The sequence below is a fragment of the Akebia trifoliata genome, chromosome 1 (assembly GCF_017979445.1).
Source record: "Akebia trifoliata isolate Shusen 1 chromosome 1, ASM1797944v1, whole genome shotgun sequence".
Lineage (NCBI taxonomy): Eukaryota > Viridiplantae > Streptophyta > Magnoliopsida > Ranunculales > Lardizabalaceae > Akebia > Akebia trifoliata.
In genome coordinates this window covers 4,676,991-4,737,938 of record NC_141375.1, presented here as the reverse complement: position 1 = coordinate 4,737,938, position 60,948 = coordinate 4,676,991, and the positions used below count along the sequence as shown (strand labels likewise).

The window sequence follows — 60,948 nt, the reverse complement described above, 5'->3', positions numbered from 1 at the left end:
TTATCACCATCTAATTAAGACCTTATCCATCATTGACCTCATACACAAAAACTAAAATTCCATTATAATTTATTATGTAAAAGACCAATATTTATTATGCAAAATACCAATATACCTTTATCTTTTTCATTAAAAGATAAAATGGGTCTGATTATTATTGAAAAATGGATATGATAAAGAATGTTAACATTTTCATGAGATCTTGAAAATTAGCATTTCTCATATATTACCATAAATATATTAAATTTGGACTGATTAAGAACCAATTCAATGAGAGACATAATTTGGTTCCGATTTTATGAATTATTGGATCATCTCTTTGTCAGATCAGATCTCATCTTTTGGATCCAAATCCGCTCGACAATCAGATTAAGCCAGATTGGATCTATATAATCTCCTATATTAAATATTTGGATCCTTCCAATACGAAATCTTTGATCCAAACTCAAAGTTATGAGAGAGAGAGAAAGTAAGTAGAACCTTACATAATATCTTAAAGAAGACCCACCATCACTGTCTAGACTTTGAGGTCAAGACCAATAACAAATCATCTTTTAGTGAAAAATATATATTTTTTTCCTGCCAAGTAGGCCCCATTTTAATTTTATATTTAATGCATATAGCGTTGCTGGTCACTTCAGGTGGGCTCATGCATGTGCAACATATCATTTCTTTTGTGAAAATATCCAATGATTCCTATGACTTTTAACATACTAGAGATTCTATTGCCAGACCAACTTTTGCTAACGCCTTTGCGACTTAGCACACATCCTGGGGTGTCGTTAGCAAAAGTTAGTGTGGCAATAGAAGCTCTTTTGTATGTGCCATGTTCATTATTTGTGGAAAACAACAGTTTTTCCAAGCAGTGGACGTTACAAACCCACCAAAATCACAATTTTTTTTTTCATAAAAAGAAAGATTCAAAGTCTAATTCTAAAATTTTGGGATCTACTGAATGAATCTTGTTCCTTTAATTCAATTCTATATAAAACCTCTAGAGTTTTACATGTCTTAGTGTTCTACGAATGACGTCATATGGCATGTATCACTGTCAATAAGTTAATGAATTATGCATATTATAAGCAAATTTTGTTCCTTTAATTCAATTCATATGGCATGTATCACTGTCAATAAGTTAATGAATTGCTCATATTATAAGTAAATTTTAACTTTTATGACATTGTTTCGGTAAATTTCACTTATTTTTAATGTAGTTGGATCATTCATGAACACAAATTCTCAATTTTGGTACCATTCAGTGAAGTCACTTGGAAATTACAATTTTCAAAAGAGGCGGCTTTCAAATGGTACCAAGTCCATAAACACCACTTAGCTTCCCCTCCCTAAGATTTCTTCCATCCCCATCCTTGGAGCTACTAGAATACCATCATGGATTTTGTTTCCCCTCTCATCAATATTGTTTGTAGCTTATTTGATCCCATAGCTTCAAAGATTGGTAATCTAGTAAATCTGAAACAAAGGGTTCAAGCCCTTGCAACTTCAATGGATGAATTGAGAGATGCAAGGGATGATGTGAAGAGAAGGGTTGATGCAGCCGAATCAAGGCTATTAACATGCAAAACTCAAGTCAAAGGGTGGTTACAAATGGTAGAATCGATCGAAAGAGAAGTGGATTCAATCGTTGAAGATGTTAAACAAAGAAGGAAATGCTTTGGGTTCTCTATGAATTGCGGTTCTAGATATAAACTCAGCAAGAGAGTTGCCAGAAATATGAGGAATGTCAGAGAGTTAGAAAGCAAAGGTGTTTTTGATGATGTCGTGGCCGATGGAGTGCTTCTTGTTCCTGTAGAAGAGATGCCAAGCAGCTCAACCATGGGCATCGATGTAATGTTGGAGAATGTTAAACGATGCATCAGAGAAGATGAAGTTGGAATTATTGGATTATACGGCATGGGTGGTATAGGGAAGACAACGCTTTTGAGGAAAATTAATAATGAGTTCCTCTCAGGATCACATGACTTCGATGTGGTGATTTGGGTTGTGGTATCGAAAGACTTTGTCATGGAGAAGATCCAAAGGGCTGTAGAGGATAGGTTGGGTTTGGCTTGGGAAGAAAGCGATAGTCAAGACCGAAGGGCGATGGATATATACAGGGTCTTGAGCAGGAAGAAGTTCGTACTATTGTTGGATGATGTTTGGGGAAGAGTGGATCTCGTGATGATTGGAATTCCTCTACCGAGCAAGGAAAACAAGTGCAAGGTGATATTCACGACACGCGACATGCATGTATGTAGCACCATGGATGCACAAAGGAAGCTAAAAGTAGAATTCTTGAAAAAGGAGGAAGCATGGCGACTCTTTCGAGAGAAAATGGGAAAAGATGAGGTTTTAGATTCTCCGGTTATACGATCTTATGCTGAGATCATCGTCAAAAAATGCGGTGGCTTACCATTGGCACTCATCACTATTGGGAGGGCTATGGCCAACATGGAGACCGAAGAGGAGTGGATGGACGCAATACGAGTACTCAACAAATCACCATCAGAGTTTCGAGGTATGGAAGAACATGTATATGCTCTACTAAAATTCAGTTACGACGCTTTACCTGATGACACAATAAAATCATGTTTCTTGTATTGCTCCTTGTTCCCTGAAGACTATTCCATTGAGAAGGAACAACTTATAGACTATTGGATTGGGGAAGGATTTCTAGATGGATTCGATGATAGCGATGTCCATTACAAGGGACATGCTCTTATTGGAACTCTAAAGGTTGCGTGTTTGTTAGAAACTGGAGAAGAAGAAACACAAATAAAGATGCACGATGTGATCCGTGGCTTGGCTACCTGGATAGCCTCTGAGCATGGAAAGAACAAGTATCTAATACAACCCAGTGTTGGCTTGACCGAAGCACCTCGAGCTCAGAACTGGAAAGATGCAGAAAGAATTTCATTGATGGATAATGAAATTAATACACTAACTGAAATACCCATTTGTCCCAAGCTGTTAACTTTAATTCTCCAATGGAATAGCGGTTTGAATAAAGTCCCAAATGGGTTTTTCCAATCCATGCCCGCTCTTAGAGTATTAGATCTCTCATTCACTAGTCTTAAAGAGCTTCCACAGAGTATCGGTAGATTAGCTGAGCTGCGTTATCTTGATTTGTCGCGGACTAAAATAACTACATTGCCTAAAGAGGTAGGAGGGTTGATGAAGTTAAGGCATTTGGATATACAGCGAACACATTATCTTAGAACAATCCCATCTGAGGTGATATCCAATCTAACCCAATTACAAGTTTTGAATCTCTATTATAGTTATGGGAAATGGGAAGCGGAAGGTTGTGAGGATGAGAAAGGTGTTTGTTTTGCAGACTTGGAAAGCTTGCAATGCCTAACTTCTCTTGGGATCACAATAACTGAAGTCAGCGCCCTCTTTAGGCTCACTCGCTTGAAAAGTTTACCGAATTGTGTACGGTACCTATACATCAAGGAATGTGAAGGTTTGAGGCATTTCCAACTATCGTCAACTTCAGGGAATGCAGAGAGGCTACGAAGGCTCAGTGTCAACAACTGTTACGAATTGGAGCAGTTAGTGATAGGCAACAATCTAGGAGAGAACTGGCTTCCAAGCCTAGAGTTTCTCTCTTTGTATGGTCTTCCTAACTTAACCACCATATGGAGGAGTCCCGTAACTCCTGGATGCCTTCAGAACCTCCGCAGCATAAACATGTGGCATTGTCAGAAGTTGAAGAATGTTACGTGGGTTCTACAACTCCGAAGCCTTGAAGTGATGTACATATTTTATTGCAAGGGAATCGAAGAAGTAATAAGTGGAGATCACATGGTGGGAGAGTCGACTGCGTTTCCAAAACTAAGAACTCTATCTATTCGAGACCTGCCACAATTAAGGAGTATCTATAGGAATGAGTTGTCTTTCCCTTCCTTGAAGAGAATTGCAGTGATTGAATGCCCCCATCTGAAGAAGCTTCCACTCAGAGCTAAAGATACCAAAATGTTACCAAAAATTTATGGTACGACTGAGTGGTGGAATGGATTGGAATGGGAAAAAGATGATATCAAGTCTGCTTTTGTTCCCTACTTTACTCCAATTTAAAGAAGTATTTATTTTTCTTATAATGTACCCTTGTCATTGAAGAATTTCTCTGCAAAAGAACTTCATGCTTGCACTTGTACCCATTGAATCTGTAAAATAAGTTAACCATGTTAATGTTAAACACATAGGTTCAAGTCCATCTTCACGAAGGCGAAAAAAAAAATAAAAAAAATACCTTGGTTCTGTGCTTTTATTTAACTTTTTTAAAAACTCTCAAAGCAACTTTTATGAACATTTATATCTTTTTTCATCTTTAATCATCTTCATATATGATTTATCTCAGTTATTGAGGTTGGAAACTTAAATCCATCTCGGGTATTCAATTCTATCTAGAGCTATATTATAATTAAATACAACTCTAGAATAGAAACCCTTAGTATTAACTTTACAAACCTGATTTAATAGCCTTCAAACTTAGAACATTCTCTGAGATAATCCCCATCTTATAGGAACTAGATAGACCTGTGATATCTTCACATCATAAGCACCAATAGAGAATGATAAACCTACAGTATCTTCACACTCTAAGCAAAATCAGGCTCATCAGATACAAAAAGCTCATTATCTTTCAAACAAAGTAAGTTTTACTTGGATGCAACTACCCAATTTGAAGATTAAGAATATCTCTTAGTTAATCAGCAGAAAGTCACTGATTTTGAAAACATGAAAGTATGGCCTATAAAGAGTTGTACCTTTGAAAATGAACTTCAAATGCATTTTCTCCAAATTTACCTCCGAGTGGAAATGACCATATTCGATCAACATCCCCATAAACCACGTCCCATCACTTTAAGACTGCAGTTAACCTGTAATCATCACGCATTGATGATCCTTCTTAGTTGGATCACAATGGTGACTGGTTCAAACCCAATCTACCATCCTTTCAGAAGGACCGAGATTTGTGGCCTCTTCAGTCCAAGAATGTGATAGATCCAGTAGCCCGGAAGAATAAATAAATAAAGTTTATATTTTCCAACTGTGTTCTAAAGATATGATTGGTCTTTTAGATCAGATAAATCAAATTTGGGTTCTCACAGAGCGTCATCGTGTGTTTCAGAACGCTATTGATAGGCCAGCCATGAACCTTTAGAAGCTTAACATTGTCTACAAAATTAATACATTGGTCCCTAATTGTGTTTAGACGATAATGACTGGACATTATGTCAGGACAGCGGCGGACATGCAAGGGGTGGGACCCACAATTTAAGGGGTCACCATGTCAAATCTCTTTACCATTATAGTATCAGATGATGGATCCCCATACCTCATGCATGTTCATGCTGATGTACTAGTCGTGTGTGTGATCACATGCATCTACAAAAAAGCATAGTAATAAATAATGAAAACTAAAATACAAAGCTAAATTTGCAATAATAAAAAAGATACAAGTTTGATTTGTATCATATTTGATACATATATATATATATAGGGAACGGATCAAGGGACATATGAAAAAACATATGTAAAAACAATGTAACATTAATAAAATTTCAAAATATGGGTTAGAAGTTTCGGATTGAACTGATTTTTTGTAAGGATAATCTCTATGATGGGAAGACCATCTGAAAAAAAAAAAAAAAAATCAGTCCAATCTGAAACTTCTAACCCCATTAAAAGTGATTTAGAATGACGTGCCAATAATTTGTAAATCACTTTTGATGGATTTAGAAGTTTCAGATTGAGCAGATTTTTTGTGAGAATGATCTTCTCATCATAGTGACCATCCTCACAAAAAATCAGCTCAATCCAAAACCTCTAACCCATATTTTGAAAAACCATTGTTTTTACATATGTCCCATGAACCACCCTCATATATATTTGAAATATTGATATAAAACCCATAATCACTGCTCCAATTCCAAGTCCAATTCCAAGATTTTAAACATTATTCAAAACCCATAATTTTAAAATGGATTCCTTAGCAAGCCCCGTGGAATGGGAGGTACATTCTCTATCAAACTACGCAGACCATGGAAGAGCATAAGCTACTCGTGCAGGCCAATATTCAAGATTATAAAATTTACAGCATGTCATACAATGAAGAGCCCCAAAGCTCCTTAGTTGGAAATAGTATCAAACAACATTTTTAAATTTCCACTCTATATATCTATATAATACAATTGTATGAATGTAGTGCTGCTCAGTTGAAAGAGCAATAAATATGAAAAGAAACTCAAGCATTCATCTTACAAAACTACAATTAAATCTGTAGAAAAATCAAGAAATAAAGACCCAATAAATCACTTACTAGACATGGAAGTACAAGATGTTTAATGGAATAGTTTGGAAATCTCCCACATAACTGTTTTTCAAGAACCAAGAGCTGATGATGCTTTGGGATGAATTGGTCTGCAATCCAATGGACCACCTGTCAACCAGCTTGAAACCAAATTTTGATGCAGCTAAAAGTATAGATGTTTCATCGACTCGGCGAAGAACATGGCACAGAATCAAAGCCGGTTTTGAGCCTCCCTTAATGCCTTCATCAGAAGAAATAAGCTCCCTTGCAGTTGCAAACAAGGGGGAGATAGCTTCGGCGACATACGTCACATCGGTGCCTATGATGACTTCAAAACCATTGTAATTCAGTTGCTTGACGGCCTCTATGTGATCTTTATTTCCCCATTCCAATCTCTTTGTAACAAGTTTGCTGAGGATGGGTTGTTCAAGATTCAAGACAACATTCTGGTTTAGTAGGTCGAGTGCTTTCGTATCACCATCAGTAGCAACCACAAAGTCTGCAAATTTAGTTGCAACCAGTGAACAGAGACCTGCACATCCACAGCCCAATTCGAGCACCCTTTTTCCTGCAACAATAGAAGGATTTCTAGCCAGTAAAGCAGCCATCAGACGAGCCGATTCCCACAGCATCAAGCCTGTTGATTTGCAAGTGTGTTGGTATTCTTTGGGAAGTCCTTTTATCGTGAAGTTGAAGTTTCCTAAGTCGATCTCGATAATCTAAGAGGAACCCACATAGAGAAGATTAAAGGATGTATTATTTTGAAGAAAGACGAGGGAAAAAAAAAATTAGCTATTTGTAGTATTTCCCCAATAAGCCAATCTCCAAGAAGAAAAGATAATGAAATACAAGCAAACAAGGTGATTGCATTAGGTCACCCTAAAGAAACATTACATCATAGAAGCATCAGCTGTTTCATATTTTACATTCCTTTCATTTCTAGTATTTACTAGAGATTGCCTGTGTCTTGGGTTTAAGGGGAAAAGAGGAAAGATTGTACAATTAGAGGATATAAACATGGGTATCCTCTTTGGGGTTAAAGGGGTAAAATAGGAAATATAGTAAAGTTAGAAACGTGTTATCGAAAAAGGGAGGAGAGGAAAAAAAATAAAGTTGAAGGGGGAAGAAGAGGAAAAACAATAAAGTGGACTTGTATGAACCCCACTCCTTTTTCTCAATCTTTATATCCGACAAAACTGTAGCGGTGGGACACACCGTTGTGTTTTATTATATACATGTCAATCTTGTACTTGCTTAGAAGAATTAGTTTTGTTGAGGGAGAAAAAGTTGAAGAGCATTTCCAAATTGGAGCATGAGTTTACTCCTTACCTCATCAATGGATGGTGAAATACCAAACATTTCTACCGCGATACTCTCAGATATGTCGACATCAAAATCATTTGTAGGTTCCTTTGAAGTGTTACCACTGTTGAGCTTAAGCACACTAATCTCTTGATTAAGTAGATCCACTTTGTTTCTACATTTTGAAATGCAAGTTTTACCATCTACAAGGCGGAATACAGCCTGGATCCAACGTCTGAAATTACAGATAACAATCAGAACTGTTAGCAGGGAAAGATATTCATTCAAATACAGGAATGCAGCATAACCCAACATAATAAAGAAAATGAACTAATTTAAAAAGCTCCAAACGAGTCATAAAGATGCTCATGATATAGCGATGGTTCGGAGTTCTACTAGAAGTAATTTACCCAAAAAAGATTGTGTCCTATCACCTTCAGTGAGATTTTTCAGTTCAAATGTGTCCAACTATTATTACACAAACGTCTATTTTAGAGAGCTGCTATTGGCACCCCAACTTTTACTTATTACACCCCAAATAAAAATAAAGAAAATCAGTGAATGGTTGAGAATAAGTAATAGTTGGGGTGCCAATAAAAGCTCTCTCATTTTTGTGCTAGATTTCTATTTTTTGGTTTAGGATTTTTAGATGAGCATAATCATAATTGTGAATAACTACTGAAATTATTTGAACCGAGTGTTATAATGTTTTGTAATGTTGAGATAATAATTTGGGCCAAACCTTGGTAATGTTCGAAGAGTGTTTTATTCTGTAATTGGGGTGCGATAAACATTTTAAGAAATCAGAGTGTAATAAGTAAAAGTTGGGGTGCCAATAACAACTCTCCTAGTGATGGGGACATCATATTTTAAAGAGTAGATTTTAATTTTTATTTGGATTTCTGTTTTGGGACTTTATTTTAATATTTTTTGGGCTTATTGATGCAGGACCGTGAATGTTACCCTACGATGATAAATATGAGATCAGACTGAATTAACATAAGCAATGCAAATATAAATCATTAGCTCATACATTCATGGGTATGCAAGAGAATCCAAATAATAATCAAAATAATCCTAAGGTTCGTCACAATCCCACATTAATAGCTATTCGAGTACTAACAATAGGTTCCAATGGAAGACAAATCTTCCTCTAGCCTAGAGTTTCAGTTAGATGTTCAAAACAAATTTCTATGCTCAATTTTAATGTAAAAATAGCCAATAAGTGGTGCTGATTTATGAGGGCAGCAAGTTAATAACGTTTGGAGAAATTGTAGGCTAAAAAAAAGGGAAGGTGATTAAGGTTTTGGGTGGTAAGGAGAGATGTGGTTCAGGATTAGGTCGGTTTTTTATGGATATTAGGGTTAGTTTTTAATAGAGAAAAGAATGTCAATGAGGTTTTGGTTTATAAAATAGATTGAGTAGGGTTTGTGGATGTTTTAGAGGTTCAAAACAGAAATTTAATAGAGAAAGTAAGAAAAAAGTTCAAAAAAAAAAAAAAAAAAAAAGTAAATGCCTACCTTGATGGAGAAATCGATAGAGAAAATAAATGTTACCTTGAACTCACTCCAAAATGGTCTCACACCACACCATTAATGGGAATATCAAAGCTCTAATCTCAATTTCATTCATCATTGAAAAAAATTACAGCAAGAAGTAAATATTTATAATGTTCTCTAAATATTATACTAAGACCATGAACCAATAAAACATCAAAATAAGCTCAAAAAATATGAAAATAAAATCCTAAAACAAAAATCTAAATAAAAACTAAAATCTACTCTTTAAGATTTGATATCCCCATACATTCATGGGAAATAAAGTTGCAGGATAATCTGATGCAGGACGGTGAGGGGAAAAAATGGGGAATTTAGGAAATTTTGGTTTAGGATTTTGGGTAACGATTTAGGCAACAATAGGAAAAGAGGTTTCCAAATCTACATCAAATATTGAATAGTAAATTTTAGTTTTTATTTAGTTTTCTATTTTAGGGCTTTATTTTCATGTTTTTTGGACTTATTTTGATGTTTTATTGACCCATGGTCTTAGTATAATATTTAGAGGCAGTTTAGTAACTTTAGTTTATTTTTTCTTTAGGTTTATTAGGGTTTGAAAATTAGAAGAGAGAAAGTTACGAAAATAAGGTTATTTATTTGGTATTTTAACTTGACTAAGATTCTTGATTTATTTCTTTATATAGGTTCTACTAGGGTTATTTTTAACAACGAATAAAGAAGATTTTGATGAAAAAGAACAAGTTTCTTCTATGGAGTGAAGTGAGTTCTTTACTATTCTTGGTGTGATTACAAAGTTCTATCTTTTCTATCATCTTCTCATCTTTCCATTTTTTTTTTTTTTTTTCATTCTTCTATTTTTTTAAAAAACGAAGAATGATGAATAAAAAGAAAACTTGAGCTGGATTTTCCCAACAATGGGTGTGGTGTGAAGTCATTTTGGAGTGAGTCCAATATAACATTTTTTTCTTCTAATCTTTATTTTATTTTCTATTCTTTTATTTTTTCTGTTAGTTCCTTGTTCTTGATTTTCTTGACTCTTGATTCTTGAAACCCCTTTCTTAATTCTTGAAACTTACAAATCTTTAACCCTTAATCCTTTCCCATTTTCTTTAGCCTTTATTTTGTTGATCTCTTTGGACTTTTCCAAATCTTTAACCTTTAACCCTTGTCTCTATCCTACAATAATTGAAATCAAATTTTTATTTTGCCTTTTGCCTTTTGGGTTTACCCTATCCTAATCCAAATCGTAAATCCAATCTCAAATCCTTAACCCAATTCCAAAATCACCCCAAATCAAATTTCCTAATTCCTCGAATTTTCTTTTCTCCCTTCACCGTCCTACATCACTTAGTTTATTCAATACAAAATACCTGAAGTTGCTTTCTAAAAGCACAGAGATGCATTGGTGGCCTACTCATGAGCTTTACGTTTAAAATATCCACAATTAGAAAATGGAAATTGATCATACCGATTCATTAATAATTCCCTTGACCGATTTTCCACTTGTTTGCAGCATAAACCGAGTTCTTCAGCAACAAATCCACATTTTTTGAACAAATTTGTCAAGAAGTCTTCAGAAAAGTAAAAGGCACGCTGAAAACAAAAAACAAGTACAAAGAAAAGCTTCCAAATAAAAATCAAAATTTCATTATGAAAATCCCATTGTTGTGCTATAAAAACTTACAGTTCCATCACCCCGAACATAAAAATTCTCACTGATTCTTTGATCCTTACAAGTGAGCCTTTCCTGTAAATTTGGTATCATAACAATTAAGATAATGAGCCCAAAGGGAGGTAAACAATTAACTCCTCTAAATTCCAAAGATACAGAATCGTTAAGGAAAAAAGATATTTATGACTCTCATTGTACATTTAGGAAAAGAAGGAATCAGAAAACCACATAAAGCAAGATCCTTATATTCTATCTTGGATTTGTGATAAACTCATCTGATTTCTTTGAAAATGAATATGTTACTAACCGATAGCAAACATCAGAGGATTCAATTTTATAAGCAGAGTTGGTACGACCAAAACCATTCTTGCTAGATAGAATGTTCTTTGTTTTTTCGGATAACAAGACACTTGGTATTTTTCAAAGTACTAAGGGTACTTTCTCCACTTGAAAAGCTGCTGAGATATATATTTATTGATCGCAAAAGGAGATGCATTCAATTAAAAGGCAGCAACACATATAGAACCACATCACAAATGGTGTTTGAAGACAACGACAAGGGTAGGTGCTTTAGGACAAAGCCATGAAGCGGGAGAGACTGATTTAGAGGAAAATATATCGAGGAAGGTTAGTAATCAAATGATGGGGATGATGATAAAGATCTGTGTTACTTAATGATGATGATTGATGACTAGGGATGCCTTGAGCTATTTGACATTCGAACATTTATATTTTTGATTTGCGTGCAATATCAATATCCCAAAAATTTGGTTTTGCTTTGCTTAAATTTTATGACTAAATCCTGTAGATGTATGGACTGAGATTTGTGCTTTAAGTTGTAATTTAACGCTGCCAAATCTTTAAGGTTGCTAGTTACTTTTATGTTTCCAATTATATCTACTACTACATGGTTGGTGGTTTGGATCGTGCTTAATTAAATTGAAGTGTTTAATACTTTAATATGGTTGCAAGATATCCCATTTATACATGTCATAATTGTAAAATTTCTTGAATCTATATTTGTTACTTATATTTTTATATTATATTTATTATAAATTATAAATTTATTGCATCTAGCTTCACTCAGGTGAGGATCTTATGTCCCAGGTGGGAGGCTTAGTGCCTCAGGTGCGCTTCACCCCATAATTACATTTTGGCTACCTATCTAGTTCTAGATTATTAAAAACTGAATTTAGGAGTAGTTTGTAAAAAGAAGAGTCGAATTTGATAAGTTTTCCTTCCTTGCTTGAAGAAGAGCACACATATTTAATTTTACCAATCATTAAAAAAAAGAGAGTAAACAAGTAGAAATCTCCAAAGTACTCTTCCTAAGATGGTTAAGAGCCCGTTTGGATAAAAAGTAGAAAGTAGAAAGTAACTAGGAAGAAAGTAGTTTAAAAAAAATAGAAAGTAGTTTTCTAAAATGAATCCAAACAGATTTTTTAACTTTCAAAAGTCGTTAAAAAGTCAAAAAGTTACTTTTTTGTGTGATCCAAACGGGCTCTAAATATTAGATTCAAATAAAAAAGCAAATTGAAAATTAAACCGACTAACCTGAGCAAGGTCACCGATGGCATAATCACGGAGCAGCACAAGACCGTTTGGCTGGAAAATTTTACGAGTGTCATCACAATTGAACACCTTGTATAAGAAACTAATCTGAAAATTATGAACCTGTGAAATTTCGTAGTAGTGACCACAATCATCTTACTTTTAGAACTTTTCTGATATTCTCCAATACTAGAGACATCTTTTCAGGAGACACTGCGGATAAGACAAAAATCTGCTTAAAATGTCAGCTGGTTGACTAAATATTGTTGGAAACAGAAACAAAAAAAAAAAAAAAATGCTTAATGGAAAAGCTGTGATGGAAAAAAAAACAAGAGAGCTGCTACTGGCACCCTAACTTCTTTTACTTATTACACCCCAATTTCTTAAATTATTTATCACCCCCGATTAAATATTAAAACACACTCTTCAAATGTCACAAAGATTTGGCTCAAATTATAATCTCAACATTACAAAAATTACAACACTTATTGAAACAATTTCAGTAGTTGTTTACAATTATGATTAAGCTCATACAAAATTTTAAATCTAGCAAAAAAAAATTTGGCATCCCAAGTTTTACTTATTCTTAACCATTCTCTTATTTTCTTTATTTTCATTTGGGGTGTAAAAAGTAAAAGTGGGGGGGGGGGGGGGGGTTGGCGGGGGGCAATAGTAGCTCCAAAAATGATCATTGATTGAAGAGTCTGCACCATTCTTTGCAAAGTAAATTATGCAGGCTGTAAAACACAGAATATTTTTCAGTACCATGGTTACAATATCAATTGAAGATGGTGATATCTTCTCGCTCAAATCATCCACTGTGAGATCACAAACGAATGCATTGACTCGGTCCCCTGTGAAATCCTTGTGACACTGCAAAAAGCAAAATGATTGAAGTTACTGAATTATATTGTTGAACTCGTGTATCACTGGTGGATGAGATGGTGGAGGCTATCATACATGGATACTTCAGAACATATGTTGTATTCCCGCCGTATACTTATATTATATGAAAGTTCTATTTTAAGAGAAAATGAGGTATCCGCCCCATGTTGGTACCATATCCTTGGTGTGTATATGGGGATCATAGGTTGGAGGTAATGACTTGGATGTAGAATTGCAGATGCTCCTAATTTGAGTGATCAACGAAACAAAGATGAAGTTTTCATAAATTTTTTGTTTTCTTTTATTGATAAATATGAAGTTTTATATTAATAGAAGTATATCTTGTTTATTTGATTTGAGTACATTGATCTTGTGCAGTATCTAAATGGGGACGTGTTTTTAAGTATACACCCAACAGTTGCCTCCGCTCACATACTATTTGGCCCCACTTCATTTTAAATCCATTAGATTGTACCCATATACTGAAATCGTCTATCTTTCAAAGTTGACAGCCCTTGGTTTTTCTATATGAATCTTATGGAGTTCAAACCCCTATGCAATTTGTTGGGGGTATCTGGAAGGACAGAAAATCAATCTTTTCTTTCTTTCTTTATTTATGGGAAGGAGCATTCACTCTATGGAGGTCACCATTAGCATTTTAGGCCTTATGTTTTTGGTAATCTAAAAGCATGTGGGCTTTTAGATTATTTTTTTCATGCATTAGGTAGGCCTGTTCGACTTCCTTTAGACCTTTTTGTTTGTTTAACGAATCTTATAATTATCCAAAAAAATAAATAAGAGGACTGAGTTGCAATGATAATTATACAACAAACAGAGGCTTTATTTTGAGGAAAAGCGAACTAAAGAATGCATTCAAAAGATCAAAGTCAGTATACACACACAAAAAAAAAAAAATCATGACAAGCAATTCAATTGCTTCCTTTTAAGTGAAGTCAAACCTTAACCAAGTCAACAGCACGAGGTGAGAAATCACAAGCATGAACGAAGATATCTGGATAAGTTGCAACCAAAGGAAAGATAGTGTTTCCAGCTCCGCAGCCAACCTGTGATTATTATAGATAGACATCAACATACAATGTAATAAAAAATAAAAGCTCCATTAAGTAGTAAAGAAATCAAATGTAGGCCACACTATTTTAAAATTCGACTGTCTGAGTCAACTCAGGTGAGTTAGAAACAGACTTGGAGGACATAGAGCAACTTTGCCAAGGTGATTTGGACCCTATTTAACTTGGCTACCAAGTCAATCAGCTTTGGCATCCGACACCTCATGGGGACGTTAGCATCCACCACAACTTATTATTTTTTGAAATACCCTTTATTGTTTTGTCTTTTATGAAGTAAAGTGGGATAGTTTGGAAATTGTACAATTACTCTCTTTTAATGCAATGGAATTTTTGTAAATATCTAAAACTCTAATGGCATATATAGATAGATAGATTTCTAAACAAAAAAAAAAAAAAAGAAGAAGAGATTTTGCGATTGTAGCATCTATTAATACAATTTTTGTTATAAAGAAACATGTTATTCAAATATTAAAATATTTATCAATACATGTAGTCACTTTCTATCGGTTCTTAGAACCATGGTAGGCAGTGTTGACTCACCTCAAGGCAACATAGGTTGTTGTTTGAGGCCCCAAGTTCAGAGAAGACCCCCAAGACCAGCACAAGTAGAAGTGGGTAGCGGCATTGGGTGGACGGTCTATCAACCCTAAAGTGGTATTACCAGCCATTCTGGAGGAGCATTTGATTCAACAATTTCTAGTCGTCATCTATCTAGTGTTTCTTCCATGGTTTCTACTCTTTTTTATTTATTTATGAGCAAAAAATTTATTGAACTAACAAGAGGATCACCTTTTACATAAAAAGTCTCACCTAAACAATAAATCTTCAAAGGAGAACCCCCTGAACTCAGAGAACTGCTTACACCAATAAAACAAAAGACCCACAATACCAAAAATGATATCCTTCACAGATTGCTTAGTTCCTTGAAAAATTCGCATAATTCTTTTTGTCCATAAGTCCCAACAAACAGTTGAGGGAATGAAATTCCAAAATATCCTCTCCCTACCCAAAAAAGCTATGGATTTCTAGCAATCAAACGCCGAAATGACTGAACAAGGGGCACACCAAGAGACATTAAATAACAAAAGAAAATAAGACCAAGCAAGATGAGCCACCTCACAGTGACTAAAGAGATGGTTAATTGATTTGCCACTAGATTTACAAAGATAACGAAGTCCAAAAGAATAACGCCTCCCAAGTATTTTTAAACTTACACACCTCCCATGCTCTCAAATCTCTCATCAAGGGTCGCCTCGGTACAAGTTGACGCCTAAGGCGAAACTCTAAACGACTCCTCAAATGGTGATTTCCCAATAGAGCAATTAACCACATTATTATACGCAAACTCAACTTGGGTAAGAGAAAGGTTCAGTTTATCACCTCAGTCTGACCATCTGTATGTGGGTGACACGTACTACTAAACTGCAATGATGTATCCAATCGTTTCCACAAAGTACACTAAAAGTGACTTAAGAATTTATAATCACGATCAAAAGTGATAGTCTTGGGTATACCATGCAAATGCATTTCTTTAAAGAACAAGTTGGCAATGTTGGTAGCATCTGATGTCTTCTTGCATGGAATGAAATTGATCTACCTTCCTGGGAAAGAACAACTCCAATGCCTAGGTATGAGGCATCACAATCCACATCGAACAAATTCTCAAAACTGGGCAAAGAAAAAACAAGGGCAAAAGTCAACTTCTCCTTGATCAATGCAAAACTCTGCTTAGCTTTTTCTATCCATTGGAACTGTTTTTGTTTCATGCAATATGTGAGTGGTGCTGCAATGTTGCTGAAGTTCTCCACAAAGTGCCTATAGAATGTTGCTAACCCGTTGAAACTGCGTATATCACTGATTTTGGTGTTGGTCATTCCCAAACAGCCCTTACTTTATCTTCATCAACTTTGATTCCCGAAACACTTACCACGTATCCCAAAAACATAAGACTATCAGTCATAAATCTACACTCCTTGAGATTAATGTACAAGCTATTCTTTTGAAGTACTGTGAACACATCCCATAAGTGTTGAACATGTTCTTCCTCATTACGACTATAAATTAATATATCATCAAAATAAACAATCACAAACCGTTCAATGAAAGGTTTGAGTACTTGATTCATCACCCTCATAAACGTACGTGGTGCATTGGACAACTTGAATGGCATCACCAACCATTCATACAAACCCTCCTTGGTTTTGAAAGCTATTTTCCATTCATCACTTGGTCTGATGCGAATTTGGTGGTACCCACTTTTTAGATCTATTTTAGAAAACACCTTAGACCCCTCTAACATATCAAGCATGTCATCTAGTCGTAGTATAGGGAACCTGTACTTGATGGTTATTTTGTTGATGGCTTTACCATCAATGCACATCTTCCAACTCCAATCTTTCTTTGAAGTCAACAAAGTTGGGACAACACATGGGCTCATACTTTCTCTGATCAATCCCTCACGAATCAATTCTTCAACTTGATTCTGTAAGATTTCAAACTCTTTTGGACTCCATCCTATAATGTGGCAGATTAGGCAAGCTTGCACTAGGAACCAAATCAATATTGTGTTGAATATCTCTCATACGAGGAAGCCCATCTAGAAGGTCTTTAGGTACAATCCTCTCAAATTCAACTAACAAAGGTTTCACCCTTTTAGGGGCTTCCAGAACCTTATCTTCTTCACTTTTCATTACTAAGGCATACATCTCTCCTGTTTCCTTGGACTCTTGTAAAATGTTACTAACGATTAGAAAGGATTGCCCCTCCACTTTAGTAGTTTTGGGACCATTCTCTCCTTTCATAAGGGCAAGGACAATTTTAACCCCATCCTTATAGAATATGAAAGTGTTGCTCTTGCCTTTATGGGTAGAATCTACATCATACTGCCAAGATTTACCAAGTAGCATATGGCAAGCATCCATATCAACTATGTCACAAGTAATTGTATCCTTGTAAAATTTTCCAATTGAAAATGAAATTTGACATCTTTCAGTTACCTTTGTTTCACCTACCTTCTTGATCCAATCAATTATGTATGGGTCGAGATGCTTCTTGTTCCTCAACTGTAGCTTGTCATCCATGGTCTTAGCCACAATGTTTTCACTGTTGCAACCATCTATTATCAAATCACAAACCCTTTGGTTAACTGTACACCTAGTCCTAACGATGTTATGTCTTTGTGAATCGATTTTTTGCCTTGGTGTATACATCAGTCTACGAACAATGAGAGAAACTTCTTCGTCTCTGTGAGTCCAAGTCTCTTATTCTACTTCCACTTCTCCAGGATCCAATTCATCATCATCTACTATTTTATCATGAGTTGTTAGATTGGCCGTTGGACGTTGTGGGCACTTGTTAGAACAATATCCTAGTTGATTGCAACGATGACACTTGTTCATTTGTGAGTGAGCGTAAGGATTTGAAGATGAACCCTGATTAGTGTTGGCTTTTGCAATTGACTTGGCTTGACTACTCCCCGAATCTCGATTTATAACATTTTCATGAAAAGTGTAACGCCCCATACCCACAATAATACAATATTGTCCACTTTGGGCCAAAGCCCGCACGATTTTAAAACGCATTGTACTATGTAGAATCTAGTTTATTCTTATAGATAAGGACTTTAATATTCTCCTATCTGATGTGGGACTAATCGCACTCCTTCCTGCCATTCCACATTGCCACGTGACGACTCCACTTTGATCCTTTGGTCTCCATAGCCCTTTCCACATTCAACCAGTAATGCATCGGTGAGGTCATGGCAATCTCCCAACCAAACAAGAAGAGCCATCCTTGGCTCTGATACCAATCAAATTATTAAGTGTAGTAATCCTTGTTGGGTACTTATTACATTCAAACCAAATATAATAAAATAAAATAAAAATGTTCTAAATTTAAATTGTAAAGAGAATAAACAACCAACTAAAACAAAAAACTTAAACTATTTCCGCTGATGATTCTGCATCGCCCAACTCCAATCTCAATGCTCATTATCTAAAAAGTTTTTCTGAAAAGTCGGTAAGTTAAAGCTTTTAGAAAAGTCAATACTACACTAACATCTATACAAATAAATGATCATGTTTTATCAAGTAACCAAGACATTCCAAAACAATCAATGCATGCAATGATGATCAATTTTCCCATCGGCTTGGTCATTACCGATTTTTCCAACAGCTCGATCAAACTCTGTTAAAAAACGTGGAACCTTTCTCGAGGGCCTTTCACTCAAGGACTTAAGTTTCGACTTGATCAATTCATCATTACAAAGCATGTCCATGATTATGCAATTTCACATTCATCTTTTAAAAGAAAATTCCATATAGTTTCAATACAAACATTAATATGAGAACCAAAGATTTATCTCCAAAATCTACCAGACATTCATATATCACATTATTCATTGATAAGCATATAACCATGCTATATACTTAATTTTTATTTATTATGCATATATAAATAGATGTGTCGTGAGATCGAGCCTTAATCAATATTGGAATCCGATTTCTTCTTCTCAATTTTCCACACTAAATAATTACATAGACAAAAATTACACAACTAATGGTGTCCAAACTACCCTAATAAGAATTTTAATGTCTTTCTCATCCTAAGGATCTTATTTTCCTAGAAAAAATAACATAAAAACAAAACAATACAACATTCATGAACAAAAAAAAAAAAAAACATGATATCTTACATCGCAAGCTGATTTTACAGAACACATTTTATTTAAATGTTTTCTAATATTTTTCTGTAAAGGGGACTTCTAGAGCTTTCTAACGATATATAGATCGTCACAAACGGATAACTAACAAAACTTCGGCAAAAATTTCAAGTCAGCACTATTATGTTGTCTCAAAAAATAAAAATCTACAAAACAGACATGTATTGCATGACTGTTTTTCCATATTAAAATATTTTAATGTTATTTTTTGATAGTTTTAATATAAATATAACTTCCTGATTTTTCTAACGATATATAGATTGTCAAAAACAGATAACGAGTTGCTTCAAGTAACTAGAATCATAGATTCTTTAAAATGATGGGATTTTTCCTAATTCGATTTATACAAAATAAACCTAATTATTTTATCATATCAATGTCATCGCCAATTAATTATAATGTAAAAATCCAAATGGAAGAAGTCTAAATGAATGAAAGAAGGGTATTTTTGGGATTTTAAATTACAATTAATTGACGACGGCATGGGTATGTAAATAATGATAGTTTTTAAGGTAATTAGCTTAGTAAGGACGTGAAAGATTTTAGGAGAAGATTTATGTACGTAAGAGGTGTGGTAGTTTCTTGGGGAGAATTTTAAGTTGACTAAAACACCTATTACGTAAATTAACCCTTGTATTAAAAATCTAGGGCCTAAAATTTGATAGAGGGAGAAAAAAAAAAGGTCTTTCATTCGTACGAAACAATAAAAATAAATAAATAAGGATATTTTCTTGGAGAAGTAGTCTTCGCAAGTTCAATTAGTTACGAACTAATTAAAAAAAACTAGGGTTTTCAAAATCTTTCTTTGAAGAATTTTAGCTAGAGTTGGGGCTTCGATTTGGGAAAAAGAACTACAAGAAAAATAAATAACGATTCAAACTTCACCGTAGCAAGTCTGATCGAAGAAACAAAAGATCAAGTATGTTTTTTTTTTTTCCTATTATTTTATAATCAACTCAAGTGGATTAATTTAGGTCAAATCGATCCATACACTTTTTTCTTTTTTTTGGATTTTGTTTTTTGTTTTATGATTTTGGTGAAATAGATCGATTAGAGATCATCATATATGGATAAAAATTTATTATAGTTGCTCCCAAGTTTGTTTCGATTTCGATTCCTAGAAATATATTTTTACTTATTTGGATACCTCTACTACATATTTAAAATCATAAGCTCTACTTAAACTAATTAATATATTTATTTTAATATTTATTAAACTTAATATCTTGCTTGATATGATAAAATAATTAAGTTTATTTTGTACAAATTGAATTAGGAAAAATCCCATCGTTTTGAAGAATCTATGATTCTCGTCACTCGAGGTAGATTTTCGAGCTTAACTTATAAAATCTACTGAAGACTCGTTACTTATCTGTTTTCAACGATCTATATATCGTGGGAAAGATCAGGATGTTCTCTTTATATTAAAACTATCAAAAAATATAATAAAATATTTTAATATGGAAAAACAGTCATGCAATGCATGTCTATTTTGCAGATTTTTATTTTTCGAGACAACAAAATAGTGCTGACTTGAAAAATTCGCCGAAATTTCGTTAGTTGTCACAACAATCTATATATCGTCGGAAATATTTAGAAGTCCCCTTTACAGGAAAAATATCAAACAAATTTAAATAAAATGTGTGTTTTATAAAGCTAACTTGCAATGTAAGATATCATGTTTATTTTTATTTTTTGTTCTTGAATGTTGTATTGTTTTTATTTTTGTTATTTTTTTCTAGAAAAATAAGATCCTTAGGATTAGAGAATAGTTAAAAATCTTATTAGAGTAGTTTGGATACCATTAATTGTTTATGTAATTATTTGGTATAGAAAATCGAGGTGTAGAAAACAAATAAGGAATCAAATTTCATTAACGGATTCCAACATTAATTAATGCAGGATCTCACCACATATCTATTTATATATACGTAGTAAATAAAAATTAAGTATATAACATGATTATGTGTTTCTTATGTGCTTATCGATGAATAATGTAATATATAAATGTTTGATAGTGATAATGTTTGTGTTGAAAATGCATGGAATGTTCTTTTAAAAGATGAATATAAAATTGCATAATCATGGACACGTTTTGGAATGATGAATTAAGCAAGTCAAGACTTAAGTCTTTGAGTGAAAGACCCTAAAGGCCCTTGAGGAAGATTCCGCATTTTTTAACAGAGAGTTTAACCGAACTGTTGGAAAAATTGGTGATGATGGTAATGGTCAAGTTGGTAGAAAAATTAGTTATCATTGCATGCATGGTTGTTTTAGAATAACTTAGCTACTTGATAATAACATGATCATATTTTTTTTTTATATGCATGTATATATGTATGTATGTATAGATATTAGTGTAGTGTTGACTTTCCTGCAAGCTTTATCTTACGGACTTTATCAAAAAAACTTTCCAGATAATAAGCATTATGATTAGAGTTGGGCGATGCAGAATCATCAACAAAGATAGTTTAATTTATTTTTTTAGTTAGTTGTTTAGTCTCTTTACGATTCAAATTTAGAACTATTTTATTCTATTTTGTTATATTTGGTTTGAATGTAATAAGCACCCAACAAGTATTATTACACTTAATAATTTGATTGGGTTCTAAGATGATGCTCTCCATTTGATAAGCATTAATTTCTATTTATTTTAATTTTTTTTTTTATTTTAATATTTAGCTAATATAATTCAATGATTCTTGTTTCTTCTCATACCCTTAAATTAGGATTTTGAATGGATCGGACTAAAGTTCAAATTTTTAGGGTATGACAAAAAAATCTATGGTGGAGACACATCCACGTCAGAAATGTCCCCCCTAATGTTACTCCAACACAACTCATATTTTAATATTTGAAAATAAAATTACAAGTATTAAAAAAATAAAGAAATAAAATATCTTTCAATAATATTTTATTGTACTCAATATATAAGTAATTAAAATAAATGAATCTTGTATTACAATGAACAAATGTTTTAATCAAGTTTCCCAATCTGTATCAGAGGCTTTGCAAGATCCTAAGTGAACTGAAGCCATGACGGCTGAGGTGGATGCTTTGCAGAAGAATCACACTTGAGAACTTGTTCCCTTTCCCTTTAAGGAGCGGACTGTTGTTTGTAAATGGATTCTTACTGTCAAGTATCTCGCGGATGGCACCATCGATTGATACAAGGCCTGCCTAGTTGCTAAGGGATTCATCCAAACTCCAGAAAAAGATTTTTGTGTTACATTTTCCTATATAGCTAAATTTTCTATAATCCGCTTCTTTTTTTCTTTAGCTGCTTATTATTCATGGCCTCTTTACTAGCTCGATGTGAAGAATCTCTTTCTGAATGGCGATCTGATTGAGGTTATCTATATGAATTATCTTCCTGGGTTTCGTCTTCAGGGGAGTATCTTGGGAAAGTATGTCGTCTCCTCAAATCTCTATATGGCCTGAAGTAGTCTTCACGAGGCTATTTTCAACGTTTTTCTGAGGTTATTTTATCTATAGAGTTTTTCAGATGCCACTAAGATCATACTTGCTTTATTCATCAAGGAATGAATGGTCATTACACAATTGTTTTGGTTTAAATGGATAATATTATAGTGACTGGAGATTATGCACAGTGGATTGATAGGGTTAAGATGTTATTGGGTCGTACTTTTGATGTTAAGGACTTGGGTCCCTTCAAATACTTCTTGTGGATAGAAGTGGTTCGCACCCATCGTGGTATTTCACTATTTCAACGCAAATACACATTGGATCTTCTTCAGGACACTGATATGCTTAGTTGTCGTCATGCCTCGTTTCCTATTAATCAAAATCATCGCCTTCATGCCGAAACTAGTGATATATTATCTGATCCTTCTTCTTATCAGAGACTCGTAGACTGCCTGATTTATCTAACATGACATCCGATTTGACCTTTGTGGTTAGTGTGGTCAGTCAATTCATGTATGCACCGTGCACTTTTCATCTTAATGTTGTTTATCGTATTCTTTGCTACTTGAAATCTTATCTTAGTCTTGAACTTTTCTACTCTTCTACTGCCCAATCACATTTGTCCTGCTTCACTGATGCTGATTATGCTAGTTCTCTTACAGATAGGAGATCTAACTTTAGTTTCTGTATTTTTCATAGTAATAACCTATCTCGTGGAAAAGTAAGAAACAAAGTATGATTTCTCATTCTTCTACTGAAGTTGAGTATCGTGCTATGTCCCTTGGCACTTGTAAACTTATTTGGCTTAAATCTTTGCTGATGATACTAGATTTTCCGATCTCTAGTTCTTTTACTTTGTTTTGTGATAACAAATCTACTATCATGCTTGTTTCTGATTCAATTCTTCACGAAATAACCAAGCATATAGAGGTAGATGTTCACTTTCTCAGGGAGAAAGTTTAATCTAATGCTCTTCAAACAGTCTATCTCTTCTTCAGAACAACTTGCTGATATGCTTATGAAGTTTGTTGGTCCTTCTGTCACTAACTCTCATATTGTCAAGTTGGGCTTAATTGATATATTTACCCCAACTTAAGGGTAAGTATTGGATGCTTATGAAGTTTGTTGGTCCTTCTGTCACTAACTCTCATATTGTCAAGTTGGGCTTAATTGATATATTTATCCCAACTTAAGGGTAAGTATTGGAAATAATAATGTTTACTATTTTTTTCTTCTATTATTTCTATGCAAGGATGTTTACATCCATTTACTCTTTTATTAATATATATATAGGGAGTCGTTCGACGCCATACTATTTACCAGACAGAATAGCAAATATTTACCAGCCGTTAAATAAGACGCGAATGGATGGCGCAAATTGAAAGTTAGCGGAACGTGCGTTTAAGATATATTCTTTTTCTGTTATTTACAACACCATCATTTTATTTATAGATATTTAGTGCTACCTCCCTAATGAATTAAAACAAAAAAATCAGAGACAGAGAGTTTTGTTCGACAGAAAACTCTCTCGTCTCCTCATTGAACCCTTCCTCCCTCTCTATTTGAACGGCTCCTTCTCTTCTCTCTTCGTGATTTTTCTCTGTGAACCCTAAGGAAAGCTCAACAACAGGTAAGCTCACTTCTCTCTTCTCCTTCTCTTTTTTGGCTCAAAGAACCCTAATAACCCTTATCTCAGATTTCTAGATCTCAGACGAAGCCCAATACGAAGCTCACGGCCTCATCTTCCTTCTCTCAAACGAAAAAGATGAAGGAGAAAGAGAAGAGAGCGTTAAGATTCTTTTGTAGCGAAAGACAAAGAGGGAGGGCGAATAAAATGAGAAAGAGAGATAGTTTTTTGTCGAATAGAACTCTCTCTGTTTTTTTGGCTTTAATTCATTAGGGAGGTAACACTAAATACCTATAAATAAAATGATAGCATTGTAAATAACAGAAAATAATGTAACTTAAACACACGTTCAGCTAACTTTCAATCTGCGCCGTCTGTTCGCGTCTTATTCAACGATTAGTAAATATTTGCTATTTCGTCTGGTAAATATATAACGCCGAACGGCTCCGATATATATATGCTAAACTCTCATAATGAGACTTGACAATTACTTTTCTACAATTCTTCTTTATTTACAAGATTCATCCAAATCCGGACTACGTACCCCAACTCCAAGGAGTGATTCCACTATTCTTGAAACTATTATATGACAATACCTAATATCTCTTCCAAATATAAGGTAAAGTCAAGTTTCTACTCGTGTCAAGAACCTGCAAGCAACAGTATGTCACTCCTGTGGCGTGTCAATCATCCATGTGGTAGCAATAATGACGGGACCATACTTGAGGTGTCAGAGCATGCCCTTCTTTGGTCATCCCATGGTCAGAGCTCCTTATGATGCCATGTGGCAGTTTTAAAGGTGACACGTAACGATTCTGACAATGCCACGTGCCGGCCTCGAAGGCAATACACGTGCACCGCATGGTGACTTTTATTACCCATATCTACATATATATATCGTGGGTGTCCCCACCCTTCAGGTGAGACTAATCCTACTGTCACACGCACCGCCCCCTCAAAAAGTCCTACGTGAAACTGGTTGAGTCGAGGGTCAACCAGACCCTAGAAGGTGGCCCCAAGGAATTCATCGCTTCATGGGATTTCGAACACTTGACCTACCCTTCTTAAGGAGCTTATCAAGGCTCGGCTTGCCACTAGACCAACCATGATTTTAAATCTCGTCTGAGATCGAGACGACTCGGTATCGTCCACCAACGATACGGATAGAGAAGTCAAAGTATCGGATGAGACATAAAACCATAGTTCATTTTTCTCATTGTTGAACGAGACGACTCAAATGTATTGGAAAACTGATCTGAGACAACTCAGTCCCTTTCATGTACGAGGCGAGATGTCAAAATGAGTTTTAAAACCATGAGGCCTACCCCTTGGTGTTGCTTACAAAATATTATTGTCGAATTTGTAACAAATTGCAGTAGAAAAAAATTGAAAGTGATTGAATCCTATCTACAATTGACTATGTCACATGATTAGTTATATTATCCATTGAAAATGATAAATTAACTAAACTTGAAAAGAAATTTTTTTTAATAATAATTTTGTATCTCAAAAAACAAGATGAATTTTAAATAAAAATTTTCTATCATAATATAAAGTTAATTAATATTAGCTACATTAATAAATGATATTAGTTATCAAAAATCCATTTAGTGTTTTTACCTTATGCCTCAACTCGTATCAAGTCGGTCCTGATGATAGGCCAAAACTAACTAAGCAAATAATAGATTTAGAAATTGAGGAATGAATAACTAATTTTACCTCCAAAATGACTTTTCGCTCCGATACCTAAAGAAGCAAAAAAATAGTAAAATTGAATTGGGAGATTGATGGAAATGTTGGAGATGAAAACGAAGAAAACAGTGATCTTGTTAATTTGATGAACTTACTTGGAAATAAGAACCCCATTCTTTATCCAAGTAATGGCGATCTTTGAAGAACTGAAGATGAAGAAAAAGAGAAGAAAATTAAAATTTGTAGAAATAAATAGTTATTAAGTAAACAACTGATAGTAGCAAAAAATCTGACTCTGTCTTGATGCCTCTTGTAGAATACATCCCAATACTTCTTAGCATCTCTCTCGTACTTCTCTGCAACAAAGATAGAGAGAGAAAAAGAGATGAACAACACGAGAGAGAGAGAGAGAGAGAGAGAGAGAGAGAGAGAGAGAGAGAGAGAGAGAGAGAGAAAGAGAGATGATGTTGGTGGTTGTTACCTCTCCAGAAAGAGGAGACTCCATTAGAAGAGGTGGAGTATATTTGGAGCTTCAAAGGTTGATGTTCGGCTTCGCCTACCTCTTGATTTTCAGACGCCATGGCAGAGAAGATCTGCTTTCCTCTCTATTCACGACGAAAGAGGGTTTATTTTCATATTTATAGAGAGGTGCTATTGGCATCCCAACTTTTACTTATTACACCCCACAACTTTTAAATTATTTATCACACCGCAATTAAAGATTAAAAACACACCATTCAAACATTGCAAGGTTTGGCTCATATCATTATCTCAACAGTACAAACCATTGTGACACTCGTTCAAACAATTTTAGTAATTGATTACAATTATGATTAGGCTACCCAGAAAATCCTTGGTTCGCGATCCTATAGAGATAGGGAGAGAAATTGTATGAGCCAATGATAGATCTTTCTCTGTGTGTGAGATTGGAGAGAGTGAATTTACTCAGGTGGAGAGCCAAAGAGGGAAAACCACGAGGAGAGGAGTGTGAGATCAACCCGTGATAAAACTCCCACAAAATATCCCGTAAGATTTTTAATTGGGATTAAGAATTGGTTAAGAAAGGATTAAATTTATTTAGTTTCTTTAGATCAAAGGAGGTGATTTGAAATCTAAAATCGGGTTTGGAAAGATGTAGTGACATGATTTTTTTTTTTCAAAATTGAAATGCTCAAGATCTGAATTGTGAGTGAAAACTAGAAGATAAACAATATCAGTGCTCGTGAAGGACCAAAAAAATTTGAAAGATTGATGTCCATGAGCAGATATATCATAGTTGTCCCAGCTTTAGCAATAATCTGTATGAAATCTTGGGTTATTGCAACTCCACATAGAGATTCCCTTGCAGTAGTGGTGCACAACAATCATGGTTTTCCTTTCCGGATTTCTCATCTTGTTCACCACCAACATCGATATGACTTGGGACGAATATGGGGCACAAAAAAGAAAGACTATTTACAGCCCAAATAGATTTTTTGATTTAGAAAATTTGTACATTATAAGTATAAAAAAAAAATTGGTGCGGTGAAACAAGTTCTCTAAAATTATTCAAAATAAAATAGCAAAAATGCACTAGCGTCCTTAGGATTGACATTTTACACATTAAAGAAATGAAAATCTTGAACTCCTTGGAGTTTGGTAGATATCTAATTCATGATTTCCTTCATTGTACAGTACATATTCTTCCAAACTCACGCAAACTGGGCTCAAACCCGCCTTCACCAACTAGTCACAGACCACTAATCTCGCTTGCTTAGCAGAAAAAAAATCCCTAACCCATAGTTGGATGCTATCATTATCGTCATCGAAGTCTTATCCCAACAGAGGTCCCGATTTTGAGTACATTGGGACCCAAACCACACTATCAATCTCTGCCAAAAATGGGGTCACAAAATAAAACCAACACAAGAATGGCTAACTTCTTGGAAATCCAGAAGGGTTTTCCATAGAATTCAGTTCATCCTATATGCACTTCTCTATCCCCTTGTTTTTCATTATTTTGCACATTTCCATCCTCATCGGAGATCACTGTTTGGTCGCCTTCAGGTGTTGGATCTCCACCGTTTTCCGTAATATGTTTCTCTTCAGTATTATCAACCGGTTTAGGGAGTTCCCTAGCAGGAGAAACCGCCAATAGCCGGCCAACTCCATCAAATAAACTCTTCGAATCTGTGATCAATGCAGCTCCACCAGGATAACAACGACCAAAGCATGTCGCACAATGTGGATAAGCAACCTATGGAAAGAAGTATTTCCAAGCAAAAGAAGGGCTGGTAATTGCTAATAAGATAGATATATAGATTTTGATCCAAGAAAGTTTGTATGAATCCTCACCTCAATGAATGCTCGGCAAAGTGAAAGAAAGAGTATGGACTCATTTTGTCGGAGAATCCTAGTCGCATTGTACCTCATTAAAGAATCAGAAACTGCCTGCAATCCCTTAACAACTTCCTGAGCCAACACGTGTTTTAAACTTATTGGGGCACATGGCCGTAGTTCGTTCATAGCCGCTGACACACCTGTTGTGGGGAAGAAAATTGTAAATATTTCCTCAAGAGATCAAACCCTATGGCTTACTGCAAATCCTAGTATAGCATGCTTTTGCCGTTCGTCCACATAAAGCATGCACATAAGTTCCTTTCTCAATGGCTAAATAAGGGCACATGGATTATCATATTCAAACCCACCGAAGGGGTAAAAGTTAAGAGAATCCAATTTAACCTGTTATGTTAGCAAATAACTTATTAAGAACAACAAATCAGCCCTTGAACAACAGTAGGCACACAAAAAAAAACATTTTAACAGGGATGAAACCGAATCTTTAACTAGAGCAAAATAAAATAAAATTGAAAGCTGTTGTCTGTTGAATCGTTTCACAATGCAATAATTGAGTGCATATAAACTGTAGGTTTAGGTTTTATTCTTTATCATGTCATAATGTGTCTTAGCAATCGTGAAGCTTTCCCTCACCCAATTCCAAAGGAACTCAAATTATTTGACCCTACTGTGAACCACTAGACTTGTTTGCAGGACCTGCAGTGCTCTTGTAACTGATATCTTCACTGGAAAAGGTATGCTCAAGTTTCTAGTATTGTGCTGGTTCTCGTCCTCGTCACCCCCTTTGTCTGCCACTCACCATGGATTATAATCTGAAATCGATCTTGCAGGAGAAAGGATAGTCCATAGAAGGGAGAGTTTAGTGATATTTGATTTTGTTGGGCTAACTGGTTTCACAGACAGAGACAAAGGAAAGTTGCGGCGGCATAGAACTTCGTGTAGTTGCTGGACCAAGTTCAGTAAGTAAATAGTATTCTCTATCATACGATTGTGCCAAAGTCACCATAAAATAAGAGAGCTTCTACTGCCACACCAACTTTTCCTAACGCTACCCCAAGATGTGTGCTAAATCTTTGAAGAACCGCTAACCCTATACCTACCACAAAAAATATATATGAATTGGGGTGGCATTAGCAAAAGTTGGTGTGGCAAGAGAATCTCTCTAAAACAAATAATACTTTGTTTGTTTGTTTTTTTTTTCTTGTTGATTATTCATATTTCCATGGGGAGGTTAATTTTCAAGATGGAAGGTTGCGGAATTTGAAGTCCAATCTAATTCTCTGCAGACAACATATTTGATTTCTGATGTATTACTGATTTGGGCTTTATATTGTTATTTCTAGCCTTGCCCCCCTTTTTTTTTCCAAATTTAATTTACTATGCACTTGATCTAAAAATAATCTTGAACATACACAGAAGACCACCCCAATTCACATTTAAAATTTTTCAGGCAATGAAAAGAAAAATAAAATGAAAGGAAGCAGAGCGTCACAGCATCTCCATACTAGAGGCATTTCTTTAAGAAGATAGGTATTAGTCGAACTTACCATTCACAAACACGGCAAGAGGTGGATGCTCCATCAAATAAGAAGGTGGAGTAATATCCTCCTGGCCTTCCTCGGTTGCACGATTGGCTGGAAAGCCAATAGCTGGTAATGGGACCCAACGATGTGTATCCAAGACTAGCTGATATTAAACAATATAAAACCAACATCACTAATCACCAACAAGAACTAACAGGTTATATGCCAAATGAAACTCAATAATAATTATATAAAAAAAAAAAGAAAAAAAAAAGAAAAAGAAAAGAAAAGAGAGATAATTTCCCATCGCAACATTATTAAATCATTAACATGTTTTTATCAGCAGTATTACAATCAAAATGCATATTCAGGGCCACTAGAGAGCATACCTGAAAATTCTCAACTGCTGTACTCATATTCTTCGAGAATAAGTTGAATACTGCACTGAAACAGGACCAAATATGGTTGGTTGATTGAAATGTTAGAATGGTTGAAGACAAGTAGTATTATTAATAGAACCAAATGTCACTTACTCTTCAAAAAGTGGTGGAAGCAAGCCCCGAAAATCCAATCCAACCCAACCAAGACCCATGGCGCAATACTGCCAAGCACACAAGGCAAAGGAGGTCATTAGTTTCCACATGAAGAAAATCTATTAATAACCATGTCACTAAGTGCGGTGTGTAACTATTTGTTCAGGAAAGTTATGATCAAAGTTAATAGAATCAAGAGAGAAACAAAATTTTGCTGAAAAACAGACCTTGTGTGGGTCCTACTACATCAAAAGAAAATAGGACTACCAAAGATTATGTTTGACTCTAAAGCCCTTTACGGAAGCATAGAAAATTCCAAAATTGTTCATTGCATAATTTCTTCTTTCCATGAAAGAAATATCTACTAGTTTGGAATTTAGGATCTACCCACTAAAATAGTATAAATTTATTTTTAAGGAATTCTTTTTAGGAAAAATTTCTAAATCATGGCAAGTACCAATGATTAACAAAGGCTAGCCACAATGTGAGCACATGAATATAGCCTTGAGGCCTCAGGCCCGTGAGTGTTAACAGGCTAACTCGAATTGTATTTAAAAATCAAATTTTCTTGCTTGCTGCACAAAATAGCCCTAACAATCCTATTATATACCAACAAATGACCTTAATGGTCTGTGTTATGAACTCTATTCTCCTTTTTTCAAGAGAGAAAAATCACAAATCTAACTTTCAACCCCCGGGTTTCCTCTGCTTGGAGAACTTTCTGATCGTGAGATGATACCACCAAATTTTAATTTTTTTTCACTTTTATGGGTTTCTTGAAACAATAATCATCAGATGCAAGAATTAAACAAAGTTTTAGGGAATTTTTTGTAGGTAAGCCTTTTTAACTTTTGTTTTCCCTTTTTGTTAGCAAAATCTTTTCTTCCCTCCCTTTTTTCATGGATTTGTTCTTGTTATTTACACCTAAACTCCTTAATGATCTTACACCAAAAAAACACAAGGCTCAAAATAGACAGAAAGGAGACGATGGCACTAATTCAGACTCTCCTTCAAAAACTCTACAATTCCACTCCTTCAAAATACCCATCCATACACAAGAACAGCCCCCCCCCCCCCCCCCCTCCCCTCTCTCTCTCTCTCTCTCTCTCAATAGACAGAAAGGAGACGATGTGCTAATTCAGACTCTCCTTCAAAAACTCTACAATTCCACTCCTTCAAAATACCCATCCATACACAAGAACCCCCCCCCCCCCCCCACACACACACACACGCACATATATGTGCACGTCATAAAGCATCACACAAGCAACAATAAAGGGAAGCATGAAAAGTTATCATGGAAATATTCTTACCATGCACTGATCTAGGATATTTGACAGTGATCCACCTTCAGTAATCTTGGGTAGTATAGTTTTAAGAGTTTTAAGATAAGAGGTAATTTGATGCATGGCCCAACTAAAAAGGAGTCCACCATCATAATTTTCTTCACTTCCCGATGTATCATCAGCGAATATGGCTCTGTATTGATTAACGACATCGAACAGATGCATCCTATGACAATTTACCATTCCTTTTAAATACTCGTAAACATTTCTCTGGTCCAAGTCATCCAGAATGCCTACAAGCCATGCTTCTCTGCATCTTAAAAACTGTTTCAAGCAGAAAGAATTTTGTTAGAAACAAAACCAAGGTATACTGAGACAGAGAAATGTATAAGTCCCTCTAGAATACCATTGGGGAAGTAAATGAGGAATTGAACTGTCGCATTAAGCCTATCATGAACTAACATGAACTAATTCTAAAGGCTCAAACTAACCATCTTGCTTTAATAAATAATAGATATATAGTCTGAAATATGAGCAAAGATCATACATAAACTATACCTGCAAACGTATTTCAGATTCGCTGAATACTCCTATACGCCGAAGATATCCAATAATGCGAAGACATTCCGGCAACTGCACATAAAGACATACTCCGGGTAAAAAAATATTAGAGAAATATTACCCAGGCAAGTCATTTTGCATGTATAGCCATATTTCATGCTTTATAAGTAAAAAAGACAATACAGTAGTAGCTCTCTTGCATTCGTCTTGTCCTCCTCAGATTGACAAGGGATACCTGAATATTTGACCGAAGTTTCAGAAGAAGCTGAGAAAGAAGAGATTGGGTAGTCTGCCTAACTTCAGCTGCTAGAGCTTGAATAACGGGTAACCTTAGCACATAAAAAGAAAAAGACCCTTAGCTAGCACCATAATGAGGTTTATGGTTAATAAAAAAATCTTGGTGGCTTTAAAAATAAGAAAAAAGTAAATACTTTGGATGCATGGTTGATAATTTGCCAACAAAGGCTTCCAAATCAAGGGCTTCATCATAATTTCCATTCCTTACACATCTGCAGCAAGAGGGAAATAAACAATGCTTCCAACGATTAAGCTAATAATAGGTATTGAGTTGCACATGAAATGGAGACAGCTACTAGAATAAAACTGACATGAATATGTTGGACAATCAATGAAAGATTATAGCTCCAGCTAGAATTGAATAGAAAAAATAGGATTCTGGCATGGAGCATCCGACATCCTAAACAGTTGATAATTTACTGTTTTTAAATCCAAGCTAACAGTTAATAATTTACTATTTTCATTAAAAACATACGTGTCCATAAGCTGAGGAATTTCAAGCAAGTCAAGCAAAGTACTATGATTGGCTAGCAACGTTTGATTCAGCTTCCGCTTGTCCAAAATCTGCTGCGCAGAGTCAATGAATTCAGTGCAACCAGATGTGAGCCTTGGGATCTCAGTTATCTGCCAACATTAAAACAAAATGTCTCAGTTCATGGCACTCAGTTTTAATGGAGCTTATACTAATAGAAAACATTGGAATATAAAAAAAAAGGCTCATACCTAGATGACAGCAGATATGCTAATTGTATTAAAATGTTTCACAACACGAACCAAAGATTCCATACAATAAGTAAACAATCCTATAATTATGAAAGTTATGTCATGCCAAATAGATTTTCTCAGAAATACTTATAGAATCTAAGGGAAACAAAAGCTATAAGAATGTCACGAAAATTCACTAAGGACCACAAGGAAATCCTGCATTATGATGGAAAAAATATTCTGAAAAATAGAAGAACCATTGTCATGATCATAAAGCCTTTTCTTTGGGATTGGCATGAAAAGATAGAAGAATAAAAATGAAAATATATATCTAAAACGAAATGATTACCATAAGCAAACATGAATCAAACCAGAAACCAAGAATGCCATGCTTGCAGGCTTGTAAAGAAAACATTATGCAGATTGGTCAGAATTTGGTTTGACAACTATGAACTTTGTATCCAGGTTACCCAAGGCTAGTGACGGTCTTGATGCAATCTGGGTGATTGTTACAGATTGACAAAATCAGCTCATTTCTTACCAATCAAGATGACACATACAGTAAGATAGGTTGAATAGATTGTATATAGGTAAGATAGGTTGAACAGATTGTATATAGCGGAAATCGTAAAACTGTATGGAGTGCCAGTATCAATAATCTCAAATTGAGATCCCAAATTCACTTCCCAGTTCTGGAAGAGTTTACAATCAGCTATGGGTACTCAGTTGAAATTTAACACTATATTCCAGCCACAAACCGATGGACAGTCAGAGAAGGTAATACAAATTTTAGAAGATATGCTTCGGGCATGCATAGAATTTTATTTAAACTAGTTAGATACCTAAAATCTATGCAAAAATTCAAGTCAAGTAAAACTTAGGTCTAGACTTATAAATTTTTATGATTTACAACTTTATAAAAGAAACTTAAGTTAAATTCTTAATGATTTATACCTAAAAAATAACTTTTATAGACTATTGTTGTCTAGAAAGTTAAACAACTAAGTTTCTTGTGAGACTTAAGCAAAACGTAGTAAAAACACTTGTGGACTATTGTTCTCTATAATTTCCAGCAACAAAGTTTCTTGTGAGACTTAAGTAAAACATAGTTAAAATAGTTGTGGACTATTGCAGTCTAGAATTTTCAATAACAAAGTTTCCTGTGAAACTTATGAAAAACGTAGTAAAAAACATTTGTGACCTATTGCTGTCCAGAATTTCCAGCAACAAAGTTTCTTGTGAAATCTTATGAAAAACGTAGTATAAACAATTATGGACTATTGATGTTCAGAATTTCCAGCAACAAAATTCCCTATTAAACCTAAGAAAATTTTTGTAAAACATTCGTACTTTTTATTACCATCAATAATACTATTCAACTAAATCTAATCATAACTAAAACGTGTATCAAACAACATTTAAAGGCATGGTTTTCAAAATATAATAGAAGTAGAAAATAAATTGAATAATTTTAAGAAAAGAATGCAATGAACATAACTTACGACTATAATTAAAAAGTTATAAGAAATCTACATGATTATGAAGTCTTATGTTCTCCACAATGGTTGGATCTTTGATTTGGAGAAAATGAATTACCTTATCCAAAGTACTTTCAAAAGATTTTACTTCAAAGATGCCAATTGCTTTTCTCTATTGGCTTATCTTCTAATACTTCCTCTAAGACTTTCAAAAATGGTGTTGGAGGAAAAGAGTATTTATTTGAAATCAAGAGTTTGATTTTGTTTTCTTCATGGACAAAGAAAATGGGTTCTTATAACCATCTACTTACATATGTATATGTTATATAAATAAACAAGGAAAAGTAAGTGCTTGATCATCAATCCACATACTAAGATATTTAAATTTATGATCAACAATGTAGAGTAGGTGGTTGTCCTCCCACTACAAAATATATATATATAAAAACAAAACAGCCCCACAAACATAGCATATTTTTTTTTTTTAAATTTGAGTCATCACAATCTCCACCCTTAACAAAAATTCCGTCCTCAAAATTATTAGCATACCTCATTCAATGAGCAACTCTGGATATTGAGTCCGTATCTTCGATTCTTTTTCCCAAGTCGATTCTTCGATATTATGAAGCCTCCATAACACTTTTACTAGGGGAATGACACGTGATCTTAACATTTTCTCCTTCATACCAATGATCTGAATTGGTCCTTCATAAGATATATCTTCATCTAATTGTAAGAATTTCCAATCGATGATATGTGAAGGATCTGGTTCATATTTCCTCACCATCGATACGTGAAAAACATTATGAATTTACGCTAGCTGGGAAGGTAAGGCTAGTCTATAAGCCACTTGACCAACCATCTCTGTAATTTCGAACGGTCCAACATACCGTGCTTTAACTTACCCTTCAACCGATCCTAGATATCCCTTTCTTAGGAAAGACCTTGAAAAATATCATGTCTCCTACCTCAAACTCCAAAGGTCTCCGTCGCTTATTAGCGTTGCTCTTGTATTTTCTGAGCTACGTTTATTATCTCACTAACCATTCTGATCTACTATGTAGTTTCTTCAACCAAGTCTGATCCAATGAGAATTGCATCCCCAACTTCTGTCTAACATATAAGTGATCAACATGGTCTGCCCTAAAGTGCTTTAAATAGAGCCATACCTATACTGGACTGATAACTATTGTTGTATGAAAACCCAACTAGTGGTAGGTGAGTCATCCATTGGCCTCCAAAATCTAGTACGCATACCCGAGGTATATCTTTCAAAATCTGGATTATCCTCTGACCATCCATCAGTCTATGGATGGAATGCATTGTTGAATTTCAACTAAGTACCCATAGTTGATTGTAAGCTCTTTTGGAACTGGGAAGCGAATCTGTGATCTCGATCTGAGACTATTGATACTAGCATTTCATGCAGTCTTACGATTTCTACTATATACAATATGCTCAACTCATCCACTGTATTTGTCATCTTTATTGGTAAGAAAAGAGCTAATTATGCCAATCAATCAACAATAACCCAGATTGAATCAAAATCGTCACTAAACTTGGGTAACCCGATTATGATGACTCAAATTTGAAGATAAAAATTAAATAAAAACAATTAAAGAAAAAATGGGCTACATTAGTGGGGCTATTTTTTTATATAAAAAAAGCTTGTAGTGGGAGGAAAACTACCTACTCCACATTCTTGATTATACATTTAAATATCTAAGTATGTAGATTGATCATCAAGCACCTACTCCACCTTTTTTATTTATATAACATATACATATGTAAGTAAATGATTTTAGGAACCCATTTTTTTTGTTCATGGAGAAAACAAAATTAAATTATTGGTTTCAAATGAAAACCCTCTTCCTCCAACACCATTTTTGGAAGACATAAAAGAAATATTAGAAGATAAGCTAATAAAGAAAAGCAATTGGCATCTTGGAAGTAGAACCTCTTAGGAACACTTTAAACAAAGGAATTCATTCTCTCCAACTCAAAGATCTAGCCATTGTGGAGAACATAAGACTTCATAATCATGTAAGTTTCTTATAACTTCTTAATCGTAATAGTAAGCTATATTCTATGCATTCTTTTCTTACAATAATTCAAGTTATTTTTCACCTCTATCATATTCTGAAAATCATACTTCTAGATACTGTTTGAGACATGTTATGATTAAATTTAGTTGAACAGTATTGTTGATGGTGACAAAAAGTATGAATGTTTTACCAAAAAATTCTTAGGTTTAATACGAAACTTTGTTGCTAGAAATTCTGAACAGCAATAGTCCACAATTGTTTTTACTACATTTTTCATAAGTTTTCACAAGAAATTTTGTTGCTGGAAATTCTAGACAGCAATAGTCCACATGTGTTTCTATCACATTTTTCATAAGTTTTTACAAGAAACTTTGTTGCTGAAAATTCTGGATTGCAATAATCCACAAGTATTTTTACTACATTTTACTTAAGTCTCACACGAAACTTTGTTGCAGGAAATTCTGGACAACGATAGTCCACAAATGTTTTTACTACGTTTACTTAAGTTTCACAAGAAACTTTGTTGTAGGAATTTCTGGACAGCAATAGTTTATAAAAGTGAAATTTAATGTATAAATCATTAAGAATTCAACTTTAGTTTCTTTTATAAAGTTGTAAATTATAAAAATTTACAAGTCTAGACCTAAATTTTACTCGACTTAGATTTTTCATAGATTCTAGGTATCTATCTAGTTTAAATACAATTTTATTTTGATGTTAGAAAAAGTATATATAAAAATAAATTTTTCGAAAAGATGAAGTTTAGTAAGATGAAAGTTATCGTAAATTCAATTACATTAACGTGTTTGAAACTATTACCAAACTAATGAGTTTTCCTTACACAATAAAAGCAAATCAATATTAGTGGACATAATTCAAATGAGATACAACAGACTTCGTTCAGATGATTTTGGGAACAAATATCTTATTTGGTTGAATGTATGGTGTATGAATACTCAAGTACATTAGATTTAGCTCACGTGATCATGAGGTGTGTTTTACATTCTTAGATTTAGCTCGCATGAATGCGAGGTTTACATGGGGCCAAAATGATATTTCACAGAAGAACGGGGTATTCATACTCATACTGAGTGTTATTTTTCAGTTTAATTTATGTTTTGAAAAAAAAAATTTCATATTTCAAAAAAAAATGTTCAATGTTTTGAAAACAAAAAGAATAATTATACTTATATATGTTTTAGTGACATATTAAAAGGTTAGAGAATAATTGGTCATAACTTTCCGGAACGACACGCTACTCTAGGATATAGATTGAGATGTCTGGTCTCCCTAGTAGTATGGGATGCTTTGGAGATCAGCACCATTTTTCGCATCCATAAAATTATCTTTTAGCATTAATAGAAAACAATGTGTAAAGGTAGTGTATGTACATGACTAGAGTTATTTGAGGTTCGCACGCCCAATGGGTATAGATGAAGCTGGCTAGCCAATGATCATTAGTAGTCTAGAGTAATTAGACGGACTTGACCTATGTTAAGGAGGCATGTTTCACTAATCCCTGGCCAAACGGTCAACCTGAGCCGGATAAATAGCTACCCCTAGTGGTTTGCCTTGCTGGCCACAAAATCAAGAATCAACAATGGGTTCCACACCGGTAAAGTATTGGAGTATATTTATATCTTGACTGAGATGTTCACATCAGTCGTGATCCTCAAACCTCAATTCTAACACACAATCATTGATTGTATGTTATGTGGATGTCGAGATGATTTACAAATGTTACATTTACAATATTTCAGTTAAATTATTTAAATGCAATTATTCCAATTTGCTCATTTGCTTATAGTTGATTTTATTTGAAACAAAACCTGCATATTTTTAAGTTGCTTTAGTGTGATTAATCTACATACTTAGGACTATTATTTTGAACTATAAGAAACTTGTTGGGTAACTCTCATTTTACTCACCCTACCAAACAAAATTTCAAATATACCACAAGCTTAAAAATCTTATGAGCTTCCACGTCAAAAGGGGCAGATTGATGATGAGGTCAGGCTTTCAAGGGAGAAGTTTGGCTACTACTACATTGGGTGATTAGCATAGGTAAAGTGTAGTATCTCTTAGAGATTTGTCTTCATATATTCTTTGACACAATATGTGTCTATCCTTCTATATGTATAAAGATTCAGTTCGAGAGATGGTCTAGTGACACTGGGTTGTCTGGATGACGTTCACACTCTAATATACAAAAATTTCAATATTTGTTTTGTATAATAAAAAGTTTCAATGTTATATTATGTTAAATTGTTCAATTTGCTTCTATATATTGATTATCATGATATGGATTACACATCATGCGTTGGATTCAACTAGGAATAATGGCGATTCAGGTTGAATTTTTGGGGCATGACATAAAGACAATCAGACTCCAATTTAGAAAGTAGAGTTTATACTAGACGGGGAAGACCTAATCGATTGCCATAAGAGAAGTGAAAATTAAACTAAATGGCTCTCATGAAACTGTGGTGAATGAGAATATGGTTTATAGATTTTCCATTAGCCTTACGAGGAAACAATCAATAACAGGTATATCCCAAGAAATGAGGTGATCCACAATTGCAATTTTATCTAAAGCAGATTTCCCAATGAAGGGGAAAAACCCCTAAGAGGAACTTTCAACCCCTAAATGATGGAAGTAAGGAATTGGGTCTTGCGCAAGGAATAATAAAATTACTTCACCATCACGACTCCCAGTCCACACCCAAGTGTGCTCTCTCGATGGAACAATTGGAGTCTCAGAAATACAACTAATAAGAGAAGCAAGAGGGTCAATCTCCCAAGCATTGAATTTTTCCTGAAGCCAAATTTCCAGGAACTTATGTCTTTAGTCCACCAACTTAATTTTGAAGGGGAGCAAACCACACCATCAATCCTCAAAAAGAAATAAGACTCCAATCATCCTCGGCAAAGTTTCCTAGAAAAAAAAATCGAAGAGAAATGTCTTGTAGGGTCCTAATCCAAGCAATCACAACTTCACAAGAGTACACAGGACATGGTTTTAAAATACACTCTCAGCTTGACTTGGCCAAGTCATAACGGGGTCAGTCAAGTCTGAGTAATTTCCACCCCTACCCTGACTCACAAGGACGGATTTACAGTGGGGGCAATGGAGGCAGTCGCCCCCACAAAAATTTTAAACTGAGCAAGGATTTTTGAGCTATTGTAACAGATAATAGTGGCAGACAAAAAAATCCGCCACTATTGCCCCCACAAAATTTCCCCCCTCTTAGTTGCCCCACAAAAAAAAATTCACACTTGTCCCGGCTCTGCTCCTACTGACTCGGACGATTCAGCGTTTTTTTTCTTTTGCAAATCTGGGGTTAAACGTTTGTTATATGATGCAACAAATTGGAATTTTGTTATTGTAGCATCAATTATTGTTATAAAAAATAAAAATAAAAATTGAGTTTTTACCACATTTGCTGCTTCAGCAATTATATCATAGATTCTTAATGCAAAATTGCAATTTGAAACAATTAAGACAATCATTCACATTTCAACAGCGTAAAAAAAATAAGAACAAAAAAAACTTTTACCAAAGATTCGAGATGTTTGTCGACAGCAGAGACTTGTTCTCGGATCGAGAGCAAAGCATCGGCAGCAGCAATGAAAGCTCGATAATTCCCCACCGCAACTTCTTGCATTTGCCTTCGAATTCTCTCAGAATCGACTCTAAGAAGCTCTGGTTCCTAAAAACATGACAATTCACAATCTCAAGAACTGTACGCAAATCAGAAATACAGAGAAAGATTGAATCTACTTCGGATCTGACCTTATGAAGACGATCTAAGGTGAATGAGAGAAGTTCAGAGACGTAAGGTTGTTGAGAGATGGAGGCGAGAGGAAGGAGACCTGAAACCATTGTTGAGTCTACTGGATTCTCAGACTCCATGGATGATCTTCGATGATGGTGAGGATGATTTGAACTTCGATTAGCGTTTGATTACTGCAGAGAGAGGTTCAGATCGACATCAATTTGTGAAGTCGATAGAGCTGATGTTAGAAATGGCGGGTTTTTGTGTCTGTTTTCAGATCTGATGAGTTTGGGGAAAGAATCAAGAACTATCGATTGGTTTTGGAAACCGGTCTCGTGTCTTTGTCTCGCCACTCGCCAGTTGCCACGCACAAAATACCGACTTGACTCTCCCGAATCCCGATCCATATCGTCTCGAACGATTCAAACGTTTACATCAGGTTAAATTTTGAAAGATGTTATTGGCACCCCAATTTTGCGAATTATTTATCATACCATAAGTAAAGATTAAAACACACCATTCATCACTACAAAAGATTGTTCAAGTTATTACCCTCAACATTACAAAGCTTTCAAATTTAAATAACTTCCACAGTTGTTTACAAGATTGGGCTCGAATATAAAATCCTAAATCTAACAAAAGGAATAAAAGAGAAAGAGAAAGAGTTATCATTGGCACCCCAACTTTTACTTATTCTCAACCACGGACTTCTTTTTATTTTTATAAATTAGGTTGTAATAAGGAAAACAGTTGGGACGCAATAGCAGCTCCCTATATTAAGAATAATGATTTTCTGACACCCCCATCACATAACCATAAATCATGTATCTCGAGATACATGATTCTACTGGCATACCAACTTTTACTTATGACATACCAATCATTTTGATATTGAACTATCTTTTACATTAGATTATTATGTCATGAGTACAAAATTTGAATTTTTAATAGAAGCTATCTTAAAATAATTTTTAAACAAAATAATTATTTTATATCAAAAGAATATTATCCAATTGCCTTTGGGCCGAGTTTCTATTAACTCAAGTTGATATTTTCAAAACCCTGGTCAACTTATTTTGGATTTTGAATTAGTCACTCTTGGTCTTAGACAAGTTCTAAAATAATAGGCTAGTTGTAGAATCGAATGGGCTTGTGTTGAGTATGATTTGATAGATTGAGTGAATTCTTTTTAAGTCTGTCGGAGTTGGTAGTTTATTAGACTAGATCTATCATGATCTCTCCTAGAAGCATAAAAAGTAAGATTATGCCATTTAAATGAAAAAACTCTTGTTGGAGAGATTTTATATAAAAAAAAAAATGAGATCGTGTAACATAAATGTGAGAAATTGAGAGATTTGTAGAGATATAAAGGAGTTGTAATTTTTATTGGAAAAATAAAAAACCTAAAATAATAGCAAAGAAGAAAATAAAAGATATCTAGGTCTGAAACATAGAGAAATATGGTATTTTTATTGAAAAAAAATACTAATAACCTAAACAAAATAATTAAGGTTCGGCGATGGTGAAGACACCATCACCGAAGAATGGCGTACCAAGATCGATGTACTCAATGAAGCTTGAGCTCTGATACCACGTAGAAATCTGAGTTTCTTGAGATTTCTTGGATGAATATTACAAAAAGCCCCAATATGGTATTTATAGACATTACATCAACCAAGATATATGAAAACTACCTAATATAAATATTCTAGAATATCCCAATTGATATATTCTAAATATCAATATATATTCTAGAATATCCTTCATCACAACCTTCCATTTGTGATGAGATACACTAACAATGATACAGTGTATCCCATGCATCTTAATATAATGTATCTTATTCTCTAACAATACTTGATCTCTGATTTCTCTTCCTCCTGGGAAGCATGTTGTTAGTTGTAAGTGGGTCTATGTTGTTAAATTTATTCTGATGGCACAATTGATAGATTGAAAGCTCAATTAGTTGTTAAGGGATACACATAGACTTTTGGAGTTGACTATGTTGAAACTCTCTCCATTTGTAAATCTTAAGCATTATCAATATTTTTATAATAGACATATTTGTCAATCATTAATTTTAAACTCATTCTTTATCATGACACTATCGAATTTCTTGTGTCATTGTTTGGGTGCTTATTTTAATCCATAAAGTGATTTGACAAAGCAATATACTTTCTTTTCTTATTATTTAACAATGAACCCTTTTAGTTGCTTTATCTAAATTTTCTCATTTAATTCACTATTTAGAAATTTCGTTTTCACATCCATTTAACGTATTTCAAATTATATAAAGCATCAATCGCTATTAACATCTGAATGGATGTTATTCTTATCACAAGTAAATATGTATCAAAATAATCCAAATCTTTTTTTTTTTTTTTTTAATCTTTTGGCAATAAGTATTGTCTTATATATATATATATATATATATATATATATATATCAATAGAACCATCGAATTTTATTTTTCTCTTAAAGATCTATTTGCAATCTATTGGTTACTTTATGATGGAAGCCATACTAATTCCCATATATGATTTTGGATAATGGATTCAATCTCATTATTCATAGTCTCTTTTCAAAATGGTGCTTCAAGAGTTGATATGGTCCCCTTAAAGCTTTGAAGCTCATTTTCCAACAAATGTGTTAGAAAACTAGACCAAAAGATTTAGAGATCCTAGCATTTTACTACGTCTAGGTTCTTGATCATCTTTTGTATTATCCTGACCAACAATATGCTTACCATTATTAAGTGAAAACTCATGTGGTCTTTCATATAAATACACATTACGACCAACTTTGCACAGAAAGATATTTTCAAAATATACAATATCACGAGATTCAAAAAATTGTATTCTCATGTACATCAAATATATCAAAATTATGCATAAGAAAACAATATGCATTATCATCCTCGTTGAACTGACACATCGATCTGCAATATAGTTTTAGGTGTGACAGATTGTATTTCTTGAGTATTTCAAATTATATAAAGCATCAATCGCTATTAACATCTGAATGGATGTTATTCTTATCACAAGTAAATACGTATCAAAATAATCCAAATCTTTTTTTTTTTTTTTTTTTGAATCTTTTGGCAATAAGTATTGTCTTATATATATATATATATCAATAGAACCATCGAATTTTATTTTTCTCTTAAAGATCTATTTGCAATCTATTGGTTACTTTATGGTGGAAGCCTTACTAATTCCCATATATGATTTTGGATAATGGATTCAATCTCATTATTCATAGTCTCTTTTCAAAATGGTGCTTCAAGAGTTGATATGGTCCCCTTAAAGCTTTGAAGCTCATTTTCCAACAAATGTGTTAGAAAACTAGACCAAAAGATTTAGAGATCCTAGCATGTTTACTACGTCTAGGTTCTTGATCATCTTTTGTATTATCCTGACCAACAATATGCTTACCATTATTAAGTGAAAACTCATGTGGTCTTTCATATAAATACACATTACGACCAACTTTGCACAGAAAGATATTTTCAAAATATACAATATCACGAGATTCAAAAATTGTATTCTCATGTACATCAAATATATCAAAATTATGCATAAGAAAACAATATGCATTATCATCCTCGTTGAACTAACACATCGATCTGCAATATAGTTTTAGGTGTGACAGATTGTATTTCTCGAACTCTAGGCATTTGAATTTGGTTGGTAGTTGTGCGTTGGGATAGAAACAAAAGTCCCTAAACTTAGTTCCTCCCAAGGTGTTCATACCCTTGATTCTCCTCATCTCTTCTTGAAGAGATTCAATCTACTAAGAAATCTTCTCAATTATCGTACTCTTGGCTTTGATGGCTCAATAATCACATTCGTCATCATGGATGATCACGGGAGGTGTTGATTCTATAGAATGTATAGCGAATGTCCTTGGTACCCCGGAATCATAGGGGCCAGAGTAGTTTATTTTTTTGGCTTTAAAAAAGGTTGAGACGTGATCATGATTATTTTAACAAGAATTTTGTACAAGAAAGGGGTATGGGGCCTGATTTGATGAAAAGATGATGATTTTTTTTATCGTTTTGATAAAATATTATGAACCTGAAAGAGTCCTCGATCTGCGGGGTGTGCGGATCTACCTTTAATTTTTGAGATTTGGGAGTCGCCACCTAGTTATTACGATCTAGGAATCGAGCATTGACTCAAGATGGATAAAAACAACTAATTTACAAAAAGAAACTAAATCCGGGGATCACATTACGGGGTTGGAAGGTATTAGGCACCAACCCCACCTAACAAACGTTGGTCTCTACTATTTTCCAAAAAGATTACATTGCTAAAAAAACCTAAAATAAATAAAAAAGATAAAAGAAAAATATATTTATACGATCGCAACACTTTTTTCCTTCAGAACTGATAGAATGGTTCTTCGTAAAATACTCATTGCTTTGTTTCCATCATTGGATCCGCTCCAAGATGAAGTACCTCCTTCTTAAATCTAAGTATTTTCTAAATTTACTGATGGATTTCTAGGTATTTTGTGGAGAGTTTCTGGGAGTTTGTGAACAAAAATTAAGATTTGGATAATAGGTAAGGGGTTAGAACTTCAAAATCAGGGTTTTGAGAAGGCTATGGAGACTTTTTGACCTACTTTTTCTAGGGTTCTCTTTGACCTGCGAAATTAGGTTGTGGAGGCTCTCTATTTATAGAATTTTTTTAGTAGAGTTAGTATTTGATTAGATTTCTTTTAGATAAGGTAAATTAGGATTTTGATTTTAGTCTTATGAGATTGACTTGGTCTTTTTATATTAGGATTTTAATTAAGATTTTGACTTAAGTCTTATGAGATTGACTTGGTCTTTTTATATTAGGATTTTAATTAGGGTTTTGACTTAAGTCTTATAAGATTGACTTGGTTTTTTTAGATTATGATTTTAATTAGGATTTTGACTTAAGTCTTTTGAGATTGATTTTGTTTAGATTTTTAAATTAATTTTACTAAGGTTTTACTTTATGTTAATTAATATTTTATTTATTAATTTCGAAATTAAAAATTTTAAAAATTAAAAAATTACCGTTTTACCCCCGAAGAGAACTTTTGCATTTCAAGTCGATTTTCGATGTTTCGGGATATTTTGAAATCAATTTTTCGTAAGGAATTCAATGAGATTATTAATTTGTGTCATTTACGAATTTTTTGTCATGAAATGATCACGAATCCTATGAGGGGTATTCTCATAATTTTGTCGAATCTGGTAAAAATTGACGAAATAGTTTATTTGATTTCACTTTGTCATTTTATGTGTTCGAAAGAATTTTTCTAAGCATAAGGGGGGCTCTAAGAATGTTTTGATGTTAGGGGTATTTTTGTAATTTGGTCATTTTTTAGTGATTTTTACCGTGAAACTTCTTTTTGTCTATGAAATGATGATTTTCATATTTTTAGGATTATATTTTCTTAGCGTAGCGTGGTTTTTACAATTTTGTTAGTTTGAGATACCTCATCCGAATTTTTAAAACATGTCTAGCAACAAAGTAGAGCATTGGAATATCATTCATCATTGGGAACCATCGCAATCAGGCTGATGAGTTGATCAATCAGGCAAGTACGAAAATGAGGTATTTACAAAAGTCGATCGGGATTCGTTGTAGGTTGTTGACCCCATTGGGGTCCATTGTGAGTAGTGATTTCAATGATGGATAACGGATCCAATTAAAATGAATTAGACAATTGTAAACTCGATTGAGGTAGAATATGAATTGTGGACCCGATTTGAGTAGAGTTTGAATTATGGATCCAATTTAGGTCAAATATGGATAGTGGACTCGATTTGTGCCGAGTTCAGATCATGGACACGGTTTGGGTCAAATATGGATTATGGACCTTGTTTGGGTCGAATTTGGATGGTGAAGCCGGTTCGGGTCGAATTTGGATCGTGGACCCAGTTCGGGTCAATTGAAGGATAGTGACTTTGATTAATGAAAATTCATTTGAAGAATCATCATTGATAGTAGGGGAAAATGTATCCTACCCTTAAAGAAAGGTGGCGGATCTGAATCTGTGGAGAATGATGAACGGGCCCAATTGAGGCTCATTAGTAGAAAATTATTGATAAATTTTGAGTTTGAGTTCCATAAGATGTAGGTATTTGAGCATTTTGAAACTTTTATTTTTTGAAATTCATTTTGAAATGTCATATGAAAATAAAGGTTTCATCACTTAATCGAAGAGTCGCAAATCGATGGGCTTAAGGATTGAACAATTTGGCGTATTTCAATTTACTAAGTTTTAAATCCGAAAGATAAACAAGAAAAATTTCGACAATTTTTTTTTAAGTTTGTTGGTCCAAATTTTAAGGCACATTACCTCTGATTTTTTCCTTGGGCCAAAAACTTGTCACATATGTTTTTTTTTATGTGTTTTGCAAATGAAAAGGAAAAAAAGAAGTAAAAAAAAAAAACACCTAAATCTATACAATTTTGCCTTCGAGGATGCCCTTATGAGCTTACATCTTGGGCTTCAAGGCCGTAAAGAAAATACAACTTGACATTGGGGGTCAATGTATTTGTTTAGAATGTATGTCCTACCACATCTAGTCGGGCATATGCATGTGACTAATAGGTGGATTACGATTACCCGATCTTCAAACCTCGATGCATACCAGAGTACACACGTCGTAAGGTGATGATCGAATTTGATGTATTCGTCCCTGACACTTGAAATAATCAATCTTAAACTATAGAGCTACTAAGCATCGGGATTTGATATTTTTAAAGGTGGGGTGGTTGTGCAATGGGCTATGAACCCCAAGTGTTTGTGTATTTTTTTCATTCATTTTTTTTATCAACCCCCTTACAAGCCTTTGATTAAATAAAAGATAATAAGTAAATATTACAACATTTCTAATGTAGCAAAAGAAACACATAAACAACAAATAAGATTAGAAGGCAAAAGTTTTTTTTTTTTTTTTTTGCAAAATGACCAAGTCAACAAGAGGGTTGAATCTAGCTTCCCCAACGGAGTTGCCAGATTTAGATATGTGATTTTCGAATCCAAAGATCACCTGTACAAGGATTTGGAGTCTCCACCATTCCTTTTTGTAAAAGGATGTGAATGATCACCCAGAAATATTTAAAAAAAAAACGTCATTTGGGCATCGTAGTGACTTGTACAGATTAGGACACCGATCCACGTAGGATCTAGGTAAGGATTCTATTAGAAAAAGGGAAAATGCTAAGTACCACTCTCTTTTCATCTAATGATGGTAACATTAACAACGTAAAGAAAATATAATAAAGAAAAAAAATATTGGGAAAACAACGATTTTTTTTTCTCTTACACGTAAGGGACTTTTGATGTCGGTTTAAACTAAAAGAGTCATCTCATTGAGAGAAAAGACCCTACTATGTCTTGCCTCAAATTCACATGATTTTTGAAAAGTATGGGCTTTGTGATCATTGATACATTCTCATAGAATGCAAAATGCCCAACTATCGATAGCCTCAAACGATTTTTTCGTGGTGTGTGCAAATTATGAAAGGGGATTAAAGGTGGTAAGATTTTATTTTGAAATAAGGGATTTCAACCCCTACACTTTTAACCAAACCGAAGTCCGATCTACCGGAGATAGGGAGGTTGGCATTACATCTTAGAGGATTTTTAAAAATGAAATTAAAGAAGTGAGGAAAGAGGAATAAAAGAGGGGAGAGAGGGGAATTAAAATGAAAATCTTATTCTAGACCTACTTTGAAACTTTTACTTTCTTTTTCTTCTTTTTTGAATTTTCTTTTTAATCTTCGAAGGGGTCCTTTTAATCTTGATTTGGAAGGGTTGAGACTTTAATGATGAAAATAGAAATTGTTTTAGTATAAGGATTGTGAGTTGTGAGTTGAGAAAGATTGATAGTTAAAAGAAATGACTTGAGGAGGATGTTCAAGCATGGGTTTTTTTTAGAGGGAGAAGGGATTTTTATAGGTTTTGAAGATCTTTTTTGGGGTTAGAAATGTCAAAAATAGAAAATTAAAGGATAATGGTGAAATCGCCTCGACCCATTTTCCACCAAATTGTAGATAAGGGTCCGATTGGTAAATGGGGGATTTTGAAAGATAGGAGTCGCCACCTAGTTTAGGTCTAGGAACCATAAATGACTTTGAAATGGATCGGGTCGGTCCACAGATCAGAGAAATGGGTAAGGGGTCAGATTACGGGTTTCGGAAGGTGTTAGGCACCGAACCCGTCCGATCGAGATAATCGGTCTCTACTACGATCCAAACTATTCTACAGTCAACGGGTAGAGACTAAAGTCAAGATTATGGTCCAATCATCATCAAATTATATCGCATGTGCTAAACGAATCTCAAGGCTAATATTCCCCAAATACCGTATAATTTCTCAAATTCCGCATAAAAATGAAAATATTTGAAAAAACTTTAATTTCAACCTATGCTCCAAAGTCCACAAGGCAACATTTCAATTACAAATCCAAATATATGAAGATTTTCCAAATCAACTAAAATAGGAATTTGTGAAAACTTTCTAAAATGGAAAATTGGGAATGTGAAACTTCTAATTTGGGAGTTTCTAAATAAAAATTTGAAATTTCCTAAATTGGGAATTTATGAAAATATGAAAATTTTTCAAATTGAAAACTTGAAAAAGTAAACTTCCCAAAATAAAAACTTATTGATGATTTTCCAAAATAGAAAATTACCCACATATGATAGATTCCGAAATTAGGAATTGACAAATACGAATTTTCCAAAATGGATAGTCGTAAGTATGGATTTTTCAAAATAGACATTATGGGCATGGACTTTTCAAATTAACAACTTGCAAATATGAATTTTCTAAAATAGAAAGCTATGAATATGCATATTTCATTTTTACTTTGGAAAATAAAGAATTGCTATGAATGCCATGGGCCAATTTTATGGAAAAAATTGACTTTAAACCCCCCATATCCACAAAAAATCAGTGAATTGACTCACATAGGAAATTGATAAAAAAAATCCGATTTTAAACCTCCTATGTGCATAAAAATCAGTGAGTCGACTCAAGTGCATATTATAAAAAAAATCGATTTTAAACCCATACGTGCACACAAATCAGTGAGTTCACTCGTTTATCCATTTTATCAAAAAGGTTGATTTTAAACTTCTAGCGCACATAAATCAGTGAGTTCACTCGTTTATCAAGTGAAGTCTCAATGTCCCACTCGATGCACTCCCTAAAACAGTGAGTTGATTCACTTCTTTTAGAAAAAAAAAAGAAAAACTTTGAACTTCCAAGGTGCGTAAAAAAACAATAAGTCAATATGCAAAATCCCAAATTAATATTCATAAAGAAAAATCCACACATGAAACAACGATTGAAAGAGAATAATAATAAATAAAATAAAAAACAAACTTACCACCAATGAGAATTCGACTACGTGGGATCCTTTCAAAGTTATCCGATTGTTCACTGTCAAAGGTGTGAGAGAGATGAAGTAGCTGTGAGGTGTCGAGAGAAATGAAAAGAGGATGACGGAGATCAGATTGAAAGGGAACTTGAAGGGGAATGAACGCCGAAAGATCTGAGGGTCGTTATTGAAGGGAAGTGAAGTAAACGATGGGGAGAAAGATTGTGAGAGTGGCTGAACGTGGGAGGGAGTCTGTGAAGGGTGGCTAGACGATAGAGGAAGGATGTGACAGGGTACTGGATGTGAGAGAGAAACCGTGAGCGATGATGGCAGCGTTGCCACTGGAGAGGTTGTAATGGCTGAATGTGACAGAGAATTCGAGAGTAAAACATGAGAACATGAAAGTAGGGAAGTCACCATGAGGTGGCTGTTGCAAGAGGGTGAGGGCTGTTGTAAGGAGACGTCAAAGGGAGAAAGAGGGATTTGATGAGTTGTTGTAATGGCTGAAAAAGAGGGATGGAAGAAAGTTATGGGCTGCTGTAATGGCTTGGCTATTGGGTATTAATGAAGAAGGTGGAAAAAGAAGAAGAAGAAGTGAGACATATTGGGCAATGTTTTGGGACGTTAGTGGCTATTCAAAGAAAGTGAGTGAGAGTGTTTGTGTTGTTGTAACGAGGCTGCTAAACAAAGGTTGGAATGGCTGTGGGTTGAAGAACAAAATGAGAAAAGGGATGTTTAGGATGTTGTAGAACATAAAAGAAGAAAGGAGAATAAGAGATGGTGGTGTGGCTGCTGTTGGAAAGAGGAGTGGAGGACATGGGGTTGCTGTGGGGTGTTGGACAGAGAAGTAGAGAACGTGAGGTTGTTGTGGGATATTGGAACGAAGAGAAGAGAGGCTGTTGTACGTTTGGGGCTATGATCAATGGTGGAAATTGCAAGTTAATGGAGAAGAAGAGGGTGCAATAAGAGGGGTGTGATCAATGATGGAAGTTACAAGTTAATGGAGACAGCAAGTTCTCAAAACGAATGAGCAACAAGGGGGTTGGGTGGTAAGGATGTGAGTGCAAGAGAGGGGTTGCAGCAAGAGGAAGATCAACTCGTTGGAGAAGAATTCAGCCAAGAAGGAGGTAACAGTCCAATCGAGAGGAAGAAGAAACCTTTCTCTTTCTTAAAAAAAAAAAAATCAGTTTCCTTCTTTCGCTGTCCAAAACGTCAGATTCCTTCTTGTTTTTCCCAAGAATGTCAGCCCTCTCTTTTGATGGGTCCAAAAAGATGTCAACCTCCTCCACAAGAGAACATATGATTCTCTTTTTATAGTGTCCACTTCCTATTTACTCTTTTTCTAAACTTTTTCTTTCCTTCCTTTTTGATGATTTTATTTAATTTATTTTTATTTTATTTGCTTCTTTCTTTGACCGAACCAATAGAGAGAAGATCTCTCCTTTTGAGTTTAGAAGGAATGGGACCATGATCCCACGCTTCGCAACCCATGGTACGTTGGTGATAAAAAAAATTGTAATCTTGATTTTGATTTTGATTACATTAAAATTTCAAATTACTTAATTAATTTTTAATTTTCAATTTTAATTTGATTAAGTTAAAGTTTTAATTTGATGGGTTAATTGTTTTTTGATTTGAATATTGATTGGCTGATTAATGTTAATGAGTTGATCGGATTTTACTTTTAATGTTACTTAGTTGATTTAATTTTAATCTGGATATTGATTGGTCGATTTTAAATTTGGTTGGTTAATCGATTAGATTTTAATTTCAATTTGATTGGTTGAATGGATTTTAATTTCAATTTAATTGGTTGATCGAATTTTAATTTAAATGTTGATGGGTTGAATAAATTTGGATTGAATGTTGATTTAAAATCTTCAAGTTGATCATTTGAATTTTAATTTTCATTTTGATTTAAAAAAGTTTCAAGTTGGTTATTTTATTTTGATTTTCCTAATAGTCAAGGTCTCTATATGAAAGTTGGACATCAATGGGCGTTTCGGTCATTTTTTGATTTTTTTCATAAATTTCTCTGATTTTAAAGATTTGGGTCCCGTTAGACTTGAAATCTCATTCTGAGTGCAATGGAAGTACTTTCAAGACTTTTCGAAAGTCAGAAATTTATTAGGTGTATTTTCATCATTTTTTCAATTTTGGTTCATTTTGGTGAATTTTGGCGGGAAGTTTCTTTCAGTTGCAACGTGATTATTTCTAAGTCTCGAGGTCATGTTTTCCTACCGTAGCGAGGTCTCTAAGTTATCCAAATGTGTAGCGAACCTAAGCGTATATGCTTACAAAGTCGAGTGTATGGTGTAGCGATCCTAAGCGTGCATAATTCTATGTCACGTGTCAAAGAGAAAGAAAATAATAAAATTAGAAGATAGGGGGAATTGGAAGAATGTTTTTCTCAAGCTTTCGAGTTCTTTGCGCTTATCATTAGGAATCCACAGCAACCGAGTGACGGATCGCCAAGTCAGGCGGATGCAAAAATGGGGTGTCTACAAATGGCATGAGGTGTAAGCATTGGAGGGTTGTTATTTTAGGGATGGGTAGGGGTATTTGTGGAAGGTGATATAAATAAGTCATTCTTGACCCAAGTAGGTTGGATCTTTCAACCCATATGGGTTGAGTGTTAGGTAGGGTTAAGGAATGTGAGTATTAGTTAAAAAAATGATTGTATAAGAACGATAATTGTAGATATTTTGGGAGGGTGGAGGAGATGGTCACAAGTGTCCTAAGGATATGAAGGTGTATGTTAGGTGAGTTGATTAAGGAGAAGGAATGTGAGTTTGGTTATTTTTGAAATGATAGGGGCATGTTATTATATGAGTGTAGGTTAAGGTATGGGTTGGTTTGTTTTTTGAAGGTGATGATGGGGTTAGGTAGAAGAATTTGAGAGGTGAGAGGTGGTGATGACAAGTGTCCCCCTTGATGGTTACATGGTGAAAGCGCCCTCGATCCGCGAGGTGCGTGGATCCGTTTTTGACCTTTGAGGTTTGGGAGTCGCCACCTAGTTATTACAATCTAGGAACCGAACATTGACTCTAAAAGACAAAAAAAAAAAAAAAAACTAATCTACGAAAAATAGGAAACTAAGTCCGGGGATTACGTTACGGAGTTGGAAGGTGCTTGGCACCAACCTCGCCCGGAAAACGCCGGTCTCTACTAATTCCCAAATAAACTATATTGCTAAAAGACCTAAGTAATAAAATAAAATAAAAATAGTCACATTTTTTGAATGCAATGGTTTTGTTCCCTCAGATCTGACAGAACAACTCCTTGTCCGCGCTTCGTTCTGTTGCCGGATCTGATTTCTGATCTCCAAGTTGAGGTATCTTCTTCTTAGATCTATGAGTTTTCTAATTTTTTTATGGATTTCTGGGTGTTTTAGAAGGGTTTTTGGGTGTTTTTTTTATAGCTAAAGTTAGGGTATGGATGTTAGGACTCCAAAATTAGGGTTTTTGAGAGCTTAGGGTAGATTTTTGATTTACTTTTTCTAGGGTTTATTTTTTATATGAAAATAGGTTGTAGGGACCCCTATTTATAGATTTTTTTAAGTGTTGTTTTGATAGAATCAGTGTTTAATTACAATTCTTTTAGAAAGAGTTATTGTTTATTTAGAATTGTTTTAAATAGAGTTATTATTTAATTAGAATTCTATTAGGGTTTTGACTTTTAGTCTCACTTGATTGACTTTAAGATTTTGACTTTAGTCTCACTTGATTGACTTTAAGATTTTGACTTTAGTCTTACTTGATTGACTTTAAGATTTGACTTTAGTCTTGCTTGATTGACTTTAAAATCTTGGCTTTAATCCTACTTGATTGACTTTAGCCTTACTAGATTGACTTTAAGATCTTGACTTTAGTCTTATTTCATTGACTTTAAGATTTTAATTAAGATTTCACTTTACATTAATTAATATTTTAATTGTTAATTTCAAAAATTTTAATTATTAAAATTGTAAAATTACCGTTTTACCTTCGGAGAGGACTTTTTGCGTTTTAAATCGATTTTCAATGTTTTAGGATGTTTTGGCATCGATTTTTCGTAAGGAATTCAATGAGAATATTAGTTTTTATCATTTATGAAATTTTTTGTGCGAAATGGTCGTAAACTTTGTGAGGGGTATTTTCATAATTTTATCGAATTTTGTGAAAATTGATGAAATGATTTATTTGATTTCGATTTATTGTTTTATGTGTTTGAAAGGGTTTTCCTAAGCGTAATGTAGGCTCTAGGATTGTTTTGAGGTTAGGGGTATTTTGGTAATTTGATCATTTTTTAGTGATTTTTACCGTGAAACTTCTTTTTATCTGAAAAATGATAATTTCTATGTTTTTGGGATTATATTTTCTTAGCGTAGCGTGATTTTTATAGTTTTGTCAGTTCGAGATATCTCATCCGGATTTCTGAATCACATCTGATAACAAAATAAAGCATTGGAATTAACATCCATCATTGAGAACCGTTGCAATCGGGTTGACGAGTTGATTAATCAGGCGAATGCAAAAATGGATTGTCTACACATGGACCTTTATTGATTGTGATCATGGGTATGGGTATAGGTATGGATCGAAATATGGATTTGGGTTTAGACTTAATTGAATTTAGAGTAAGATTCTTCCTTGAAGTAAATTTCAGCACAATCTTTTCTTAACCTTCAACTATTGAAGTAGAAGAGTTGTCTATAAATAACTTTTATCTAAGTTACACTTTCTTGTATTGAAATGAAACTCTTGTCAGAACATATATATCAAGTGGCCCATGTGTAAATCCACTATGCTTTATTATTTTCAATTAAATTGATTTTAGAGACAATTGCAGAGTGGTTGATGTTGGAAACAACCACAAGGTTTTCTACTTCAATTTATTTCCAATAAAATTGATTTTAAAGACAAGTGCAGAGAGGTTAATGTTGGAAACAAATGTTACAAGATTTTTTACTTCGATCAATTGGATTTGAACAGGTTTATTCTTCGATAAATCTTACTCTTTGCGCTTGCATCAATCCTTTGCTCGATATCTAGGTTTGTTGCACACATAATAATTTCCCTTGAATCTTTTATAATCCTTATCTATAGGACCCTAACTACCCTGATTGGAAAATTTCCTCTTTTTGTTTGATTTAGGTCTTTTATCCTCTACAACATTAGCCTTAGATTCCATAGAATGATTCTCAACTTTTTTTCAATTATACAATTGTTTTCTTCAATTCTCAACCTTACAACCAAATTTTTCATCTTAATATCTTTACATTTATGTTTTAAATAGTTTTTAAAATCTTTTTGCAATGACAGGATTTTTCAATTATGCAAACTAGAAAAGTTTCATTAATTATCATACCTTTTGCATGAATTTCATACAAGATAATTTGAAGATGTTGGATTTGACTCATAATAATCTTGAAATCTACCATTTTAAAATCCAAAAATTGGCCAACAATGAATTTCTTGGTTCTAACATCTTATATTTTGTAGTTTTTATCTAAGGATTCTCACACCGCTTTTATAGTTTGGATTGTACTATATACATTATACAATATATTGTCCAATCTATTACATTATACAAAATGTCAGGTCCTTGAGCGTAAGCTCTCACTAGAGGTGTCAAATCCTTGAATTTTAGAAAATTCTCCCTGACTAATGCAAAAGTGCACGTGTGTGTATTGGTGTGATGCTAATTTTGGAAAAGTGCACTTCTATTTTGCGTATTAATGAAAAAACTGAGTAAGGTGACTGAGCAAAACCTGAAATCTGGGTAAAACCTGAGAAAAAATTTGAGTTTGAACAAAGAAAAATAAGATTTGAGAAAAATTCAAGCAAAAGTTGAATGTCCTACTCTACCTACCCTGGGTGAAAGAGTAATGAACTTAGCTTTTTGGGAAGTTCTACTCTACCTACTCGGAGTGAAAGATTAATGAACTAATTTTTTTGGGAAGTTTTACTCTACCTACTCGGAGTGAAAGAGTAATTAACTAATTTTTTGGGAGTCTTATTCTACCTGCCCAGGGTGAAAGAATAATGAACTAATTCTTTTGGGAAGTTTTACTCTACCTACTCGGAGTGAAAGAGTAATAAACTAACCTTTTTGGGAGTCCTACTCTAACTGCCCAGGGTGAAAGAGTAATGAAGTAAATTTTTTTTTTTTTGGGAAGTTATACTCTACCTGCTTGGGGTGAAAGAGTAATGAACCAAATTTTTTTTTTTGGGAAGTTCTACTCTACTTACTTGGAGTGAAAGAGTAATGAACTAAGTTTTTTGGGAGTCCTACTCCACCTGCTTATGGTGAAAGAGTAATAAACTATTTTTTTTGGGAAGTTCTACTCTACCTACTCGGAGTGAAAGAGTAATGAACTAATTTTTTTTAGAGTCCTATTCTACTTACTCGGAGTGAAAGAGTAATGAACTAATTTTTTGAGAGTCCTACTCTACCTGCCCAAGGTGAAAAAGTAATGAACTAATTTTTTAGGAAGTTCTACTCTACCTACTCGGAGTGAAAGAGTAATAAACTAATTTTTTGGGGAGTCCTACTATACCTACCTAGGGTGAAAGAGTAATGAACTAATTTTTTTGGGAAGTTTTACTCACCTACTCGGAGTGAAAGAGTAATGAACTAAGCTTTTTGGGAGTCTTACTTTACGTGCCCAGGGTAAAAGAGTAACGAACTAATTTTTTTTTGGGAAGTTCTACTCTACCTGCTTGGGGTGAAAGAATAATGAACCAATTTTTTTTGGGAAGTTCTAGTTTACGTACTCGGAGTGAAAGAGTAATAAACTAAGCTTTTTGGGAGTCCTACTCTACCTGCTTAGGGTGAAAGAGTAATGAACAAATTTTTTTGGGAAGTTCTACTCTACCTATTCGGAGTGAAAGAGTAATGAACTAATTTTTTTGGGAGTCCTACTCTACCTACTAGGAGTGAAAAGAGTAATGAACTAATTTTTTCGGAAGTCTAACTCTACCTACTCGAAGTGAAAGAGTAATGAACTAATTTTTTGGGAATAAATGGGGGATTTACACCGCATTTAATTTTTTTTTAAAATAAAAAATTGAATTTTATGAAGGTCCAGTAAATATTTTAACTCTCTTTGAATCTTAGGAGTATTCAAAATTGCTATCAAGAGGGTAACCTTTAATTCAAAGTTAACCTTATCCTTTAGGGTTGAAATTGACCAGGTTTCATAACCAAAATGCCCCTAGTTTGACATAGAACATTGCACTGAGGATAATTGAATATAATTTGAAAATTTATGCCCCTAGTGTAAGGGGGGAAACTGTACTCTTTAAAAAAATGAAGTACCCTTCTTATGAAAGTTTGAAATCATTGATTACCGCAAGTACAATAAAAGTTTAACTTTTAATTTTGACATTTTATATTGAAGATTTGAGTCAGGCTCAATGAAATTGGAATAAAATATTTCCTTCTGAAATTCATCATAGAATTTATTCTTTCTCCCCGTCGGTTCACTTAGGAACATGAAACTCTTCAGATCAATCATAGACAAGATACTTGTATCCACTAAGTCTATATTTAGTTCAAACTGGGTATTGAAACTTGATCATTCAGACTTTTGATGTTTCGGCTCGGACCGTCTTTTCAACTTCTCAACTCAACAGAGATTTTCTTTTGTTTTTTGGTTGTTCTAATTTTTGCTTAGATTGCCTTTTTAGTTTAGCAAGCATGCTTTAGCTTTTGCCTAGATTGCTTTTTCAGGTTTTCGGTCTAGCAAGCTTACAATTTTTTCTCTTTTCTTTACTCTGGTTATTACCAAGGTCGTCCTTTCAGATTTTCAACCTTGCGAGCTTGCCCTAATTTTTGCCTAAGTTGTCTTTTTAGGTTTTCAACTTAGCAGGCTTCATTTTTCTTTTTCTTCCATTTTGAACTTCTGAAGTTATTGTCTGATCATGCTTTGCTATCTTCCTTGACTTTTTCGCACAGTACTTAGGAGGACTTTTATGAGTAGGCTTAGGACTGGGCATAAAAAGAATGGAATTTTGAGGCTCGAAAATCCAAATGCCCCTTATTTGGCATTTCCTTTTAAATTATTTTCTTCCTCATTTTGGATGATATTTCTTTTTCTTTTGAATTTTTTCTTTTTAGATTTTTTTCTTTGTCGGGGAATCTATTTTTTTATTTTGATGTGGTCGGGCCTGAAGTAACTTCTCAGGTTGCCTACATACCCCAAAATTTTGGGATCAGACCAAAACGTAGTTCAAATTTTCCCTCCCTTAGGTTAGGTGATCAGGCTGAGAAATAAAAAGGCATAATTTTTTTTTAAAAGACTGCAAAGGGTTGAGAAAGGAGACATTGAACTGGGATAGTAGGAAAATTGATTCGACCAAAAATGGCCTCCTTAAATGTAGTACCGTTTGATTTGGTCAAGGTTGGTTGATTCTGATAATTCGATTCCATCATGATCTTGAAGTCTAACAGTTTTTCCCGGTAATATTTCTTTAATGATGAACGGACTTCCCCAATTTGGTTTGAACTTCTCTCTAGGGTCAAAGATATGTATCCGATTTTCTTTTAAGTATTAAATCCTCGACTCGCAAGTGTCGGGCCTTAATCTTCTTGTCAAATGCACGGGCGACTCTTCTTTGATAGGCCTTCATGTGGTACAGAGCTCTTAGTCATTTTTTTTCGATCAAATTTAATTATTTATACTGTTGACGAACCCAATCTATTTTTAGCAATTGATTTTCAATCAAGGTCTTGAGTGACAAGATTTCCCTTTCAACTGGTAAGACTGTTTGTGTATCATACACTAGACGGTAGAAAGTAGTTCTAGGGAAAGATTGTATTGAAGTACGATATACCCATTGTGCGACCGGTAACTTCTCTAAGTAATCCTGGTTTGATTGACACATTTTCCTTATTAGTTGTTTTAACTGCTCCATTAGTCTAAGGACAATGGAGAGATGATTTGTGATGCTGGACCTTGAACTTTGAAAACAAAGTAATCCTTGACTTTGAACCCATTATCAGAGACTAATTCTAAAGGTACCCTGTATCGACTGATAATATGTGATTTGCAACTCAAGATGCAGTGAGGATAGCACTGATACATTTTATAACACCTCTATCAATATTTTAATCTCATCGAGCGAGTATCTATTCCGTGTTGAACAACACCCAAGCTTGCACCTAACATATCCTCATAGGCCCACACGAACAAGTCTTTCGAAATTTCAGAGAAAATTCATTATCCCCTTGTGTTCTTCTGGGGATAGGATGGTTTCTATTTAAATCTCTTTAGGAATTATTTTCTGTTCCGAGGTCAATGACCTTTGCTTTCTTGATTAAAAGTTGAGCCCGACTCTTATCTTTCTTGTTCAAGAGAGAAATCTATCAGATTATTAGTTAATTCGTTAATGCACTCGAGGTATTCAAAAATTTCTTTTATCCAATCAAATTCAGATGGGACGACAAACACCTCTATAGACTTGATAAATTAACTTGACCTAATAGAAAAAGAATAGACTCGATCTAAAGAAAACATGACATTACAAAATTGGACTCGAGCTAACTCAAATAACTCATGAAAACTCAAGACAATTACCCACAACGGGCTTGATTAGGACTGAGGACTGAGACATTACCTACAACCAATAGGATTGAGGCATAGTGGTCTTCAGGGAACAACTGGACGATATTGAGAAATTCTGAGGCTATTTCTAACTGACTGGACTTACAATCCTAGCTAGACGATGGACGATTGAGCTTAGGTACAATGATAACCCTTAAACCTCATTGAAGGTGAATTTAACCAGTTTCAGTGTTACCCCCTTGATAACATTTTAATGAATCTTGAGATTTTATTGAATTCTGTGCACCAATCCATTAAACAATTCATCCATTCAATGATTATTCAAAAGGAAAATAATTTTATTGCACTCTTGAAAATTATTGAAAAATAATGTTTTTATTAAATAATAATTTTCACAAATCTGATTATTTTTTTCAATCATTTTCTTTTTAAAAATACATATTTTGATAATTTTTCAAGGTCCATGCAAAAAATAAATTTTTGGTAAAAAATATATTTCAAAAATTTTCCATGCAAAAATAGATAATTTTTTTCTTCCTTTTCTTTTCTTTTGAAAAATATTTTCCTTTTGGAAAATATTTTTTTTAAGATGGGTTGAAACTCGAATTAGAAAAGACTTTGATTTCCATTTTGATTTAAATGGCCTGGCCCATCATGATTGTTGGATCGAGATGGATTGGGTCATTATGAATTATTGTAAAAAATGGATTCTTTATTGGGTCGGTGCACCCATTTTAATTTTCAAAACAAAATTTTTTATCCTTTAGGACAACCATACATTCTGATCTCATTATTCACATACATTTTGATATCATCATTCACAAGGTCTCATTCAATAAACAACCTGGGAACACCCACGATAAGTTCGAGTCGTGACTTATAGGGGAGGTTTCTAGACTCTAAGCTTACTATGTGCAATGCATTTTTATCTGGCCACCCTTACCTAAGTACACCTATATACCTCTCGATACGTGGTGACTTGATTTGATATACCGTATATGTGATAATTTAAGACTCCAACCCACTTCTCTGAAGCCAAAAGCAGCCAGTTTAATCCCCAGATCAGAGGTGACGCGTGATGCTTGAGCAAATGCACTCTTAAATCACCTCTTTTCTAGAATAGACGTAGTCTATCCTCCTAGTATCGTAGTACATAGAAGCAGGATCTCACTTAGGCACTATTTTTGATAAAGAAGTGCAATTGATGTACTTGGATCATCTTTGATATACCTATGGGTACGAGTTAAGAGTTGTAGCTTTCATAAATGGTTTGGCATTCACGAGGGGACCGACCATGTACTAGTACTACGTTGGCAAACGGGACATGTGACTGTGCGGCCTACAATAGGTCAAAGGCTCAGGTCGCTCCAATCAGGGTGCATCAATATATCTTTCAGAATCACCTAATCAGATGGTACTGTTGCCCCAATTTAATATACCTTAAGGTACGTGACTGGAGTTGTGGTTTTCATGAATGATGACGCATCTCCGAAGAGACCGAGCCACGCATTAGTGTCACGTTGGCTATATTGGGACATGCAAGCGTGCAAAACAGTAAACGTGCAAGTGGTGTGTGCAAAACAGGGTGAGGTGTGTCCGAGGCCTTTTTCAAACCAATGGGTCCATGGTCCTGATCATACCATCACACATTGATACCATATAAATATTAGTCAAAATAAATATCA

At 34.2% G+C, this 60,948-nt stretch overlaps 3 protein-coding genes across 3 annotated transcripts; 1 reads left to right on the top strand and 2 right to left on the bottom strand.

Annotated features, from left to right (window-relative positions):
• Positions 1-1,233: 1,233 nt before the first annotated feature.
• RPS2 (NB-ARC domain-containing disease resistance protein) lies at positions 1,234-4,225 on the top strand. The gene is made up of 2 exons (XM_086435984.1): positions 1,234-2,515; positions 2,618-4,225. The coding sequence occupies exons 1-2, from the start codon at positions 1,390-1,392 to the stop codon at positions 4,075-4,077; spliced, it is 2,586 nt and encodes an 861-aa protein (XP_086292110.1). The 5' UTR covers positions 1,234-1,389; the 3' UTR covers positions 4,078-4,225.
• Positions 4,226-6,086: 1,861 nt separating this feature from the next.
• On the bottom strand, positions 6,087-26,436 carry LOC147410488 (S-adenosyl-L-methionine-dependent methyltransferases superfamily protein). Its single transcript, XM_086435974.1, has 12 exons — positions 26,278-26,436; positions 26,091-26,152; positions 25,952-26,002; positions 25,824-25,850; positions 14,203-14,307; positions 13,124-13,231; positions 12,519-12,590; positions 12,362-12,412; positions 10,820-10,882; positions 10,604-10,728; positions 7,646-7,853; positions 6,087-7,035 (listed from the first exon to the last, which is right to left on the bottom strand). The coding sequence occupies exons 1-12, from the start codon at positions 26,375-26,377 to the stop codon at positions 6,325-6,327; spliced, it is 1,683 nt and encodes a 560-aa protein (XP_086292100.1). The 5' UTR covers positions 26,378-26,436; the 3' UTR covers positions 6,087-6,324.
• An 814-nt stretch (positions 26,437-27,250) lies between these two features.
• LOC147410487 (conserved oligomeric Golgi complex component-related / COG complex component-like protein) lies at positions 27,251-40,637 on the bottom strand. The gene is made up of 12 exons (XM_086435960.1): positions 40,355-40,637; positions 40,119-40,271; positions 32,809-32,957; positions 32,468-32,545; positions 32,272-32,365; positions 32,034-32,108; positions 31,503-31,799; positions 30,190-30,257; positions 30,046-30,100; positions 29,681-29,819; positions 28,131-28,315; positions 27,251-28,032 (listed from the first exon to the last, which is right to left on the bottom strand). The coding sequence occupies exons 1-12, from the start codon at positions 40,472-40,474 to the stop codon at positions 27,754-27,756; spliced, it is 1,692 nt and encodes a 563-aa protein (XP_086292086.1). The 5' UTR covers positions 40,475-40,637; the 3' UTR covers positions 27,251-27,753.
• Positions 40,638-60,948: the final 20,311 nt, after the last annotated feature.

What these genes read in the sequence shown, in the direction of transcription:
- RPS2 (XM_086435984.1), top strand. Translation starts at nt 1,390, where the DNA reads ATGGATTTTGTTTCCCCTCTCATCAATATTGTTTGTAGCTTATTTGAT. An exon ending in ATCACCATCAGAGTTTCGAG is followed by an intron (nt 2,516 to 2,617) that starts GTATGGAAGAAC and finishes TGTTCCCTGAAG; the next exon opens with ACTATTCCATTGAGAAGGAA.
- LOC147410488 (XM_086435974.1), bottom strand. Translation starts at nt 26,377, where the DNA reads ATGGCGTCTGAAAATCAAGAGGTAGGCGAAGCCGAACATCAACCTTTG. An exon ending in GTGCTGTTGACTTGGTTAAG is followed by an intron (nt 13,232 to 14,202) that starts GTTTGACTTCAC and finishes TGCTTTTTGCAG; the next exon opens with TGTCACAAGGATTTCACAGG. An exon ending in ATGTTCGGGGTGATGGAACT is followed by an intron (nt 10,729 to 10,819) that starts GTAAGTTTTTAT and finishes TTTTGTTTTCAG; the next exon opens with CGTGCCTTTTACTTTTCTGA.
- LOC147410487 (XM_086435960.1), bottom strand. Translation starts at nt 40,474, where the DNA reads ATGGAGTCTGAGAATCCAGTAGACTCAACAATGGTTTCAGGTCTCCTT. An exon ending in AACTTCGGTCAAATATTCAG is followed by an intron (nt 32,109 to 32,271) that starts GTATCCCTTGTC and finishes CTTTATGTGCAG; the next exon opens with TTGCCGGAATGTCTTCGCAT. An exon ending in CAGCAGTTGAGAATTTTCAG is followed by an intron (nt 29,820 to 30,045) that starts GTATGCTCTCTA and finishes GTTTAATATCAG; the next exon opens with CTAGTCTTGGATACACATCG.